The 72,089-nt window shown below is 40.2% G+C and overlaps 1 protein-coding gene across 1 annotated transcript; it reads right to left on the bottom strand.

Moving 5' to 3' along the window:
• Nucleotides 1–36,721: 36,721 nt before the first annotated feature.
• On the bottom strand, nt 36,722–41,377 carry HTR1B (5-hydroxytryptamine receptor 1B). Its single transcript, XM_060752945.2, has one exon. The coding sequence runs from the start codon at nt 40,714–40,716 to the stop codon at nt 39,544–39,546; it is 1,173 nt and encodes a 390-aa protein (XP_060608928.2). The 5' UTR covers nt 40,717–41,377; the 3' UTR covers nt 36,722–39,543.
• Nucleotides 41,378–72,089: the final 30,712 nt, after the last annotated feature.

The following is a 72,089-nucleotide window of genomic DNA, read 5'->3' as shown; positions in this document are numbered from 1 at the left end:
AAAACTTGAGCAGATCAACAATGGGGAAGCAACATTTCCCCTTACCCTGCAACCACACAGAATCCAGAGACTTCTGATTTTACATGGCATGCCCAAGAAGAGTGCAATGGCAGTATTTCTACTCAGGTTTTGAGGGTAATAGTTTGTCATATGATTTTGCTTAAATGTCATATGTATGCACGGACTTTTCTCCAACGAGGGCACAAACTTTGAGCTGTATTTGTATTTAAGAGTTCTAAGTCTGGGGAAAATGTGGTCAATAAACAAAATAATGAGAATGAAAATTGCTTTCTTCCTCTGCACAGTAACTATCTTTCAGCCTGACCTATCATAGAGAATTATGATAAAGATACTGGCCCATGATGACCCAGTATGCTTTAGTGCAAACCAGAATCCCAGTCCAACAACTCCCAACTAGGATGGCATGGGCATGGGATGACCTGGCAGGTGGGCACAAATCACCATTGTAACTGGACAAGACATACTGTATTTTATGACAATTTCTCCCTTTATAGCTTCTAGACATGTTACTTTCACTAGTTCTGTTGGACCTTGGGGAATCTATTTCCCAAGGACCAACAGCATGCATCTCAATTTCTTTATTCTAAGCAGTTCAAATACGAGTACCCAGAAGCTGTCTGATCAGTTGATGCTGACAACAAGCAGGTCTATTCTGCTCATAGTTGAGATGGTTTGCCATAGTTAATAAATAATTAGAGCACTAAATAAATGGCATATTGCAATCAGTTAAGAAGAATCTTTGCTTTGAGCTACTGAGCTGGTGAAACATATTGGGTCTGCTACTGAATGAGTGCTACAAGACATTTAATTGTGCCAATACAGCTCCTACCATAATGGTCCTAAGTACCCTGAAGCCACCAGATCCCATCCTAGCTAAGCAGAGTCAGCCCTGGTTAGTACTTGGATGGGAGACAGTCAATGATTACCAGGTGTTGCAGTCTATATTTCAGAAGAAAGAACTGGCAAAATCATCTCTGAATGTTGTTTGCCCACAAAAACCCTACAAAAAGTCATGGGGTTGCTGTATGTCAACAGGCATCATGAAAGCACAGAGAGTATTTGTGTGTGTTCCCACCATGTTCATAATCTTTTATACAGAGATTTGATCTGGCCCTTCTGTCCATTATGAAATACTTTACTTGCATTCAGTCTACACTCTAATGTTCTGAACTGGCAACAAAATAAGTTCATTTGCTTTAATTTCTCCATCTTATGAACGGTTTGCAATTTTTCCATCATGCTGCACATTTATAGACCATCCGATATGTATTCAGCCCCCGCCACACACACACATACATCATCCCCAGCCACCCATCTTTGTTCTTCTCGCCCAGCATAAGTGAATAAAGGGGCCTCTTTAGCCCTGAAGGCTGTACAAAATGGCTGGATGATAAAGTAATGAAGGCTCTTTGTGACTCTGGAACCACTGCACATGTATTTATTGCTAAGCAACGCAGACTCATGTCACTGAGATTTGCCAATTGCAGATGGTGAGTAGGTTTGTACGAAAGAAAGAATGAAAGAAAACCTTTGGTATGAATTCTTCAAATACTTTTTTAAAAGAATAGTATGGAACATAAGCAACGGATCGCCATTAAGGGACACAAGAAAAGTAAAGAGAGGGCCAAGGTTAATGCAATAACCTTCACTTTTTATATGATCATCCCCATTTTTAAAGAGCTACTTTGATAGAGATTACTCACAACTATAGAAATACCCAAAGATAACTCACAAAATGCATGTTTGAGCAAAAGGAGTTAGCAGTCACACAAGGTCACCAACTTGTACTGTATGTGTCCTTCCCTCCTCTACAATTCAACATCAAGGAGGGGAGAAAAACCCTCTAAAATATATTTGTTCGTCTGTTTCTTTATTCATTAGCTCCATTTCCTTGAGTTTTACTTTCACTTACATTCTGTTAATGCCCTGAACTTCGGTTCATCAGTCAACTGTGTCTACTCCTTAGCTTTCTCCTTTTCTCAATCCTAAACGTGGCTGCAAAAATGTATCCTATCTCTACAGCTTGCCTCAGAAGGTAATTCAAGGATGTGCAGTGTTTCACCCAAATGTTACTGATGTTCCCAATATGCCTGTCTATTGGTTACAGTTTAGTGGCAATGGATATTGTAGGGCTGCAAGTTCTCCAACTGTAAATTAAGCATGTGATTTAGCATCTCACACACAGGAAGCTGAATTGTGATCATTCTTGGAGAATTGTGTTCATTCTTGGAGATTTAGGTAAAAACAGTGGTTCTCAACCTGTAGGTCCCCATGTGCTTTGGCCTTCAATTCCCAGAAATTCTAACAGCTGGTAAACTGGTTGAGATTCCTCAGAGTTGTAGGCCAAAACACCTGGGGACCCACACTGACCTAAAATGTTTCTAAACATGGCCTCCTGGTTAGTGAGTTTGTCAGATGCCTTATCACCATAGAGGCCATGCCACACACCTTAGGAAATGATCCAGTCATCTTTGTCTCCTCCTCACTGCAGCAGTTCAGATGTGCTTTCACACAATGATCTCCCCTATCTCTACCCTAAATTGCACCTAATCCATAAGAGGGCAAATTGTGTTCACAACAATGGTGGATGAATTTAAACCAGGTCTTTTTGCCACTAGAAATTTATTTATTTATTTATTTGAAACATTTATATTCCACCCTTCTCACCCCGAAGGGGACTCAGGGCGGAGCGCAGCAGATATACGGCAAACATTAATGCCGGGACACAAATTCTTATATACAAACATAAACATTAAAAACATTTATCAAAATATTAAAATACACCATTTAAAACCATCCTAGTCATCCACGTCAAATCTAATTGGCCTGGTAATCTTTCCTATTGCTACTTTATTGCCCTGTCCCGAAAGCTTGGTCCCACAGCCAAGTTTTTACCATTCTTCTAAAGTACAGGAGAGAGGGGGCCAACCTGATCTCACCACGAAGGGAGTTCCATAGCCGGGGAGCAATCACCAAGAAGGCCTTGTCTCTCATCCCCACCAATCGAAATAGCCCAGCATGATATAGTAATGACAGTGATTATAGAAGTACAGGTTGAACATCCCTTATCTGGAATTCCAAAATCCAAAACTGTCCACATAAGTGACTTGCAGACTAATACCTTTGCTTGCTGATGGTTCAATGTACAAAAACTTTGTTTCCTATACAAATATATCAAAAATATTATCTTCATGCTATGTGCATAAGATATTTATACAACATATATAAATGTCATGTTTAGACTTGGGTCCCATCTTCAAGATATCTCACGATGTACACCAGGCCTCTTCAACCTGCAGTCAGGTGTTTTTTCATCTGAAATAAATTGAATCGCACCAAATTCTCAATGATTTAAAAAATATAAATGTGAGTTCGTGAAGCCATGGCTATTTTATAAGTGGTGTCTAGAAACAAATTGGATATGGATACAGTATGTGATGTCACAGCTCCCCATTTTCGTGTCAATGTAGAATCCATATAGTAGCTGGACACCTCTCTTCTGCTCATGTGTTCTCTACTAGCAAAGAAATTAAGTGGATGCCAGCCACAGATGCAGGTGAAACATCAGGAGAAAATGCTGCTAGAACATGGCCATACAGCCCAGAAACCACACGACACTCCAATAATTCCAGCCATGAAAGTCTTCAACAATAAAGACATGGCTTTCTTGGGGAAGCTCCCATACTGAAAAAAATGAGGATGTGAGGGATTTTTGACATTATGCAGCTAGAACAGAATTCCGATCTCCAGAACAACAATAAAGTGAATTATGGTGGCGGAACTATGGTACCATAATTCACTAATAACATGGCAGCTCATGTAATTAAGGAATTTTATCAGTATCATTGCTTAGGGATGGAATTGTCTTCCTCAATGTTTGTGGATTCTATCTTTCTTTACTATTTCAAAATCTTTCAAAATCACAATTAAATCTTTGAACCTTTCAGAATTTCAGCTTAATTTTGCTTTCATAATTTTATATACACAGATTACATTCATTTGAATAGCTTGCTTTTGTAATTGCATTGTGCTACTTTTTATACATATTTTAGTAGCTTTCTCTAAATGTGTTCCTTTTTATATAAACTTTTAGTATAATAAAAGCTTTTAGTACATTTATACTTTTAGTACAATTATAGCATGTTTGGTTGGTTTTTATACCTTTAATACTCCTTTCATTGCCCTATCTTCTCTATTAAGACAAAAGGTTTCTGCGTGCCTGTTAAATTTGTCTTATTATTTTCCTTTTGTACAGTATAATGTACATTAATTGCTGCTGCTATTGTGTGCCTTCAAGATGGTTCTGATTTATAGCAACCCTAAGGCAAATTTGTCAGGATGTTTGGCTTTGCTTTCTACTGAGACTGAGAGAATATGATTTTCCAAAGTCATTCAGTGGGTTTCAACAGCCAAGGAGAAGACTTGAACTCTTGTATTTAGAGTGGTGACCCCACATGCAAATCATTACACCAGTAGTTCCCAACCTTTGGTTCTCCAGTTGTTTGGGGGCCCTTCTATATATGGCCAAAATGCGGAAATAACCAGGTTAAAAGGGGGTGGCTAAACAATGCTATAAAACATGGATTTTGGCGCTGTCTGGAAGTGCCCTGGGACTTCAACCCTCAGAAACCCTAGTCAGCTTGGTCAACTGTTTAGGAGTTCTGGGAGCTGGACTCTAAGTTACATGCAGGACCAAAGGTTGGGAACCACTGCTAAGAATCGCCTTGATTCATCCTCTACATTTCAGCTGCTTTTAAAATGTCCCAACTTCTCTTTCCTCAACCAGCTTTCTCCCATTGTTTGTTTGTGTTGTGTTTGCATAGTGCAAAGATGATTTGCACTGAATTAAATCAGTGGGGATATAGGGAAAGAGTGGAGAGAGTCTTCTCTTACCTGCAACTCAGGCAAATTCCCCATTAAAAAGTTTTGCTATCATGTCCACACTCTGACCATGCTTGGCCATTTGTGCCTCAAATTTTGTCTGTAAAATGTTTGAGGGAGGTTGTCAGGACCACAATAGCAAAATTAGAAAAAACATCATTGCTTTGAATATATTTCATTACATGTGATACCTGCCTGATTTTAGGGCCCATCCAGAAGGGCCTAAAAACCAGGACCTCTCTTGGTTTTTTACCAGAAGCATCCAGAAGCATCCAAACAATGCCTCCAATAAAAATGAATTAATTTCCAACAAATGAAGGTTTCCTTAGTTTATCCTAAATTAATTCAATATCCCATTCGATCCAGGCCTTCCTGAAAGGCCCAAGTCTAATGGAGTATTGGGCCTGTGGATACCCACTCCCCCCAACCCCCCAATTTCCTCCTAAAAGTTAAAGAAAAGGTACCTGCCCACCATAACTTTCCTCCTCACATCCTTTTGGTGCAAGGAAATGATGCAAGAAGAGGTTGCGGGGGAGCAATGAGAGATTTTCCTCCTCGCACCTCCCACCACCTAAGGTGTCATTTCCTCACACCTGGAGGATGTGAAGAGAAAAGTCATGAGGGCCAGGTATCTTTTCTTTAACTTTTAGGGGAGGATTGGAAGGCTTCGGGTTGGGGGGGGGGGGGCTCTATGTCATTCCGATTTTAATAGGATTACATTTTAATCCAAATGGCATGTAGCCACCCCCGCCTCTCAGGAAAACCCAGGTTTTTGTTTGGGTATGGGGACTGAAACCCTCGCCGAAGAAGGTTATTTAGGCCTGTGTGAAAGTGCCCTTAGATTATTGGACAAGCTAGAAATCATTGATGGCCCAAAACTCTAGTCAAAAACAGCTAGTAAATTGTGAAACTAGGGAGGAGATGGAGAGAGAAAATGACCACCATCACAAGCCATATACATGGATTACTGAGATGTTCTCTAATTTGAATGGCTATAGACAAGAGAATCCCATATTCCCAGAAAGCATGAAAGGATACTATGTAACTGGTAAATATGGTTTAATATAATTGAAGGACAATCAAGTTTTGTGCGTGAATTCAATATCCTGCTAACTGCTGAACAATTTTCAGTTTACTTTTAAAAATTTGTGAGTGAAACAAGGGAAGGATTTCAAGGAGAGGTCTCTAATGAAACATCTTTGAGAACAAAAATGTTTTTGTCTGTGTTCTCTTTGCAAAAGAAACATTAGAGTCAATGTAAAAGCAGGTGGCATTTTATTAACAGAAGGAAACATGCCTCTCAAAATTAGATTGGCTTCGAAACAACCCAACTTTGGGGGTAGGGAATAGCTTAGTGAATACATTTTGGTATGAGACTTGAGAACTCAATGACTTTTGGCAAGGAAGGATACAAGACAAGGAGCAAGGGAGTGTTTTTCTCTCCAAGTCATGCGGCAGTCATAGATGAGACGGAAGGCTCAATTTGACTCAATCACTGCACAAAGTTTCCAAGCTCTTCTTTTGGAAACACCTATCATGGTTTGTTCAGCAAATGACAAGGAATGATGTAAGAATATATAACAAGCTTTTCTTTAATAAAGGCATAAGCTTGACAAAACAAGAACAATTGCATGATCTGGATTTTCTCAGTGTTTAAGGTCTGCTGTTGGATTATAAATCATGTTAGCTTCTCTTTTTGTAAGAAGTAATGTCATCAGTGGCAATGTGTTGATTGATATCAGGGCAGAATCTCTCTCTCTCTCTCTCCCAGATGTCACTTTGAAGAAAGCTGTTTGGAATCAGCAATCCTTTGCCTCTTAAAACCAGATTGACAAGTGCTCAGTTCTTTACTTTGGGTAATTTCGTTTTACACTCAGTCTTCTGCTCCAGCACTAAAGCCTGGAAATGGGTTTTTGATTTTTTGGTACTGTAGCTCCTTGAATCTCACAACCAATATGACTAGTAGGCCTTGAGAGGGAAAAAAATATTTTCTCTAGCTCCATTCAGTACTCAGTGACATATGCAGATTAGAACAATATATCTATCCACAATCAGGGACAGAACAACTGGACAGAGGAAATGAAAATCCAATACAGGCAGTCCCCACGTTATGAGCAAGATAGGTTCCATAGATTTGTTCTTAAGTTGAATTTGTATGCAAGTCAAAGCAAGTACATTTTTAAAGTGTAACTTCAGCCAAAATTATATTTTAGCTCTGGATACCATAGGAAAGGGCGAACATCCCTGTGGTCTTACTTTTGCTAACTGTGCCCTGTTCAGAAGACTTTGCCTCACTTTCTGTCCCTGTGATTATTGGATTTTGAAACATTTGGCTTGTTGTGGAAACAAAGATTGGTGATAAAGCGTCAGTAGAGACACCTTTCTTGCAGGAGTGAAAATCCCGCCCTAGGGGGAGATTTCTCTTACTTCCTGTTGTCTAACCCACAGTTCTTAACTATGAGTCATTTATAAGCTGGATGTTTGTTACTTGGGTACTGTCTGTACATCCTTTTTGGGTGCTTATGACCAAACTCATCACATTTGCCTTAGGAAGCGTCCTATTATGCTTCCACTCTAGCTGGAGGACTGATGGGCTCGCTGTCCATCAGATGATGTAAGGGAGCTTCCTTTTGAAGCCCCTCCTCCAACTGGAGGAAAAGCGTTGTATGAAAAGCATCCCTCTCAACATGGGGGCCTCTCTGAGAGGGCAATGTTTTCCCCATGTGATGGGGAAACCGTCACCAAGAGGGAGCTGTGCACAAGGAGACAGATTCGTCCTGCTGCTCCTTCTTTCCTCTCAGCGGAAGCCCCTGGTGGCGTAATGCATTAAAACCCTTGTGCCGGCAGAACTGCTTACTGACAGGCCAGCAGTTCAGATCCAGGGGGAGCAGGTTGAATTCCCTCTGTCAGCTCTAATCCCCATGTGGGGACATGAAAGAAGCCTCCCACAAGGATGATAAAACATCAAATATCTGGGCATCCCCTGGACAACATCCTTGCAGACCACCAATTCACTCACACCAGAAGTGACTTGCAGTTTCTCAAATTGCTCCTGATACCAAAAAAGTGGGATGCTTCACCTGGCTAATATGATAAGGTCATAAATCTCATGGAAGCTGAGGTATGGTAGAATTTATCCCACCTGAATTAGGTGTCCTTAACTAGACTCTTAGCTGTACAAAGAAATAACCAAAAACATTTGGTAAATCTGAATTAAAAACTGACCCTATGTAAGCACCCATTATTAAGGATTGATACCTAATACAGGCTTAAGATCACTGATATGCCTACAGCCATGATTTCAGGATTCTCTACTATTCACCATTTTGAACTCTCTATAGCTGTTCAGAGGGGCATGTGTTGGGTTATTGTGGGCTAATTCCATGATAGGGGAACACACACACACACAGCCTACCACTACAGTTTTATGTAATGCTGCTGTGTCCTGCAAGTGCCAGTAAGTTCAAGTGATGTCTGAGGAAAACCTCTCCAGAGCACTTTGCTTAAAACCTCTGCCTACTGGGAACCAGCCCTAATTATGTGGCAGGAGTCAAACTTAAGTTCTACTACCCCAACAACACATCCTCCCTTACATACTGATTCCCATTTTCTTCCATTATCTGTTCAGGGATGAAAACTACGCTTATTTCTTCTTCTTGTTTTTCTTCATTGCATCATTACTTTTATTATATTTATATTGCACACCGTGGACAGAATGAGATGGGATGAAGAGCATGGCACCATTGGAAATGGTAAGTTCCTTTCTTCCCCTGTGGTAAGTTTTCTCTCCCTGGCCATGTTCATTTATTCAACTGGAATTAGTCTCAACTGATACTGAGGTAAGCTGTGAACACAAAAAGACAAGATATCACGACAGCACAGCCAACCTTTTCACTATAATATGTTATAGGGAGAAGCAGAGGGATACAATAGTGTCATTATCAATAGCAACAGTCGCTGCTGTTCCCCCTTCTCCTCTTCCTTTTTGATATCTCTGACTACTCCTGAGATCAAGAGTCGACGAACTGCTTCAGATTACAGAAGAGGAATTATATCTTTTTGCACCCTTTACTTTATGTTTTATCACTTTTCAGCATGTTAACTAGGTCGTGTTATTACAAGTTTGCTACCTCTGCAATAGAAGGTAAGCCTCAAGAGTGAGGGGTGCAATTTTTTTGAAATGTGACAGCAGATGTTGCAATAAGAGAATGATAAAGATGGATTGCAAATTTGAAAATACTGCTCTTTTTCCCTCTGGAAACCTAATTCCATTCTATCATGGAATATTTGCCCCTTCAAAACACTCAGCATGGCAACCATGTGAGCTGCAAGCTAGGATCCATTCCAGAAGCACTTGAACACTCAAATGTTTCAGTGAAAAAAGTGCTTTTAATATTTTAAATATGTGGCACAATGCTAGATTGCTTCAGTTGAAAAGAAACAAGAGAAGGTAAACAGTTTATGTGTCACCATAAAGTTATTACTAGCATTCTGTCTTGCAATTCCTTTGACTATTTGGGACAAATACACTCTTAAACTGTCATTGATTGGAAGTGAATTGATTTTAAGCATCCTTTTGTCCAGAGCAAACCCTATATAGTGTAAAAAAACCCAAACAATGTTCTCCTATTATTAAGTGAAGAGGCACAGGGCTATATGGATTTGTCTCATCTTAGTACACTAAATATCATCCATGTACTATACTGTGGATTGACAACACCCTTTTCCCAAGGAGAGAAACAGAACACACACACATACACACATTTTCTTGCTGAGATGTACACCAATATAAATTTTAGATCAGTACCTATTGGGGAGAAAGGGATAGTTAGCAGTGAAGGTAATCAATTACCTGTTGCAGGGGGTCAACTGGCCAGCTATGCTGCTAGAGCATTTTTCAGCATCCCCCACTCCTGCATCCCAAATTTACAAAGTGCTCCAGCACAGACAAGCATCTTTAAAGCACTTTGGATTTTGCTGAACGGGTTTGGCCATGAGAAGTGGTTTATTTGGGGGGATCACTGACGTGCATTAAGAGGCTTATTTTGGACTTTCCACCAATTTTGCTTAATGAGCTTTATTCCCCTTCACACTGGATTACATGGTCAATGTAAATGTGCCCCCAGAGATTCCCAGAGAGATGCTCTCACAAAGAAGGTATAGATCAGGGGTCCTCAAACTTTTTAAACAGAGGGTCAGGTCACAGTCCCTCAAAGTGTTGGAGGACTGGATTATAATTTGAAAAAAAATGAATGAATTCCTATGCACACAGTACATATCTCATTTGTAGTACAAAAACACTTTAAAACAATGCAATAATTAAAATGGAGAACAATTTTAACTAATATAAACTTATTAGTATTTCAATGGGAAATGTGGGCCTGCTTTTGGCTGATGAGATGGGATTGTTGTTGTTGTTGTTGTTGTGTGCTTTCAAGTTGTTTCAGTCTTAGGTTGACCCTGAGGTTGACCCTGCGAGAAGGCCTTACTGGTACATTATTTAAACTGTTATGTTTATTCATATCATGATCTGATCACCATGCTCAATATATCCCATATGCATGGGGGTATTGGGGTAACAATACAAAAGGTTTGCTAGGGTAGACCCTCTTTCACTCAGAATCAGCCCCCCCCCCCCCCCCGAATCAAACTCAGCTCCCCCCGAAACAAAATCCTGGCTACGGGCCTGCCTCAAAGTGAAGACATTTTGCAGATTCTCAATGTGCAAAGCCATTCCAGGGTTATACTAGGTGCTTTTACCTTCTCTTTGTTTTTATATTGTATAGGGCCTTAGAGATGAGTGCTTTGGTTTACTGCCTCCTTGAATTGAGTTATTAATTTTTCTGCAATGTGAACAACAATGCTATAGTGCTTTTACAGTGTGGACATATGCGTCTTGAGTTAAGTGTTTCAGCTTGATGCTCCGTTCATCGTATTGAGCACGCACAATTTAGTTGCAGTATGATGTCTTCCCAATTGATCGTCTTGAATTCTTATGGTGAGTGACACTCAGGGAACACCCACTTAATATTTTATTCTGTTCCTTTCTAAAACAGGCTTGTTGCCTTTTCCCCCAAATGTCCATTTTATATGCAACAAACAGTATGGAAACACTTTTCTGATCTTCTTTTTCTATATCTGAAATCATCCAATCCTTATTCCACATATCTCCCATCTCATGATCTTTGGATATTCCAATTAAGTCCATTTATTAATTATCAATAATAGGCAGAACAGCCAAAAATGGTTTTCAGTGAGCAAATGGAAGAATTATATGGACATGCATATACCTTTTTAAAAGACTGAGCCAGGGAGTGCTGTGAAATGTTTTAGGTATGTTAATAGGTTTTTTTTAGTGGTTTGGATATATTTTAGAGAGATAAAGTGGGATAGAATACTAATATTAATACTGCTACTAGTAATAATAATGAAATTATGAAATGGAAAGATTCGTCTTTGAGATTGTCTCAGTTGTGTTTTACATAATATCAATTTCTGCTGGCATGGAGCATCTTGTGAACTAATTAAAACCTCCACAATTTGGAGAGCAATTAATTTGAGGTACCTCTGTTCAAATCTTTAGAAACCTAAAAGTTAGTGTTTCACACTGAATGTATATGAGAAATAATTATAACTCTCCCTAACCCTTTTCTGAACCTAGATGGAATTTACAGATACAATAACATCTTAATTGGGATTATGCCAGCCAATTTTCAAGCAAATAGATTCAGGGAATTTTGTGCTAAGTGCCCAGAGATTTGAACCAGAGAAAACTTTAAAGTTTGGGAGTTTCCAAAAATAGGTGCACATATTTAGAATTTTAGAGACTTTGTGGATGACTTTTATTAAAAGAACATACACAATAGAGGTCAGCCTAATTAAGAAACCTACACTCAAAAGAACAGGCGAATAACACCAAATGCAATATGCTCCACTGAATATGTTTTAATATTCCTACACTTGCTCTCAAGAGATAATTAATGGACATGAAATGTTAAATGAGCCCTGTGATATAGAGTATTACTTCAACACTCCCTCTCACAAAGCCCTGGGTTAAGAGAGGCCTGGTAAAATTACTGGAGTGTTAATAAGGTGGACCTACCATTCCCAAAACTATACCTCTCTCTTCTTCCCACACTTGACTGTTCCTTTTATGGACAGCTGGAAGGTAGTTTCAGATAAGATTTCAGATTCAACTGCAACTTATTTGAGGAGTTCCATTCCAAATATCATCCCAATCAGCTTGATTTGCCTCTGTTGTTGGGATTTGCTGAAGCCAAAGAACATCTCTAGTGGTTATATAGATGATGCCTCATATCTCTTTGGCTAGGGAACACGGAAAGAGCCTCCTCTTCAAAGACTGAGTAAATACAGTTGGGCACCCCCTGGGCAACATTTCTTGTAAACGGCTAATCTTTCCAACCCAAAAGCATTATGGAGATGTGTTTCCTCCCTCCACAAATGGATGAATTTATGCAAAGCTTTTGACAAAAAATAAATAAATTTTGGCTAGGCCCTCTTCTTGTTATGTATCAAATGTTTCACTATAACTATACAATGCAAATTTAATGTACAACTTTTTAAAAAGCAAATATAAACTTGGGAATGAGAAATTAATATAGTCATAGCAAACAAATTTATGATTTATTGTAAAGGAGCTCAGTGGAGGGCAGGTTTCTTGAAGAAGATGGCAGCGAGGGTAATAAATCATTATTTAAAATGATTTAAAGTTCTGCTTCCTTGATCAATTTGTTTATCAATGAATTGTGTGCATGTGCTGCTAACATGGTGAATTTTGATTAAGGATCTGTTGTAACTGACTCCTTTAATAAAAATGTGGGCCTTCTTTTCCAAAGAGATGATCATTTTACAATAGTCCCAAAGCCTATGTGATTAACATTTTCTAGTTCTAAGCTGTTCTTCATCGTTAGAGAGATGAAAATGTGTTTGTTCATGAGTAAACAGTGGCAGCTTTGCTATTTCCTGTTAATATCGCAACAGGTTTTATTTATGCCATGTCTAATTTTTGTCAGCATATGTTTCACAATACGAGTGACAATATCACTAATCATCATGTTACTTAATATTTTATCAAGAAATGAGCCCTCTGAAATCATAGAATCATAGTGTTGGAAGAGACCACATGGACCATCAAGTCCAACCCCCCTGCCATGCAGGAAAAGCACAATCAAAGCACCCTTGACAGATGGTCATCCAGCCTCTGTTTAAAAGCCTCAAAAGAAAGAGCTGCCACCACACTCCGAGGAAGCTCTTGCAGTCAGGAAGTTATTCCTAACATTCAGGTAGAATTTTCTTTCCTTTGATCCCATTGCTCTGCATCCTATGCTGGATCTACACTGCCATATAATCCCTATTATCAAATCAGATAATTCACATTATCTGCTTTGAACTGGATTATATGAACCTACACTGCCATATAATCCAGTTCAAAGCAGATAATCTGAATGTACATGGCTGTGTAGAAGGGGGCAGTGCCTCCAGGGCAGCAGAAAACAAGCTTGCTCTCTCTCTCCTATGATATCCTTTCAACTATTTAAACATGGGTATCATGTCTCCTCTCACCTTTCTTTTTTGCAGGCTAAACATACCTAGCTCTTTAAGACACACCACATAGGGCATTCTCTCCAGACTTTTGATAATTTTACCATGACATGGGGCTTTTTGCCCCATTTTGCCACTTTGTTTTGTGGCAAGGGTGGGGCCTGATGTACGCCATCACACAATGCATGGCAGATTCCACCCACATTCCTCACAAAGTAGGGGGGAGGAACTTCAAAAGGCACTTTCCCTACCAATAGAGGAAGGAAAGTGTATTTTGGGTAGCTCCTATGGAGCTACCTGCACTCTCCTCCCCTTTTCCCCATATGATGGGGTAAAGGACAGTGGGGCAGCATACATTGCCATGCGTTGTTGCCCTTTCTTCTATCTGGTGGGGACAGGGTGCCAACGCACCCTGTCCCATTCCCACCATATGATGGGGATGAGGAAGGCCATACAGAATGCCATGAGCTGCCCCGCATGCCTTCCTTTTGCTGACACAACAGCATAGCCCAAAAGAGCCTTGTGAAGAGGTCTTAGTTGGAGGTGAGAGTTGGATAACTCCATTGTCACTCAAAAGCAAACATGACCATGTCCACAATAGCAGGCCTTTTGATACCAAAAAAGACTAGGAACCTTTTTTATAACCAGCTTTGTGCTGTATCTGTGAACAAGACATCACACAGCTCTAAATTAAATACATTTCATGAAACTATAGTATTGCCCCTGAACTAAATTATTAAAAAGAGAATATAAAATGTGTTCCAAAATATTTATTTACATTTTTTTCAAAAAGTAAAGCCCAGACAACACATATTAAATATATGTCTTTTGTTTATTTGTTTGTTTTAGAAAAAATAACACAGGCTCAAAAATGGACATGAATATGGACATGAATCAGATGAGATGAGCATAAAAATTGGGGTTGAATGGCTAAATCACATCTCTGCAGACATCCAAGTGTCCTATAAGCCAATTTGGTAGGGTTTTTTTTTAAGGGGCACTTAAAATTGTATTAATGATTTGTTTATTCATTGAAGGTATGTGGGAATGAATAGAGTGCATAAGGGATATTGTGGCCTCCTGGAAGTTTCCCACTTTTGGTTTAAATTAAACAAAAGATTTGGCATGAGAGGGAATCAGGATTGGCACCAAATGGGAATGCTCAATAGCAGTTTGGGAGTGGAGGCAAATTCTTATTAGGATCATATCACTGGAAGAAAGGGCTCATGCACTGAATGAACATCAGATTTCATTGTTATGGGATAAACTTTACTAACTGGCATGTACGTTTCTTGTGTTACTCATTCTACCATGTTATGCCAGTTTTAAAAAGTTGAGAACATCGTGTCTCATTCCATACTGCCTTGTCTGATTCCCTTTTGATGCAGTTACAGTTCAGCGTTGGCTCTAAAATACGTAATTTTCTTGATGCTTTGTGTATGAATATTTTATATATGTGATGCTTGATTTACCCATTGTGTATGTATCCTTAAAAGACCTTTCAGGAGGCACACTTCCATGTCTGACTCTACTGGAAGCCATCAGAAGTATCCAAGTCCATTTCACAAAATATTCATGCCACACAAAAATTAAAATATGGGCAGGTTTCAAACACTGCAGGAGTCACCAAATCAAATACTGCCCAGCAGGGCTTGATTTTACAAAAGTTTTGCAGTTTGGGTTTTGCAGAAATCGAGTGGGTGGTCTATAACTAACAGTTGCACTACCTCCCATGGTGAAAGGGATGATTTTAGCTTAGTAAGTCACATCACTTGGAGCAAGCCTAATATGAAGATGCCTACGCATGGCTCCAGTTTGGAGACGTTTAAATGGCTGTATGGATATTCTTCTGCCTCCTTATCCTTGTTGCTGATTTCCTTAGTATTTCTGAATTGCTCCTCTGCTTTAATCTGCATACTGATGCTTGCTAGTGGTACCGAGATGCTGCGTTACACACTACCCTTGCTGTCACTAATTGATTTGGCCTCAGGAGCCCAGTCAGCAACAAGCCAAGGGTAATTTTCCCCCATTCTTTCCCATTTTGCTAAGAAGGAGTCCCTCCTGCTGGGATTAAGAGAGATAAAAATGCTGCAATCAGTTCTCTTGTGTTTTAACTATGCACACTAAAATATGCTTAGATAAATGATCCTGCCCTATTGGTGGAGAAATAATATTGTCTCATTCACAGCACAAGATCTGTCCCTTCATATTAGGGAAAGGGATTCACTTCAGAAAGCAAAATATTCTATTGACAGTTTAATGTGCATGCACAGTTAAAGAACACCAGATAATTCCCCATTCACTCGCCAAACCAGGATCTTCACTTATATAACAGACAAAATGATGAACAAAGAGCAGCATTGCGATTGTTATGGCTATTTCAAAGCAATTGCTCTTGCTGCTGTGTGCCTTCGTGTTGCTTCTGACTTATGGTGACTAACAGGGACCTAATATGAGTTTTTCTTGGCAAGATTTGTTAAGAAGCGGTTTACCTTTGCCTCTGAGACTGAGAGGGTACAACTTGCCCAAGGTCACCAGTGTATTTCCATGGTAATGTGGAAATTTGAATCTTTTGTTGTTGCTGGTGGTGGTTGTGGTGGCAGCAGTGTTGCAACTGGTGTTGTTGTTGTGTGTCTTCAAATCAGTTCTGACTTATAGTGATGCTAAAGCAACACAGGGTTTTCTTGGCAAGACTTGGCTCTCTGTGCTTAGAGGGAAAATTACTCTCCCGAATGGCCTGCAAGATAAAACTATCATAGCTTCCAAAATCAAGTCATGTTTTGATAAGATAACAGGATCCAGAAACTGGCCTGAATTTATGGGGCCTTTCATTAGACATAATGAAGAATTAAAATTTCCCCTGCCCCCATATGGCCAATATAGTAATCTTTCCTTTCCACAAAATAAAAGTCGACTCAAAAGATCTCCAAAAGAAGCTGTAGCAACACATTTGCAGCAACATCTGTAAAACTCCTAATTGAATGCAACAAATTACTTGGGACTTTATCACACTGATGTTTCCCTGTGTTCGCTCCGTTTTTTGCACACTCGTGAAATGGAATCTCGAGGAGACCACTCTATGATGCATGGCCACTTCTGCCCGGTGGCTGCCTGTGGGACCCCATCTGGCCAGCATGCTAGAAGGGAAAGAAGACTCCCTTCTCAGAAGTTTGGTGTTACCCAACTACTGCTTACAAAAAGCAGGAGGGAAGCAAAAATAAGATGGGGAAAGGTTGTGAGATGGATAGCCATCACCAAAGAAGGACTCTGCAGGGAGAGAACGGGGTAAGATGCTTTCCCCACTCTTCCCCATACTTTCCCCCACTTTCCCTTGCTTCCGTCTTGCTCATCTGATGAAGTCCTTAAACACACATAACCTCCAGAATCTCTCACATATAGACATATTCATGGCTGCAATTCTAGAGCAAAGATTTTGATTCAATCTTAGTGAAATCAAATATTCCACATGTGTAATCACTGGATATTAAATTATGTACATTGATAAGCTTTTTATCGCAAGGTGGGTGATAGGTGAGGTGGGGAGGGGCCTTCTGTCACGACTTATTTTTGAGATGTGCTTCAGTACTGTCTGTGCAGTATAAAAAGATTATCAGCCCCATTAGCTCTGATAGTGCTAATCATTTGTTTCCTGGCAATGAGAGTCTATCAAGCTAAAGATATTGAAAGTGTAGAGGCAGCCTTTGCTCACACTATGCTAATCACCTTTGAGAATAGCATTAGATGATGACAGCAATCATAATAACAGCAAAAGACATCATTACAATGGCTACTGCATACAATTATTAAGTTTTGTTAATTGGGTTGTTTGTTACGCTGCTCTTTCCTTTTCTATTCTGTTCCTTTTTGAAAGGAAAAAAACACCTTAGGATTGATATGAGAATAGCTTAAAACTTGAAAGCTTCCTGCCAAAGCATCTCTTTAAAGTGATTCTTGGAAATAACCAGAATTGTATTGCACCAGAAGTAACTGTACTCTTATTCATTATGCTGATTTTAAGGTGAATCTTTGTTATACCCTCATAATCTCCAAAGTAAGTGGCTAGAGGTAATAGTGTGACCTGGAACACATCAATTGTGTGTTCCTGTATGAAAGACCTGGAATTGTTGGCTCTTGAAGTCCTTTTGTGGGGTGCAGGGAAAAAATACAAGAGATACATAAAGGTTTCAATAGATAGAGAGAAAACCTTCACCCTTTGAAATATAGAAAAGAAATGTAAAAAGCACAAGTGACAGAGCTCTAAGATTTCAAACCACATGTGCTAACACTACATTAAACCCATTAAACATTGTTCATCTTTTAATTGATGAGTAAAACATTTCCTCTCTGGAGGTTTCCATTGAAAGGGGTGTCCACGTGCCAGCACTGGTATGCATCAATCTAATGCTCTGCCACGTAAGCGATAGAAACTAAAGACATGAGGGTGAAACCTAAAGAACTCCAGGTTACATGTTCATTTAATTCATTTTAAGACCATCAGCAAAAGAGCAGGCAACACACCAAGGGAATTTTATAGGAATAGTTAGACAGTAACGCCTTAAATTTACTATGTGTGATTCAGACAAAATCCCAATTTTGACTAGAAAGTATATTTTATATGAAAGTAGAACTATTTTTCTTCTTTTGTAAATCCAGCACAGCATAAGCTATGCATCATAGGCTAAGGCTGTCGGTCTATCCGCACTCCGTTAGAAGTAAGCCCCAGCATGTAGGATTGTGCAGTATGAGACTCTCTGTGACTTCATTTGCAGACAAGAATGATTACTGTGACTTGCTGAAGCCATCCAGAATGGAGTCATAAAAGGATGATAATCTGCTTGCTTGGGAAAACACTTATTTGCTCCTGGTATGGCTGATCTATGTGGAGAACCCTTACATTGTACCCAGAAAGCAGCATCTACATTGACAGTGCAAAAAATGCAAAAGTAGACTTCTCAAAATATCCTTAATGGCCAAATGTATCATCTTTTTATGGGAGCTGAATCAAATGCCAAAACCACATTATAAATTGTATTGTACATGTGGTGTTACTTGGCTCAATCCACTAAAGCCAGGCCTGCCAAACAAAAGGATTGTGGGCCAATTGCTTTTCCCTTGTGCCTTTTTGTGCTGCCCTGAATTAATTTCAAATAGGCATAGACTGCAGTCCTTTCTCCCTTGGTTCTGCCAATGCCCATCAAAAAAATAGGGCAGATGGGATGCATACTGGATTATATTTCTGCACTGCTCCTTCTCTTCTAGTATTCAAGAGGCATGTGCCTGAGCTGGCTTCAGAATTCAGCCTTTTGCTACACAGTATAGGCTTGTCTGGAGACCAGGACCAGGAAACCCACTGGGTGATTCTGGGCAATCCCAAACTCTCTCAGTTTCAATCAAAGGCAACCCCCCTCTGAACAAATCTTGCAAACACCCCCCCCCCCCCCGTTATGATAGATTCACCTTAGGAACATCATAAATTGCAAGGGCTTAAAGACTCCCAACAATAATAACAATAACATCTCATTGTACCTTCATAACACCTCTGTGACATAGTCTACATTTCTGAGATATACACTTCCCTGTAAATGTTATTGTTGACCTCAGTGCAAACATTATCAGCTAGGTCATATTGCCTCTCAGGTTCTTTTGTCTCTTGGTTTCCATTTAAAATGATGTTACACATCAGGTTTCTGTTTGTGCTGATGCTTTTGGGTGCCTTTCTGCACATCCTTTGCGAAAGCAAAATGGTTAAAAAAGAGGTCTTCTGGTAAAGGCTAGAATCCATTTAGAAGTGTGTGTCAGATAAGAACAGAGTGACTGGCATTTCCTTATCTCTGATATAAATGGGGTATGGAAAGTTTGAATAAATGCCCAAAGGTTCCCCAGGAGACAGGAAGAGAAATGTTCCTACTACTAGCAAAAGAAATGACAATGGCTGTCCATTGTTTTCTGGTTTGCCCAATTGTTTTCTAGTGTTATGTTTCACTTAAAAATGCAACATGTTGTTGCATTCGTCCCATGCTCTGGTACTTAAGTTACAGAGACTCAAGATACTGGTGTGAAATCTGGAGAACTCAAGGTTACATATTCATTTAATTTATTTTAAAGCTATCAGCAAAAAAAAAAAACCCCAGCCAAATCAGATAGAGAATTTCATAGGAATAGTTGGAAATGAGAACCAATATGCCATTGGTTTTTTTTTTTCTTGCAGTCTAGGTATGTCGGTAATGACTGGTGGCTTTCATTTCATTGGAAAGTTGAATGTGCTCTGATGTTAGCCTGAACTTTAAAGTAGCTATCCAAGGTGCTGAATCCAATCCCCAAACAGATTTAGCAGCTTAGAGAACTGTTTTAAAGTTCAAACTAAAACCAAGAGCAGATTCAGTGCCCCCACTAACATGAGAATCATAAATTCTTATTGAAGTACTTGAAGGAAAACCACCTTCATGCCCATAGGCTAACAATGGGGAAAATGTTACTCTTCCAATATTTTTAGACAGCAGCTGTCATCACCCCTCAATGATGCTGCAGTGATGCTGATTAAATACAAGGGAGATATTTTAAAAAAAACCCTTAGAGATTTGGCTGTAATAATCTGATCTAGATACATCTATCTAGGGCAGTGGTTCTCAACCTGTGGGTCCTCGGGTGTTTTGACCTACAACTCCCAGAATTCCCATCGGTTTACCAGCTGTCAGAATTTCTGGGAGTTGAAGGCCAAAACATCTGGAGACCCACAGGTTGAGAACCACTGATCTAGGGTTACTCTGATCTAAAGAGCCATATTTAGTAGTTCAAATCAACAATCAATTAGATATTCCAGGAGACACTTATTCAGTATTAATCTCAAACCACTGACTTCTAGAAATTATTGGCTTGGATCATCTGCTTGTATCCTCTGGTCGCTTCTGGTCGCTTTCAACATTTACACAAATGACCAGCCACTGCCAGAAGGGACAGAGAGTTTCATCTATGCTGATGATTGTGTCATTACTGCTCAAGCAGGGAGCTTTGAGATGGTTGAACAGAAGCTCTCCGAAGCTCTAGGTGCTCTTACTGCCTATTACAGGGAAAACCAATTGATCCCTAATCCATCTGAAACACAGACATGTGCTTTTCACCTTAAGAACAGACAAGCATCCTGAGCTCTGAGGATTACCTGGGAAGGAATCCCACTGGAGCATTGCAGCACACCCAAATACCTGGGAGTCACTCTGGACCGTGCTCTTACCTACAAGAAGCACTGCCTGAATATCAAGCAAAAGGTGGGTGCTAGAAACAATATCATATGAAAACTGACTGGCACAACCTGGGTATCACAACCAGACATAGTGAAGAACATCTGCCCTTGCGCTATGCTACTCTGCTGCTGAGTATGCATGCTCAGTGTGGAACACATCTCACCATGCTAAAACAGTGGATGTGGCTCTTAATGAGACATGCCGCATTATCACTGGGTGTCTGCGCCCTACACCACTGGAGAAATGACACTGTTTAGCTGGTATTGCACCACCTGACATTTGCCGGGAAGTAGCAGCCAATAGTGAAAAGACCAAGGCAGAGACATCTCCAGCTCATCCCTTGTTTGGGTATCAGCCAGAATGACAACGACTTAAATCAAGAAATAGTTTTCTAAGATCTACAGAGACACTCGCTGGAACACCCCAGCAAGCGAGAGTCCAAAAGTGGCAGGCTCAAACCCAGAACCTCAATCAATGGCTGATACCAAATGAGAGGCTCCCCCCTGGGCACTCAGAAGACTGGGTGACTTGGAAGGCGCTGAACAGACTGCGCTCTGGCACCATGAGATGCAGAGCCAATCTTAAGAAATGGGGCTACAAAGTGGAATCCACGACATGCGAGTGCAGAGAAGAGCAAACCACAGACCACCTGCTGCAATGCAACCTGAGCCCTGCTACATGCACAATGGAAGGCCTCCTTGCGGCAACACCAGAGGCACTCCAAGTGGCCAGATACTGGTCAAAGGACATTTAATCAACTACCAAGCTTGCAAACTTTGTGTTTTGTCTGTTTGTTTGTTTGTTTGTTTTGTTAAAAATGTAATACAAATGTCTGGTTGCTCCTGACACGATAAATAAATAAATAAATCTGCTTGTATTAGTTGAAGGAACATATCTGGAAATTTTAATTTTGAGATGTCTTCAACATTAAATGATAACAGTGCTCTTAAAATCCCATGCACTGAAAGACTTGGGGAATGGAACCTTCATTCCAGAGAAGAGTCATGATGAAAAGATCAATTCTTATGGGAATGTCTTTGGCTTTTCAGCTCCAGCATCAGAGCTGTCAACTCTTCTTCTTGAAAGAAGCCATTATTCATGAGAGGCTTGGAGACAACAGTTGAGTTCCCATCCTTGTTACTTTGTATTTTTATTAAAGCCAACATTGAGCTTTTTCATACAGAGACACATCCAGTGGTTGCTATGGCATAAATCATTTGATAAGAGTTTCCAAGCCAGAATCAAAATTCCCACCTTTTAAAACAGATTCTTAGACACTGTTGTTGCTTCCCCCGTGTGTTTTTATATCATCGACCCTAAAGCAACTAACATGAGTGGAGAATTGTTTGAGTCACCACAACATTTGCCAGTGCAATGAGCTTTACAGTGAATAATCTTCCCTTTCCAGGGAATAATATCTAAGAAAAAATGATGTCTTCAGTCATCTTCTTTGAGCTGCAAAACTCACTTCCTAGTACCAGCTGTGCCAACCTTGGTCATTACTGAAGCCTTGAATTTTACCCTCAAAGGAAGGTGCCAAGAACACTGGCATTTACCCACACATACACACCCCACAAACACATCTAAAAAAAAGCCAAGTTCTTTCTACTATAAAATATATTATGTCTGCAATTATTTACCCCAATCTTGTAAATTTTGAAACTATATTTCCATCTATTGGCTAGGTTGGTCAAATAATAATAATAATAATAACAACAACAACAACAACAACAACAACAACAACTTTATTTGTGCCTCACCTCCATCTCCCCAAGGGGACTCAGGGTGGCTAACATGGGGCCCAGCCCAAACAAATTACAATAGAGCAAAATAAAATACATACAAGACACATTGTATATATTCCATATAGTGTTCTTTATGTCTGTTAATGGGTTCCCCTCTTTTTTTTTCTTATTCATTCAAGGCTGTTCTTTGTCATCTTTGCTCTGCAGCACTCTAAACATGTATAGAGCCATCATTTCAGTACAGTAATCTACTCCACTTTCCTGCATTTATATTATTGTTGAGGCATTCGAGCTGCCTCTTGCTGTCTCTTTTATTATTATCTTTCCATACTTTACCTAGAAAAATATCCTTTTTGTGGTCATTATACTTTATCAACTACATATTGTGATGACTCTTAATATGAGCTAACACAACTGCAAAATATGTTTTGGTAGCTCCCTTGTCTGGATTTAATTATTCTCCTTGTCACTGAGAAAAGAACTACAATTTCATAAAAGTTTAGTCTTCTATCACCCATCTCTGCCTTTGCAAAGTTTTCAGTTACCTTGGAGCAACATTTTTTTTTCTTCCCTTCGTAATGTTTCTGCCCAATTGTCCCCGACCCACAAGCAATTTCCCATATTCTGTAATCTACTTATGTCTGCATAATGTTATGATTAAAAAAAAGTGGTTCTTGCAGATATCTGTACTTAGGGCTGAAAACAACCCACTCTACACTAGTTTCATTTTTTATAAATCGATTAATTACCATATATAATCATGTATAAATCACCCTCATATGCAAGTCCAGAGCAAGTTTGGGTCAAAAATTTATGGACTTTGATACGGATAACTCAAGGATCATTCTGTGGAGAAGGAAAACCACCAATGATGACTCAGAGGGCCAGCCACTCTTGGCTGCCACCACCATTTCCCCACAAAGGCAAGAAGCAGCCCCAAGGTGAAGAGAGTAAAGGAAGGTCAGTGCTTCTTTTAGGTTCTATCAAAATGGACTAAGCTCTTGCCTTTTGCCACTGAACCCAGAGGAGAAGGTAGGGCCCTTTAAAAAAAGAGGGGGGGGGGTAAAGTATTATTTACAAATCCTTAAGTTAACCCAGAATTTTGGGGCTAATTTTTTGTCTAAAATTTTGAGACTTATACATTAGTATATATGTGGTATACTGTTTCCTACCACAGAGTATGTTAATCTCCCCCTCTCTTTCCAAATGAATGGAAAAGTTCAATTAATAGGAATCATGACCTTTAAAGCCGTAGACGGTTCAGGTCCAGACTATTTGGCTGATTGTGCAAACTGTTGTACGAACCTGCCTGATCCCTGAGATCTTCAGGAGAGGCCCCTCTCTTGGTCCCACCTGCATCTAAAGCTCGGTTGGTGGGAATAAAAGAGTGGGGCTTCTTTCTCGGTGGCTTCCCCTTGACTCTGCAACTCCCTTCTTCCCAGGGAAGCCAGAATGAACCCCTCCCACTCCCTGCTATCCTTCTGGCGGCAGGCTAAAACCTCTTTATTCAGGCAGACTTTGAAAGATGAAGGTTTTAAAAATCAAGTCATATTTTTAAGACTGTTCATATTTAACCCTGTTCTAATGTTTGCATATTTGTATATTTTAAATTATATGTTAAGCCACTTTGAGTCTCCTGTAGGAGAGATAGAGGATATAAATAAATAAATATATCGTCTAAGGCTTTCATGGTCAGAATCACCGGCTTGTTGTAGGCTTTTTCAGGCTATACAGCCTGAAAAAACCTACAAAAACCCAAATAAATAAATGACAATGATGATTTTGATTATGTGACTTAATACAAACACATTTATGAGCATATTGGTAATACAAAATTAGTTGAATGCCAGAATGACCAGGAGTTTCAGTAAGCATTTGAATTGCACTATCAGGACACAAGGCAAAAACCCACTTGCTAGTCCTAACTAGATTACACCAATCAACGCAACTGCTGAATGGATATAGTAAATCAACATTTAACTAAATCCCAATTGAACCAATGGGATTTAGAAAGATGTTGATTTGCCACTTAGCAGTTAATTCAATGAGTCTAGCGTAGTTGGGAGTATCAACTCGATTCCAAAGGTTATTAAGATATCTGATCCAATACAATGTTTTTGAATCTGCATCTACTGGAATTATTTTATTATAAGAGTATGAAAGAAAGCCCCAAAAACCCCTATGGCATTCGCAACATTCATTTACATAGCAGTCTTCTGTCTGAGTAATGCACCACAAATTGGAATAGAAATATCAGAAGATCCCTTATATTGTATCAATTCACTGGTCCCCCTACCTAGTACTTTTCATTCTGATTGGCATTAGCTCAAATTGATTTTTCCCCATCCCTGTTTGAAGACACTGGCACTTGAACATGAGATTGTATGCAAAGTGTATGCTTTAGACTACTGCTCTACACTAAAATGCTTAATGAGTCACAGTCAAGCTGTTGATGTGGTGAATAAAGGAACAGCAGTTACACTGAAGTGTTGTCACAGACAATTTGGCAGATGTTGCAAGTGATTTAACCTCCGACCTCCTCTAAGGACTAGATCCCTGAGATGGAATTTACTTTATAAGATCTCAGGAAATGCTGACAGAAAAGAAATTAATGGACAGTCAAAGGTCCTTGCTTGCCCAAGAGAATATGTGAAACAGAACACATTCTCTATATATTTAACCTCGTAATTATTATGCCACCTCATAACCCAGAAGTAAGCTCATATGTAACGAAGTGGAATACCCATGGCAAGACCTGCCATAGAAGATATAAAGCTGACTCTCAATTTTGTTAATCAATTAAAACCTGACCAACTAAAATGAGACCTCTGTTGTCCTAATATCACTTAACTAAGTAAGAAGTGAGAGGAACACCAGATGTGAAGAGATGCCAGTAATACTGGATGCCACAGTAGACCCAATTACTGTCTAAACAGGTGGCATTTGGAATCAATAAATCTGAACTTCCAGTGGACTAAGCTGCTCATGGTTTTCTTAGTTGTATTCGAAAGACATCTTGAAAATGAGGCCAACACTACCTTCCCAGCCAGAAAATATATCAAGCCTCTTTGTGTTAAGAGAGAGATGTGATAAATTAGAACAAATATTATATTTCATGTATTTCGATCGTTAATACAGTCAGCCCTCCTTATCCATAGATTCTCCATCAATGGATTCAATCATCCATGGCATAAAAATGTTCCTAAAATGCCAAAAATCAAGTCTCAATTTTGGCATTTTATATAACAGACACTATTTTACTATGTCATTGTATACTGTAAAATGGGATTTGAGCATCCATGGGTTTTGGTATCCACAGAGGCGGTCCTGGAACCAAACCTAGCAGATACCAAGGATGTACTTAACTGAATCCTTGCTTTATTCAACTTCCCGTAATGACAAGTTTGCAGATTGTTTTACTAGTTGTATTATTATAATACAACCAAAGAACTGTACAATGAAAGTAAATGCTTTCCCCAGCACACATCACAAAAACAACAAACCCATCCCTCCATTGTTTTTCATTCCCTTTGATGTCAGCAGTGAAGTAAAGAATATATGCTTTCATAAAGTATTGTGTCTAAGAATAATTTCTGTATACCCAAACTTTAGTGAACATAGCACTCTTGTCACTAGTTTTGTTAGTATGGGGAGAGTTTAGATACTGCTTAGTCACTATGAGCTTATAGCAATCAGGAAGGAGAGAGAAAATGCAGTGAGATAACTCCTGAATGTCTTTGTCTCTAAATACCAAACATACCATTCCATCTTTTGGTACTACTGCCCAAGTATTCATAAAGCATTCTTCCTTGGCAGCTATGAACCAAGATTTCTGTAGCAGAATACTGGAGGCAGAATTATATTACAATTGAGATGTGTGGGCATTGCCCTAATGATCACTTTGTCTTCTCCAACAGGTAAATCTCACAAGTAAAGTGGCCACTACTAAGGTGACCATCACCAGGGGAGGCGACGAATCAAGGTCAACTCCACTAGGAGAGATAACCAATCAGGGTTTACCCCTGTGGGTAATAGGACATGCATAAAGAGTGAGAAGCCAGGTATGCCTTCACTTTTTAGAGAATTGGACTGAAAATCAGCAGTAACAACATTAATTGCAGTGAGGAGGAATGCTACATTTATTATTTTGCTGTCTGTCACATACACTAAAACAAGAGATCCTTGGTGCAAAAAGCTGTATGTGACAGACAGCAAAGTAACACATAAAAATAACCTTCATTAGATTATGAAAAGTGTTTGCAGAAAAGGCACATTAACCAAAATAGCATACCAAAAGTTCCTCTTAAGTGTCATGTGGACAGAAATGTGCATAACTTTTCATATAAACTTTTTAAAAAGGATTCTCAAATTCTGGAATGAACCAAACTTAAGACTGTAAAGTATGCTGAGAGAAATTGAAAATGACATATTTATTTAGCGTTATATGACATTTCTTTCTGTGAGTTTGGGTTTACTTTTATGAATATTGATGTGGTGTTGCTTCTGTTGAACATAGAATTGCAACTAAATTATGCTAGTATGAACTACAGGGGAGAAACAGGACCTTAAAATTCATCATGAGTTTTTGGTTGTTGTTTTGTTTTTTGTGAACATTACAATTCTCTCAGCTGGTTCTTGCTAAGGGGAAAAATAGTAACACAGAATAGATTGTTTCACAGATACATATGAGATATATATTTTCCCTGATTCTTCTGTTATTAAAGAAGGAAAATGTTACTATCTCTATACCTGTCAGCTATGTATGTCATTTGCATCTTCAAAAACTAGATTTTTAAAAGGCTGAAAAACTGTAACTCTTCTTGAAGATTTTAGGGAGTAGTCACTGCAAATGATAGCTTAGGAAAAAAAGAAGCAAAAATATAGAAGGGCCTCATCCAGTCATACCAGAGGTGGATGAAAATGCTTTTAAAACTAGTTCTTTGAGACCCTGTAGATCTATAATATCTGAGTAAGTATATCCTGCACCCACCCACACACTGAATTAAGGAACAAAATTTTCAAGTCAGAGAATATGTCTCCCAGGTACTACTGAATCACAGCATTACTCATTTTCAAAACCATTCCCCAAATACACTCCTAATTATGTGTAGTATCTCAGAAACTATTCCGCTGAAATTTTGTCTGCATAGTTTCAGCAATGGAAGTGTCCCGTTGCAAACACATTTTAGCATAAATGTTTAGACATTTCAATTCTGGATTGCAATTTGATGTACCAACAAATGAAAAGCAGGTCCATTTTCCAAGTATTCAGACTATCTTGTTAATAACTAGGTTGGGGATTGTATTATTAAGCCTGCTTGAGACATACAAAGAAACCATAACTTTCCAATCTGGAAATGGTATATGAAGAGTACTTCTGAATATTGTGCTCCTAATTTTGAACATATACTGTGACATTCAACTTTTAGAGAAAAATAAACTATGAATATGGAATTATTGGGCTCTATAGGCTAATGGGTATTTTGCGGCAGACATCAGAAGAGCTGCAAGGCCACGAACAAGCCATGGAAATAAAGACAGATCCACCTAGAGGAAAAGTGTTCTTAACATATATCAAGGAAACCACTGACCACATATGGAACCTGATAAAGAAGCACAATGTACGAACTATCTACAGAGCCGCTAAGAAAATTCAAGAAATGTTATGATCAGCAAAGAATAAGAGGGATCCTCTAACTCAGGGTTTCTCAAACCTTTTCAGCTGCAGAGCCCTTTTTGAAGCAAAAGTTTATCATGGATACCCAACAAATGTTATTATATCATATCATATCATATCATCATATCATATCATATCATACCATGCAGGAAAAGCACAATCAAAGCACCCCTAACAGATGGCTACCCAGCCTTTGGAAGGAGGAGGAGGAGGTCATGAGGATAACCAATATGAATAGACAATTTGACATATTTAACTTGACACCCATATATTTGTTATTAACTGCCGAGTTGAAGGTCAACAAAGACCCCATGAATGACAAACAACATCACTCATCATCAATAGCATCTTCTAATGTCTTTACTGAATCTCTCTATCTAGAATGCAGTCTTCCTCTTTTCCTATTGCCTTTTACCTTCCCTATCTTTATTATCCTTTTTAGTGAGTCATCTTTTCCCAAAGTATCAAAAAGAAATTACAGTATGAAGACCTTACACAATAAGTCTCTAAACAGCAATAACATTAAAGCATCAGCGGGAAAGTCTAGTACTAAATAATATAGTAAACATGAATCTATATTCAGAAATGCAATTGTTTTCCTACTATTAATTGTAAACTATTTTATAATGCCTTTACAATATAAAACAAATGGATCTAATAGAGCTTTTCTTACTGTTTTTATAAGAGTAGACAATGACATAATTAAGCCAGTATCCAATGAAATAAAACAATCAGATAATTATCATAATCTGAGAACAATCACAATATGCAGCTTAACACACATTGAATTTGGAATATACTATAAAAATAATAATCACATCAACAACAACTTTATTTTTATACCTGCCAACCATCTCCCCAAGTTGACTCAGGGCAGCGTACAAGGGACAAGCCCAAAAATTACAAACAGAACACACAATTAAAAACATCAAATAAAATATAAAAACAAACACAATTGTAAACACACAATTGTAAACAATATGGCGGAGGAGAAAGAAAATGAGGTTCAGGCTCCATGAGTGCAATACTATCATAACCAACATTTAAACAAAAAGATCAACCATATATTGACATCAAGTAGAACACGTGCATCAAAATATAAAACATAGAGTTCATCCATTTTAATTTGGAAAATAAGGTCAATTAGAGTCCTTGGAGCTGTGTGTAGATAGATACACATTTACTATTGATTAGTGCTGGACTTCGCTTTTTCTCCCTTAGTGTATATCCAAAGCACAGAGGTCTCGGTTTAGTCGGTTTATATAGCTTCTAGGGAAAGTTCAAGCTTCATTTACTCTAGGATTGATTGATTGATTGATTGGCAGCTGGGATATCGAGAGAACCCTTTCAGAACATCACATTTCAAATGGGAATATTATTTTCCTATTAACCTTCATCACTCCAGTGTTCACAATCATACACAGAAATTGGGAACATGATAACATAAACCATTCTGAAACTATTGTTTCTCAATATTCAGTATAGTTCTATTCTGATATTGCAGTACGCCCATTTCTTTAAGAGCAATTCATAATTTTTCCCCATCTCCACAATCAAAAGCTTTGCTATAATTTATAATTTATAAATTTTCTTCTGAGATTTTTTGGTGCATTTCATTATCCAATATATGTTTGCACTATATCTCATGCCTCTTCCTTTCTAAACTCAGTTTAAACGTCTGGAATGTCTCTATCATTATACAGAAAGAGTTGTTGTAGAATTTTAAGCATCATTTTACTCGAGTGTGAAATTAATGCAAAGATCTTTCAGTCAAGGTAATTCCAGTGTCATCTTTCCTTGGACTGAAATAAAAACTGATGTTTGAAATCTATAGGCCATTTTTGTTTCCCTATTTGTTGACAAATTTTGGTTAACATTTCAGTTGATTCTGTCTCTGTAGCTTGAAGCAGCACCATAAGTATACTACCTGTTCCTGGTGATTTATTCCCACCAAGTGATGCTCCTTGAGCATGCAATATTTTCACTTATTTGTGGGATAGCATCCCCACTCTTGGTTTAATTTCCCCTTGATTTCTTGGATTTTGTGAAAGAAACTTCTTGTTCTATTTTTTATTATCTTCTTCTATTTATCTGCATTGATTGTTATAGTAGTTCTCTTTATCCCTGCCCAAAAGTTGTGGCTACGGGGAAGTTCTTCAAGTTCGCACAATAGTTGATTTAATGTTCTTCTTTAGCTTCACTCTTAATTTTGGTATTAGAGTTCACGATCTGTGCCACAATCTATTATAGATTTGTGGGTTTGTTTTCTTCAGAAAATGGAACTTCCCCATCCCTTACTTTCAATTATGTAATCTGATTTCTATATTGGCTATCATGCAATGTCCATGGATATAGTTATCAGAAGTATGTGCTTTGTGGCTTCACTCAGTTTCTCCTCTGCTCCATCTCTTGTTCCTAAGCCAAATTCTCCAACAATCTTTAATTCTGTTCTATTTCTTACTTAAATTGCCTATGATTAACACCACATCCTTTTTGGGGCTGTGTAATCAATTTCCTCCTGGACTCCAGCTTTCATTTTCTAAGTAAAATACTATGTGATTATCTGACCCAAAATGTCACATTCCAATCCACTTTAGGTTTCTGACCCCAAGCAATGCAACATTTATACAATTCATTATTGTTTTAAAGCTTCCCCCGATTCAAACTTCTGATATTCCAGGTTGCCATGACTCGCTTGTATAGCTTCAGACTTTCCTTTCATCTCTAACCAAGTCTGGGGTGACTAGACCTCACAGAACTAAAATTAGCCCATCCCTACCTCACAAGATATGCTCTTGTTAGGAGTATAGACTAAAATTATCTGTTTTGATGTTGTTAAGCACATTCTGATAAAAAAGAAGAAAATCTTATTTGATGTTTGCGTTTTGTATTGTCTTTTCTTCCATTAAACACACACTAGAAATCTATATCTCTCTTTCTATGTACGAGATGAGCTGTTTTCAAACCCTATAACACAACTTGCTTTTTACCAAAAGAGATGTACTGGTAATATGAGAGGAAGTGGAAAGCTTTAATAGTAAATACCAAACACCAGTGTTTGAAGATGAAAAGGGTAATCCTATTGAAATTAATAGAAAAGGTGGGCAGTAGTAGCAATTATTACCACAGCTCTCTAATGAAACTTTTCAGAATGCGAAGAATTTTGAAGCAAGTGAATGGTAAACAAATTGCATTTTCTGATTTTTTTTAAAAAAAAATCGATCTAATTTCTGGCTTGCGAATCCATTAACAAAGGGATTATTGTAAAAAAAAATGCCTTCCTGCTCTTTTGAGGCAATCACAAGCCTGCAATACATTCATTTCTTTGTTTTATTTCAGTTTCTTACAAGATAAGTGGTAAGTGTGCACAAATGTTTCAATGTATATATGGAGGCAGGAGAGTTACACAAAGATGCTTTAATCATTGTGTAGTAACGTCCACACAAGGAAAATGCAGAATAAAATTCATATACTAAAGAACGAGTTGGGGGTCTCACAACCAAATCCAGGACTTGATCAAAGTATGAAGGGCAGTAAAATTCTGAGAAACATTAAATACCAATGCCCAGTTTTTTCAAAATGTAAAGTCCTACCGAGTAAGTCCTACTAAACTAGTAAGGACTTACTTCTAAGATACATTGGGCAGCATCCTTAGCATCCTTTCTCAACTTACTCTCTGTGAGGCTAACTGGACAGTGATCTAGGTCAGCCTTCACAAAGAAAAGGAAAGATAAAACATAAACCATTCAGATGCACCCCCTCCTTTTCTACTTGTAGTGCTCAAAGAAGCAGAGATAGTGTCCTGTGCACGCCTCAAGGCAGAGAAAGCAGAGGTGATATTAACGCATACTTCTGGTTTCTCCACTCCTAATTGGGTATATGACTTGTTCAAGACTGAGGAGGGACAGTAAGCTCAGTGGCATTACATACAGTTCACCTGCACAACATCCTAGTTTCCATTTCTAACATTGCCAGGTAGGACTGAAGACTCTCCCGATCAGCGCATGAACCAACAGTCCAATGTGGTATGTGGAAGTTTCCTATATTCTTATAATGAGCACCAGCAAGAAACCAAACCAAGGAACCAAACCTCTATACATCATTTTACAGTGCTTTATATACTACAACCCCCATATTCACAAGGGATACTTTCCCAGACTTTGCATGAATAGTGAAACTGTAGATAATATTGAACCCTATTATTTTCAATGGGATAAATGCTGGAACTACTGAAAAGATTATGTAGCTTGTACAGAAGGGCTTTAACGGAATCAGTTAAGCTGGAGATAAATGAAACCACAATATCGTATATCAATTTCATAGATAAAGTGGCCACACTATAGTTTGTGTCTGTAATTACCCCAATATCCAGATTATTATCACTACTTGAATATCTCACTCTTATCCACCCCACCCCCCAAAAAATCTCCTCCTCTTTCAATTGTGATTGTAGCATCTATGTTGTTTTTTCAAGAAACTGTGAAAAATAAAATCAACAATTCTTCCAAATATCTGTTTCAATGTCCAATGGGGAACACCGTTTCCTAGAAGTAGCTCTCTACTGCAGCTAATGATACACTATCTCATCTCATAGATGTACTTATTTTTCTTTATGTGCCCAACACCAAAAACTATTATGGATTTATGTGCTTTATCTGTCAAACTGCCAATTTTTTTTAAAAAAAAATGCTTGTCGAAGACAGAAGTTTGGCCCAATTCTACAAAATTTATGCTGTAAAAGCAATAGACACAGAACTGAAGATCCAAGTATCGATCTACATGGCTAACTATAGGCGTAGGATTCTGATGATCAAGGCACTCTGCAGCATTTACAACTTCCAAAAAGTAGCACAGACAGTATTTCATAAACTTGTTGCACTAGTAGGGGGTCCCAATGCATCAGAAGATTGTGCTCATGCATCTTTAAAGCCTGCACAGAAGAAGTCGTTTCTATGTATTTTATCATGCTGTTATGGTTTAAAAGCCCAGAAAAGCTTCATCTGCCAAATTCCCCTCTTTTACTAAGGAGCAGTCCTATTTCTTGCATCTCAGTACTTCAGACAGGGTAGAACACTCAATCACAATGAAGGATAAGCAAGCACAATGCAATCATATAGACTGAAATATATTACAGACCAGTCTGGAATACTGGAAGCTTTTACTGCCCTTCACTAAGGCACAGAGACTGACAACAGATGAGAAATTACTAATTATTATTTCAAACATACACAGCAAAACTATTGCAAACGTCTATTTTGTATGATACCAAGACAGCATTGCCATATGGATTTCTATGTGGTCATCATGACCACCCTAAGCATCAGCATTCAGTTAGGAACAAGATGGTTTTTCTAAATTAAGTAGCAATACATAAACTGTGCAGTTTTTTAAAAGGCTATAGTTGTGGCAAATAGATAAAACAAACATTTCCATATTCAGCATTTATGTTTCTCCTAAAGAAATAAATGAGATAAATGCTAATCTAAAACCAGACAACAGTTTGAATGATGACTTTGTTTCTCTCAGCAAATAATACAGAACCTGGCCAATGGGGACAAAAATATGTTTGGCAATGGAATTTACATACTTAATTTCAATTTATCCTCCACATACTTTTATTGTCTTAATGAAAATGTATGAGAAATGAATTATACCTATCAGAAAAAAATCAAATTTCAGAACAAATATTCAACAATTGTTAAATGAAGTCCAAAAAGCAAACTTTAAAATCTATTCCTTATGAATTTGATTTATATATTACTGTTTAGCTTAAAAGAAGGAAGCAATTTTAACTTTTATATAGTATAGACTCCTTTATATGAGTGGCATGGAGGAACATGGGGCTTAAGTAGCCTAAAAGCGCCAGGTACTGTCTGATTTTGGAAGCTAAGCAGGGAGTCTTGGTTAATCCTTGGATGGGAGATTACCAAGTCCTGTAGGTTACATTTCAGAGGAAGGAACTAGAAAAACCATTTGTGAATAGTTTGTCTAAAGACACCCAAGGCGTCACCATAACTTGACAGGCAACTAGAAGATACACATGCATACACAGAGGAGTAACCAAGGTATTAATAGTCATACATTTGGAAAAGAAGGAAACCTTGTTACCAGGGTCACACTAAGAGCTTCAACATGAATAACATTAAAGTAACAGCAGTTCTAAGAAAGCAACCTTCATTACCTCACGTTTTCATGACAGAGAAGTCTTGCAAAGGGAATACAAATGTGGTTTAACCATTTTTTAATACTTTGTATTAGAATATATAAAAAATCCTTGCCATGTAAAATATTTCTGTATATCTGCATTATGTGTACAAGTACTCCCCCCTTCCAATCAAACTCCATATGGTTTTCCAAGTTATAAGTAACAACCTACATTCATATACCTCATATGAGCACTGTTCCCAATGGGCTAAGGACCTGTTGAGATCTTAAACATGACTGTCTTCTACTGAAAATGACTATAATGTGGGAAGTGCTCTTTAAATACTTAGAATGCCATACTCAAAACTCCGAACACATTGCCAGTTGGCATCATTCACAACATCAAGAGGACTTCCAATCTTTCTGTTTTCCATGACACTACTCCAAAAGCAGTTAACAGGAATCTTAAGTGCATTAGGAATGATGGTTCAATTTCTCATTTGGCTGGCAAATACAGCACACCAATCAATATTGTTTAAAGTACTCTCATCTCTAGGCAAAACCTGTTATTTCAATAGCTGAAACTTTAGGAAAAAGAACAATGTTCTCATAGAATAGAAACTTCTTGGGACATAACGCTAATTCCACAATAATTGTGTATAAGATTGTGCATGATGGTTTGACAAACACACACACACAAAGTCCATCTTCTCACTTGGTAGGCAGAGTTCTATTTGACTTCTAGGAAACTGGTGAGCTCTAGAACGTGGTCTCTGTTGTGCAATCTGTTGTACAATCATGGCATTTGTTGTAACTCCACTGATATATATCAGTGCTACATTAAATGTATGCCTGTAGCTGTCAGTCTTCCCAAAGATAAGCAACTATTTTAAGTTAAATGGAGTGCATGTTCTCAATCTGCATGTGTACTGTTAAATTAATAATTTTATTCTCAACTCTTTTAAATATTTGGACTTGGCTATCTAACTGTGTCACAGGTTGAAGAGAAAGTATTAGTGTAATTATGTCTCTCCAGAAAAGGGGATGACTACGGAAGCATGGAAGAAAGAGAATTCTGCAACCATGTTGCAGAAACTGAGCGGTCAGTGTTCAGACGGGAGACTAAATGGGGAACCTTGTATCTGCTGCCATAAGTTCCACAACAGAAGACAATTAGGGGTGAAATATTTAAAATAATTTAATATCAGCAAACTTTAATGGACTCAATCTCACTTCATCAGATGCAGGGGTCATCCTAGCATCACATGCACCTGATAAGGTTGGTTTGAGATCCATAAAGGTTTATGCAATAATAAATTCAATAGTTTTTAAGGTGCCACAGGAATTTGTTGTTTTGCTCAACAATCTGGTTGGTGGCTGCAATTGCAGCGAGCAATTTCAGTCATGACTAACCACTTTATTCTTGTGGTTCATCATCAAACAAGTCTTACCTGTAAAAGACAATATGATGCCTCCAGTAAACCATCAAATAGTCACACCATTAGTAAAACAATTTCTGTCAAATGCTCTTCAGAACACAGTAAAGCTTTTTATTGTTTGATTTTCTGTTACAGTTAGAATGGACACTCACAAAGCAATCCCATCAAAGCAGATGAAATATATTCTGATTTTTTTTTTCATTTTGACTGCTGGGCTTATTATGTAGAGATTAACTATCTATAACCTTAGAAAAATAATGAGTAAAAATATATAATGAAGTAGGATAAATCTTCAGTAGCATCAGTTTTTTTCAGATTCGAGTTAGACATATATTTTGCAGATGACATCGTAGGAAAAAAAACCACTTTTTTAGCGTCCTGTGGGATCACAACACCAAACAGTCAGTGTTTCAGATGATTTTAGATCCTTTGTGTTTGATGAGGTATCGGTGATACAGATATGAACTACGCTATATAGTCACAACATCGAATGGCTGTTCTTTTATTCCCAATTAATTAAGAAGATGTAAGGATAAGACTTCCATGTTTCTCCTCCTGTGTTCCTAAAGCAGGATCGCAAGGTGCTACGAAGGAGACTGTAATAGTGCAAACAATACCAATTCTTATGAGATAAGCAATTCATTCCCTGTGTCAGATCCAGCCATATATATGTGAAGCATTCTGGCTGAATTATAGATCTCATTGTTACAGTACTCAGATCTGCTATTTTTAATATATATGCATTTCTTGAACAACTTTCTGCTTTTCACAAACAGCCAACTTGGAGTAGCTGTACTGTTTCATGCATGGTTCATTTCAGTGCAAAGTTTTTTAATTCTGGCCCTTTCAGAATGAGATCAGCAACTCTTTCCATTAAAAAAGAGAGAAACGAATTGACTTTAGACATTGTAATACATACACACAGACACTGAACTTTGTACATAAATCTACATAAATTAGAAATACTGAATAGGAAAGTGCTTGAAAAATCAATATAGCATTTGTTCCCCCTCTCCCCCCCCCCCCCAATTTCAGGTGAATGGCATACCATCTTAAAGAACTGAATGGAAATGTCTTTAAAATCCAACCCAATTTCAATTGCATTTTGATTCAATACAAAGAACAAGTGCATATTTTTGCATTTCTTCACATTCATTCTGTTATCTCTTGCTTTCTCTCCCTTTTCCTCCATCTATTTTCTTTGCCTTTGCCTCCTCTCTGATAGCACTTAGACTTTAATCCCCTTGGAACACGGATCCGTTAGGTTTGGGAACAGGGTTTTTAACTTATGATATTCTGTAAACCATCATGTTTCTATGGGGAAATGGCACTGAAATTTCATTCTTGTATAATAGCAGAGCTGCGGTAATGCCTCTTCAGGTGGTTCTTCCAACAGAATAGTAGCTCATAGTTCCATGTCATTGGGGAGGTAAATCCATTCCAGATTCCAGTCCAAACTTTAAAGAAGTTCTCTGTATAGTCTAGCATCAAAATAATCTCAATGCCTTGGGTGGCTTCTTATAATTTAGGTGAAAATGTTGAGTATATTATTCACCATCTCACTGACATGGTTCTACCAGCTGCCATTAGTGTAGCATTAGGTGGCAGAAGAAAGATGTTGCACTCAGAAGGGTAAAATTTCTGGAACTCTCTAGAGCAGGCCTGGGCAAACTTCGGCACTCCAAGTGTTTTGGACTTCAACTCCCACCATTTCTAACAACTGGTAGGGTGTTAGTAATAGTGGCGGTTGAAGTCCTAAACACCTGGAGGGCCAAAGTTTGTTCATGCCTGCTCTAGACCCTCTATGTAAAAGGTGACTCTTACACACACATACAAACATGCAATTTGTCTCTAGAGAAATAATGGCTATTTATTTCCAAATAGTGTCCTTATATAAAGGTAAAAGCATATGATAAGGAGCCTTATTTGGATTTCCTGGCTAATCCTCACAGATAGACAAAGCAAAATATGTCCAGTGTGGGGCATCATGAAGATAAACAACATAGTTTTCTGACAAATAGTAACATTCTAGGCAAAGCCTTTCACGTTTTTGTGACCAACAATGTGTAATAGGCAGATGTGGTCATTTTTCAGCTATGGACAGAACTGAAGTCTGTGGCAGGGGGATGGACAGGAGAGACAAGTTTAATACAGAGGATTTTGGGTTCTACCAAATATGAGATACAAAATAAGTTCACTAACTTGAAGTCTGGGGATGTGGGATATCAGCAGGCTCCCGTACATGAATTACAGAATACAGGAAGGATGTAACATGATTTTCTAAATACCCTGCTCAGTCAAAGCAGTAAGCACGGTACAAATCTGATCTTTTGCACAACAACAAATGTAAGGGGAACTTTACAGTTCTCTGAGCACTGGAATGGTTATTTTTCTTACTGTTTTATCAGGTGAATAATATGGTTGAGCCATGTGGTTAAAATCTTTCCTCCACTTTTGTAAAAGACTGAAGAACTGACTGGGTGGGGTAGAGGTGTAAGAAGAAGAGGGAGCAATGGCGAAGAAATTTTAAACTGCATTAGTTCACTACTGGAAAAGAGATTTCTGGAAAAGTATTTCTGGAAAAGAGAGCAGGTCCCTTAAGGTGCTTAATATGACACGGAGAGCTGAAGTGGAAGGAATATGCTTATAAAATCAGAGTGAGGGAAAATTGCTTTGCACTGGGGTGGGAAGGCTCTTTTTCTAAAAGAAATAATGAGGCTCATTTAATGTGTCATTTTAATCTTGATAGCTGCAGTTTGATTAGCATCAACATAGGGAATAAACACCAGATTTTCTTTTCTAAGACAGACTAACAATGTTGAGCTTGTAAGCAAAGACTGCGTTAAGAAAGGAAGGTTTGGCATTAACTGGTCTCTATGTATTAATATTAATATGTGAATTAACAGAAGCTCTGTACATGAGTCATCAGCAAGATGTCAGGAACATATAGGTACTAACAAAAAATAATAACAAAGCTGCTTGCTGGCTTTGGCTCTCAAGTGTGCAGACCGACATGCATGAACTCACACACAAACATATACACATACACACTATTTGACTTATTGGTTACAATTCGACAAGTCATTAAACAAAAATGATGACAACACCAGTACAAAAACTACAAATAAGAATGAGTTGCTTTTCTCATGCTGGGCTCTTCAGTATTTGATTCACTTCCTTACTCTTTCCCAAGGCTTTTAAACTATAAGTAAGGGAGTGCTTAGCTTTTTCAGACTACCAGAGCCAATTCTTCCAGGTCTTTCTGCTCTGTATGACTACTAAGGTTTTGAGCAGCATGCGCAATTCACTTACGGTCCACTCCGCATAGTCTTTAATTAAGCAAGCTAGCAGGAAAAAAAGGAGTGAAATATTGGCAAAGGGCTTTCAAACACAGATGGCTGAGAGGCAACAATCTCCTGGCAGAGGAGATCAGATGACAAACTTTTAGTTCAAGTCACACTGGGTGAAGGAGGTGTCTCCAAAGAAGTTGTCCAAAAAGCTCTCCAACTCCTACCACAATGGCTCTAACAATCCAGGAGATATAATCTTTTTTATGGCCCAAATAACTTCCTTCAGCATTTGTTAAGTGGTGTCAGCATCTCTAACCAAGGCTCAGAGGTTTTATAGCTACTTCAACACTGAAGGAGAAGCTACACTATGTTTGCACGCTTCTCCCCTGCACTGAATTCCATTGTGCCATTCCAGATATTGCTTTCCAGAGAGACAGTAACACGGGTAAGAATGATCCACCTACCTGCAGAATCAGACACACAAAATGCATTCAAGCCTCCTGCTCTCGTCTTTGAAGGCTTGGAATGCATTCAAGCCTTCAGAATTCAGCTTGTGCATCGAAACCGTACCAATTTATGAAAGGCCTGCTTGAAGTCTTCATTGGACATGGTGTAGATGATGGGGTTGATCAAAGAATTAAGATATCCCAGCCATGTGAAAAAGTCAGAGATGGCCATGTGGAACCAGCAAGCGTCTTTACAAATAGGCAATACCAAGGTGATGATGAAGAAGGGCAGCCAGCACACGATGAAGGCTCCTAAAATAATCCCTAGAGTCTTGGTAGCTTTCCGCTCTCTGGCAGCTGTCAGTTTCTTCTTTTCCAGCAAAGCATCCGATACCTTCACTTTGACCTGGTTCATGTACACCGGAGACCCTGTCTCACTGGAAGCTTCAGAGGCCTTGCAGTTTATGGAGGTGACTGAGGAGGTCGAACCAGGGGAATCCGTTATCAAATGAGCTCGGGTCAACCTTTTGCCCGTCTTCTTTGGCGTCTGTTTCAGGATTCTAGACCTGGCTTCTACATAGATCCTCCCATAGAGGATGATCAGCAGCAAGGTAGGCAAGTAGAAGGCGCCCACCGTGGAGTAGACCGTGTACAAGATGTGATCGGTGTTCACCATGCAGTCGCCCATCTCTTCGGCTTTGGACTGGCGCCAGAAGAATGGGGGCATTGAGATGGAGATGGAGAAGACCCACACCAGAGCAATCATGACAGCGGCCCGTTTGGGAGTTCTTTTGGTGGAGTACTCGACTGCATCGGTGATGGCCCAATACCTGTCCAGGGCGATCACACACAAGTGGAGGATGGAAGCCGTGCAACAAGTGATGTCCGACGAGAGCCAGATGTCGCAGACCACTTGGCCCAAGGTCCACTTCCCGGTCACAGTGTACATGGTGCTGATGGGCATGACCAAAATGGAGACTAGGAGGTCGGTGACGGCCAAGGAGGCGATGAGATAGTTGGCAGGTGAGTGGAGCTTGCGGCTCTGGTAGACGGTGGCAATGACAAAGGCGTTGGAGAGCATGGTGGCCAAGGTGATGAGGGCCAAGAGGGCTGCGAGGACAACCTTCCAGGAGAGTGGGGTGCCATCTTGGTAGACGGGGCTTTCTTGCCAGCTGCAGTTCTGGGAGGAGGGAGAGGAGGCATTGGCGTGCTGGTGGGGGGAAACCTCCAGGCTGGCGAGGTCTGCTTGGCAGAGAGGGCTGGACTGCTCCATGCCCTCAGAAGACGGGCAACTTCTGGCGCAGCGACCCCAATGGGGCAGCGCCCTCACATCTCCACAGGAGGAGGAGGAGGAGGCAAATAAGAGGGAGGGGCGGCGCGAGGGGGAGAGAGCTCGTGCGCCGGGCTCAGCCAATCGGGACGCCTCCCGCGCCCGGGTGGGCCATGGCGCGCGCCACTGAGGACCCCCCTCCGGCGGGAAACGGAGGGCTCTTCAACAGGTGCGCCTTTCCCAGTCAGTTCCCAGCCTCAGAGGAAAGCAGCAGAGGCAGAAGCCTTTTCTCCGACGGTGCATCTCTCCCACTTTATTTGGAGGGAACTTGAGGGTGGGCCGGGAGACCAAACGCAGGAAAAAGGAGGGCAGATAGGGCACCGACGCCGCCTCCTCCTCCTCAGTTCCACTCTTCCTCTCTCTCCTCAAGCTGCCCAGCCCCAGAACTTTTTCAGGAGAGGGACAGCTCCCAGGTGGGATGCCTCCGGAGTCCTGCTGTGCCAGAACCTCCCTGTTTTCTTAGCCTCGAAGTGACCGCGAGCTTCTCTCTCTCGGCGGCTTCTCTCTCTCTCTCTCTCTCTCTCTTTCTCTCTCGCTCTTCTGTCTCTCTCGCGCTCCCACTCCCTTCTGCGCGAGCCCCGCCAGGCAACTCGTGGCCACTCTCTCGGAGCTCTCGCCTCTCCCCCCCCCCCCCACTTCAAGCCACCGCCCCGCCCCTCCGCCTGCCTCTGGAGGATTCCGCTGGGTCCTAGCACCGAGGGGGGAACGGCTTTGCCCCCCACAACCTCCTCTCCACCTTCCTTCCTGATTTCACACTGTCATCTCAAGGAGCCTCAATACAGGTCCAGGTTTCTTCTTGAACACTGCCTTTGAACCATCACCATTATTATTATTATTATTATTATTATTATTATTATTATTATTATTTGGAACACAACAAGATTAGTACATAGCAAACCAGATCACTATACTGCCTGTTGTATTGGATCACACGTCGGACACTTCTCAAGTGTCTAAGGACTGTTGTTGTTGTTGTTGTTATTATTATTGTGTTGTCGAAGGCTTTCATGGCCGGAATCACTGGGTTGCTGTGAGCTTTCCGGGCTGTATGGCCATGCTCCAGAAGCATTCTCTCCTGACGTTTCACCCACATCAATGGCAGGCTTCCTCAGAGGTCTGTTGGAAACAAGGCAAGTGGCGGACGCACACACACACACACATGGAATATCCAGGCAAGAATCAATCAGGGCCAGCTAGCACCTCCCAACAAAAGATCTCCCCGGGCAGCAACCAGCCAGGCTTTGAAGCTGCAAGGCCATTCGATGCCAATCAAGGTGGCCAGTTGCAACATTCACACTTCCCCTCAAGCAGACAAGAGTTCTTTCTCCCAGCCTGGACACTATTCCACAAATATATAAACCTCACTTGCGTAGTTTCCAAGCTCTGAGGATGCCTGCCATAGATGCGGGCGAAACGTCAGGAGAGAATGCATCTGGAACAAGGCCATACAGCCCGGAAAACTCATAGCAACCCACTATTATTATTACTGTTTGGGTGCCTCCAAGTCTTCGTATATCTTCAAGACTTATTATGGATTGTGTGGTTTTCATAGGGTTTTCTCAGGCAAGGGACCCTCAGAAGTGGTTCCTCTGAAATATAGCCTACAGCAGCTGGGATTCCCCTCCAAGCACTGACCAGAGCTGGCCCTGCTTAACTTTCATGACCAGGGCCTTTAAGGTCTCATGTATTATATACAGAATAGCCCCATTCCGTGTCCATGGCGCTGTACATAGTCTTCGGGCTTGCAATCTAAGACGAAAAAGGCAAAGGGGGTGGCCGTGTGGGAGGGGGTGGTGCCCCCTTTTTTGGCTTCGTCCTTGGTTGTTGTTGTTGTTGTTGGATGCCTTCCAGAGCGAAATCGAGAGGGAGAGGTCCAAATGTCGGTGTAAAAGACTCCGTAATTCCCTGCCTCTGGATGTGGCCATCAGTATAGGGAGAATATGTTGTCGAAGGCTTTCATGGCCGAAATCACTGGGTTGCTGTGAGTTTTCCGGGCTGTATGGGCATGTTCCAGAAGCATTCTCCCCTGACGTTTTACCCACATCTGTGATAGGCATCCTCAGAGAAGGAGAACTAGGAAACTAGTTGGGAACTAGGCAAGTGGGGTTTATATATCTGTGGAGTGTCCAGGATGGGAGAAAGATTGGTAGCAGCAGACAGGCTTTGAAGGTGCAAGACTATTCAGTGCTAACCAAGCTGGCCAATTGCGAAATTCACGCCTGCCTCAAACAGACAAGAGTTCTTCCTCCCACTATGGACATTCCGCATGTATATAAACCTCACTTGCCTAGTTTCCAACAGATCTCACAACCTCTGAGGAAGCCTGCCATAGATGCAGGCGAAAGGTCAGGAGAGAATGCTTCTGGAACGTGGACATACGGGCCAGAAAATTCACAGCAACCCAGTGATTCCGGCCATGAAAGCTTTCGACAACAGATATATAAACCCTCACAACCTCTGAAGACGCCTGCCATAGGTGTAGGCGAAACGTCAGGAGAAAATGCTTCTTGAACATTGCCCATACAGCCTGGAAAACTCACAGCAACTCACTCAGTATAGGGAGAATTACCCAAAGGTGAATCTACACTGCAGTTTGACATCACTTTAGCTGCCTTGGCTCAATGCTATGCAATCCGGGGAATGTTTATTCCACAGTGCCTTTAGCCTTCTCTGCCAAAGAGTGCTGCTGCCTCCCCAAAGTACAACTCCCAGGATTCTGTGGCATTGACTCGCTGCAGTTAACCTGCATTCCTCCTGCAGTGGAGGTGTCCCCTTGCCAAAGGTGGGGGGCTTTCCCTTCCTTCCTGCCCCAAGGGGAGCGGGAAGCCTCATGAAGGCGCCGTTGCGTCTTATTGCGGAGTGAACCCGCTTCGCCTCCCTCTCTGCTTATGGTTCCGGACGTGGCGTGTCGCCTAGGAGAGAGAGAGAGCCGAGCCCTCGCTTTTGCTAAAAAGTCAGTTCTGATCTTTATCTATTTAATAATTTACTTTGATTTATGCCTAGGTTGCCTTTCAGCTCCAGCGGCTTCCAGGGCGATTTACAACGGGAAGGCATTTTTCTTCTTCCTCTGCCCAATCCTTAGACTCATATAGAATAGTGTCCTCGAGTTGGAAGAGACCTCGTGGGACATCCAGTCCAACCCGCTGCCAAGAAGCAGGGAAATCGCATTCAAAGCACCCCCGACAGATGAGTGCTTTGAATGCACCCATCTCCCTTTAAAGCTGCAGAACCTCTTGCGGGGGTGGGGGGGGGGTAGTGGAAGTTGTAGTTTGGTGAGACACCAATAGAGAAGGATTTGTAAAGTGACATCTTCCATGAATCTAGGGCTTCCGGCTTGTGTTTTTGAGTGCTTGCCTTCAAGACAATGGAAGGAAAAAGGAAGAGGGGCCGACCATTGGAGGGAAAGATAGTAGAGGTAAAGATGAAGTACTTTGGCCACATCATGAGAAGAAAGGAAAGCTTAGAGAAGACAATGATGCTGGGGGAAATGAATGGAAAAAGGAAGAGGGGCCGACCAAGGGCAAGATGGGTGTGATGGTATCCTTGAAGTGACTGACTTGACTCTGAAGGAGCTGGGGGTGGTGACGGCCGACAGGGGGCTCTGGCCTGGGCTGTTCCAGGAGGTGACAAAGAGTCAGAAGCGACTGAACGAACAAAACCACAACAAGCCTTCAAGACTCCTGTCCACAGTGTCCTCCTCTGGCGACCCCCTTGGTCCCATAGGCTTCCTCAGAGGAGACTTGGCCTCTCCAAGGCAGCCTGCAACATCCTTCGGGGCAGTGTTTTTATAGTATGGTTCCCTTAGGTCCAAAAGCCGGCCAAGGGAAGGAAGGACCTTCCGCTTTGTCCTTGCTTCAACGCAGGGACTGCCTTTTCCCTTCCAACTTGTCTGAATCCTTTCAGCCGCTGAATCACTGATTCCACCGGCACTTACAAATGTTCCCTGTCAAAATCTGTTTCCAAGCGAGATCATCCACAACTCTTCACACGTCTTACTAATTTCAGGGAAACTCGCCGCTCTCATGGAAGACCAAGCGGGCCCTGCCGGAGTTTATTACGGCAGCCTGATTGGAAAGTCCTTCCTTCTGGAATGGGAGGCGAGGGAGTTGATGCAGTTTGAAACCTCTTTAACTGCCATGCTAGGGAGTCGTGGGAGCTGTACTTTGGCACCAGGACGCATTGCCAGAGAAAGAGGAAAGCTCCTTTTTTCATAGAATCTTAGAGCTGGAAGAGACCTCGTGGGCCATCCAGTCCAACCCCCTGCAGAGAAGCAGGAAACTTGCATTCAAAGCACCCCTGACAAATGGCCACCCAGCCTCTGTTTAAAAGCTTCCAAAGAAGGAGCCTCCACCACACACCGGGGCAGAGAGTTCCACTGCTAAACGGCTCTCACAGTCAGAAAGTTCTTCCTCATGTTCAGATGGAATCTCCTTTCTTGTAGTTTGAAGCCATTGCTCCACATCCTAGTCTCCAGAGCAGCAGAAAACAAGTACACTCCCTCCTCCCTATGACTTCCTCTCTATTTATACATAGCTATCATGTCTCCTCTCAGCCTTCTCTTCTTCGGGCTAAACATGCCCAGCTCTTTAAGCCACTCCTCATAGGGCTTGTTCTCCAGATGCTTGATCATTTTACTTACCCTCCTTTGGACACATTCCAGCCTGTCAACATCTCCCTTAGATTGCAGTGCCCAGAATTGGACACAGTGTGATTCCAGGTGTGGTCTGACCAAGGCAGAATATAGGGGTAGCATGACTTCCCTGGATCTAGACCAGTGGTTCTCAACCTGGGGTCCCCAGATGTTTTTGGCCTACAACTCCCAGAAATCCCAGCCAGTTTACCAGCTGTTAGGATTTCTGGGAGTTGAAGACCAAAAACATCTGGGGGCCCCAGGTTGAGAACCACTGATACTCTTATTGATGAAGGCCAACATCCCATTTTTAGGCTTTTAAGGAGAAGCTGGATGGCCATCTGTCGGGGGTGCTTTGAATGCGATTTTCCTGCTTCTTGGCAGGGGGTTGGACTGGGTGGTCTACGAGGTCTCTTCTAACTCTAGGATTCTATGACAATGTAAAACTAAAAAAAACCCCACAGTTCCATAGCATTAAGAGATACCAGCCAAACTGCATTAATTCTAGATGGAGCTCAGAGCTGAGGTATCAATGCCCACAGGAGTAAATCCCCTTTTCATCAGAAAGGCTAAGTGTGGCAAAGCCAGAGTAAGAAGGATACCCTTCATGAAGAGAAGTGGGAGGAAGATCTGGATCCCAAAGAGAGTGCCTTTCCTCCCTGCTCCATGTACATTTCAAAAGGAGCCCTTTCCATAGGGCTCCGTGGCTTGGTGGCGTTAGGTGGAGCTGTCCAGCAAATCGACCTCCTGAACAATGCAGTGCCGCTTTGAAGCCCTTGGCTTCTGAGGAATGTGAGAAGAGAAGCTAGTCCAGGCATGAGCAAACTCTGGACCTCCAGGTGTTTTGGACTTCAACTCCCACCATTCCTAACAGCCTCAGGCCCTTTTCTTTCCCCCCTCAGCCGCTTAAGCGGCTGAGGGGGCCTGAGGCTGTTAGGAATGGTAGGAGTTGAAGTCCAAAACACCTGGAGGCCCAGAGTTTGCCCATGCATAGGCTAGTCAGTGCCTAAAGCAAACCCTGTCTTCTTTTCCAGAGAACCATGCAGAGCTCTATCTGTGAGAGCAAGCATTTCAGTACTGATGTTTACTGGCTGTTAATTTTAATGGGTGTCATGCCTACCTTGTTTTTAGTGACTGTGTTCACAGTTTTATTATTTATGGTTTTTTCCCCTTTAAATCAATTCCATCAGCTACTTTGAGTAATATTTCAAGTGGAAAAGTGAAGTGGAAATTACATAAATAAGGATAGATCTTCCTCAAATCTATTGGAAATATATACAGCAGAGTTTCAGAAGTGTTCCTTTAGTTGACTTTTTGACCCTGGATAATGTGATTTTAATAATTGATTTAATACTGTTGTTGTTGTGTTGTTCTTTGAGTTTTAATTGCATATGTTCATTTTTATTGTCTTTATGGATATGTACAGCATCAAATTTCTGCCTTTTATGAGCCGCTCTGAGTCCCCCTGCAGGGATGAGAAGGGCAGGTTATAAATGTAGTAAATAAATAAATAAATGCCCCAAAACCTCTATTCTCCCTTAAAATAGATTTGCCTTTAAATCATGCTCTCAAGAGACAAAATAAACAGTCTTCTTTAAAACAGTAACAGAGTTGGTTTACTCACAAATTTTCATGTATACAGCATACAGGCACTTTGCTTATGAATCAAGTTACAATAGGATTTCAAGTTACAATAGGATTTGTTTGGGCTTGCCCTCATGTAAGCCGCTCCAAGTCCCCATTGGGGAGATGGTGGCGGGGTATAAATAAAGTTTATTATTATTATATTATTATTTCTCTGTGTAGGTAACATAGAGCATCTTCCTTAGAAACAATAGTCCATAGTCCAAAGCATCTCTCTGTTTTGAGATCCAAGCATATATACAGTTCCTGCACTGAAGTCTAAACTGTACTGTTCCTGCAGTCTTCTAAAGCATATAGATGGCTTCCACTCTCTCCAAGAGTCTAATGGCTTCTATAATCTAAAATTGAGTATTGAGTCCTGAATATGCCCAGTTCTGATCACATGGTTTGCAGCTCCTCCCAGAATGAAGAGGTTAGGTAAAGTTGCAAACCAATACACACATATAATACAGTAAGCAATTATGTGCATAACAAATAACTAGTGGAGGCTTGAGAAGGTTGCTATTTCCAACTGAGTGGAGAAAGTGACTACTTCTGTAGTAGCCCCCTCACTATACAAACTGGGCTAACTTGGGTATGCTTTGTCCTGGGGAGCAGCAAAATTGTCTTTTCGCTGACCTTGTGAATCAATGTTTTATATATTTTTTTAATTTGAATTATATCCCACTTTTCTCCTCATGTGGCATCTAAGGTGTTTCACAATATAAGATGGTAATGCTGAAGATTTATGCTCTGCTCCCCCCCCCCCCCAGCACAAAGACCCAAAGGAGCTAGCAATTTCAAAAATAATACAGTTAAAACAGATAAAAGGTAAATATGAAAACAGAATGGAACTAATTCAAATATTAAAATAATTCAGTTAAAAGACAATTATAAAATAAAGAACTATTTTAAAAAGTCTTCTCAAACAATGCAACACTCCCTCTCTATTTCTGTTTTCAAAGCATGTCTGGTTAAAAAGGTTTTAGCCTGCCTCTGAAAAGATAACAAGGAGGGGGTCATTCTGGACTCCCTGGGAAGGGAGTTCAGAGGTCAAGGGGCAGCCACCAAGAAGGCCCCCTATCTCATTCCCACCAAATTTGCTTGCAATGGTGGTAGGACCAAGAGAAGGATTTCTCCTGAACATCTTGTGGCCTGGGTGGGCTCATACAGGGAGATGCACTCTGCTAAATAGTTAAGACTTGAGCCATAGAGGGCTTTATAGGTCATAACCAAAACTTTGAATTGTGCCGAGAAACACACTGGAAGTCAGTGAAGGTGATGCAGTGAGGAAGTTAGCCTTGGTTAAGTATCTGGCTGCAACTCTTTGGACCAAAAGAAGATTCTGAATGCTCTTTAAAGGTAGCCCCAAGTAGAGCATGTTATAGTAGGCCAAAAAAGCCATAATTAACTACCACCATGACTAGGTCTAATATCTCAAAAAACACCACAATTAGCACTTAAGCTGAAATGTGCAAAGGAACTTCTGGTCACCACAGAAACCTGGGTCTCCAGGTTCAACGCTGAGTCCAGGCATACCCCTAAACTGTGAGCCTCTGTCTTCAGAGAGAGTGCAACCACATCTTTCACAGCCTGAATCTGTATTCCCTTCTGTTGATAAGGAGCACCTACTTCTTGTCTGGTTTAAGAATGTTTGTCTCCATCCAGTCCATTGATGATGCCAGGCTCTTGCTTAGGACCAGGACAATTTCCTTGGCTTGGAGTGGAAAGGAGTTGTAGAGTTGTGTGTCATTCACATATTGATAACACCACTAGATGATTTCCCCCATGGTTAAATAGCACAGCACAAAACAAAGCCCTGAGGAACCTTACAGAACAATAGCCAGGGGGACGAATAGGAATCTATCAGCACCACCCTCTGGGTTTGTCCTTCCTGGAAGGAATGGAACCATTGAAGAAAAGTGCCTTCAAGTCCCATGGTAATGAGGTGATTCATGGCCAATGATATCGAAAGCTGCTGAGAGGTCCAGCAGAACCAACAGGGAGAGACACATTTCCTCTGCCCAGTTCCCTGCATATGTCATCCACCAAGGCAACCAAAACTATTTCTGTCCCTTAGCCAAGTCTGAAAAAAAATGAACAATGCAAAAGCTTGAAAAATAAGTAAGCAATCATATTAAAGTCATTAATCTAAAACAGTTGAGAAGTTTAAAACTTGAGGTATAAAATGAGATACTTCATAATTACAGAGATTCCAAATTTGAGATCAGATTTTTCTCATGTTGCTCATTCTGGTTAAAGGAAAGATTTGTTGAGAAATGAAAAACTGTGACCTAAGTTTGGAAAGCACAGTTTTTTATGGTACAATAAGATTAAAGTGAACGTATTTTTAAATTATCATTATGTGAGAATATGGATGACATTCAAACCCAGGTTATGCCAGAATATGATATTATGGACTCAACACAGTCAACTTTTTTATAGAATTGAAACACCTGGCAATTAAAAGTGAATTATTCATGTTCGAGAATTGTCAAGAAAATTAAATCAAAAGGACAACTATTGAGGAATGATATGAATTCAAATATTTTTTTTATTTACAGAAAAAAATTAAATACCTATTGCAACATTGAATTTGAAGCTCAATTATGTGTGAATTATGAACAAATAATTGGTAAAATTGAGAGGATTTTGTTAATATTTGAGATGGAAGATGAATAAATGAAAGACTTATGATAAAATGTGCTAGAAATTTTGGACATACTACAGTATAATATACAAATGGAGCAGTGTGAAAGAATGTGATCAGAAGGTTTGAAATTTACTCATGAGAACATTTATAAAATGACATGTCATTGGAATATGGCACTAGCAAAATTGTCTAAGATGGGAAAAGCATAGTAAAATGTATCCTATTTGGGGCCCAATGGCATTTTAATTGAAAGAATATATTTTCCAGATGTCTAAAATTAAAATTTCATCAGATTCACCAAATATCCAGAATAAACATCAAAATATGCAGTTTCTATCAATACACAATTTAGATCTTTAGGCTTCTGGCCTTTTTTTACCTTGATATTTACCTTTATGTCACTGGAGAAATTATACTATTTAGACGGTATTGCACCACTTGACATCCCTCGGGAAGTAGCAGCCTGTAATTAAAGGACCTAGTATTGACATCTCTGACCCATCCTCTGTTTGGAAATCAGCCACCACGCCAGTGCTTCAAATCAAGAAATAGCTTCCTAAGATCTATAGAGACACTCACAGGAACACCTCAGCAAGTGAGAGTCCAAACATGGCAGGCAAAAACCCAGAACCTCAATCAGTGGCTGATTCCAGATGAGAAATCCCTCCTGGGCACGCAGAAGCCTGGGCAACCTGGAAGGCACTGAAGAGACTGCACTCTGGGACCATGAGATGCAGAGCCAATCTTCAGAAATGGAGCTTCAAAGTGGAGTCCATGACATGTGAGTGTGGAGAAGATCAAACCACAGAACACCTATTACAATGCAGCCTGAGCCCTGATACATGCACAATGGAGGACCTTCTTATAGCAACACCAGAGGCACTTGAAGTGGTCAAAGGAAATATAGCATAATGCCAAGTTTTTAACTTTGTTTGTGCTATCTTATGCATTATAACTGTATTCTAAATTTGCTTCTGACACGATAAATAGATACTTTGATAATAAGCTCTAGCAGAGATTTATTGTTCCCAAATTTGCAAGAAGAAGGAAGTTTTCATAGTTAGCAATTTGTTGATCTGTAATAAATATATCATTATAGTTAAAACAAGATAGAATGTGCATAGAGAAATAAATGTTCACTGTCTCTTTTTGATCTAATAAATGCTGATACGTTACTGTATATTATCATAGTGATTGTTTATCTGAGAAGATATAACAGTTCTCGGCTGACATTTGCATTGCGAAAAATCAAGCCCAAGAGGATAGATATACATGTTCATGAGCAAGGAGAGCTCAATATTAACTGCAAGATGAGAAAAAATCCTCAAATTAAAAGAGGAGCTGATATTTTAGATGTGTTTCCAAGCATATAATAATAGCTAGTGCTTCAGGAATACAGATTGGGAGGTGGATTGACATTCTGGTCAGCAGAAAACAGTTTTGACTTAAGAGGCCTTTGAGTACTGTCATCACTTAAAACACATTTTCTTCATTTCTTACATAACTCAGTGAAATTACTCACATACAAGCAGCATTTCTAGACTCAAGAGATGGTGAGTAGAGCCCTTTGCAGTTGTGTGTGTGTGTCAGTGTATCTCTTCTCACTGTGTAGGATTGTAACTGAGAAGCTAGAGTAATCATAGGAAGATGCTAAAAGACCTCTGCCTCATTAGCTTAATAATGAGGAAGCACTGAAGGCTGTTTGATTGCACTCTATAAATAACAACAGTGAGGTAAACAGACTCAGTACGCAATGGGTTATATGTTTAGGTTACAGACCTAGTCCCACTCTATATTCAAAGCTTAGGTTTAGATCTTGGGGAGAATACTCTGTTCCCTTGCTCCAGTGCTGCTGCTCTGCATTTTAAGGAAAGCAAAGAGTTTGTCTGTGGTTTGAGAGCTCTGCACAATGGAAGTGTAGCAAGTAAAGATGGTACAATGAGCATGGAACATAAGGACTTCAGGGTTATTTGTAGAGTCCAACTTGGTATCTTGAGGGATGCAGGATTAGCTCATCTGCCATCATTATCGTAGCTGTCTGAAAAAAAGGGGGGAGGTAAATGGAGTTGGGGAAGCATTTTATTCAGTCCTCTTGCTCAAACAGATTCAAGGCACAGGTTATCACCTACAAAGCTCTAAATTGTTCGGGACCTGCCTATCTTCACAACTGCATCTTTCCCTATGAACCTGCGCAATCTCTAAGATCTTCTGGGGAGGCTCTCCTCTTGCTTCTATCCCCTTCACAAGCGGTTGGTGGGGATGAGAGAGAGGGTCTTCTCGGTGGTGGCTGAGAACTCTCTCCTCAGGGAAATTAGACTGGCACCCACCCTGTTCATTTTTTGTAAAGACCTAAAAATGTGGCTATTCCACTGTGCTTTCAACTAAAGAGTACCCCAAATAATTCTGGTCCCCCAGCTGTGACACAAGATATAGCCCTTGCACTTTACCACAGTTATCTGCCTATAGATAATAGTGTTCTACTTCATATTGCCCTTCTACTACTGATCTGCCATCTGGCTTTTCCACTTTAACCATCAGCCCTGTCCTTGTAACTGATTTGCACCCCACCACCCGAGCTCAAAAATTGTTTACTATGTCAAACTATTGATTATTTGTTCGATGGTTGTTTCATACTGTTTTGTGATATTGTTTTATTAATTTTATTGTGTTATCTTTTAAACTATGTTAATCGGGCTTATCCCCATGTAAGCTGCCCTGAGTCCCTCCAGGAAGATGTTTGCAGGATAAAAAAATAAATTTGTTGTTGTTGTTGTTATTATTTGAAACACTAAAAGATTTGTACACACCAAACAAGATCACCATGCTTGTTGTTGTATTGGATCACATGTCGGACACTTCCCAAGTGTCTAGGATTTTGTGATATATCAGCAAATAATGTGTGCAGATCCCAGTAGGGTGGCCTTTTGCAACTGACAGGTGGTAATTTTGTCTGCACCAATTGTGTTTAAATGCTGGCCAAAGTCTTTAGGCACTGCACCCAGTGTACTGATCACCATTGGGACCACCTTGACTGGCTTGTGCCTTTGCAGTTCGATCTTTAAATCCTCATATCATGTTAGCTTTTCCAGTTGTTTCTCTTCAATCCTGCTGTCACCTGGGATTGGAACATTGACGATCTATACTTGGTTTTTTAACACAACCATGAGGTCAGGAGTATTGTGCTCCAAAACTCTTGTCAGTCTGAATTCAGAAGTCCCAAAGTAGTTTTCTGTAACTTTTTCAGGCTTGTGATTCCACCAGTTCTTTGTTGCAGGCAGATAGTATTTGTCACACAAGTTTCAATGAATCACTGGAGTGATGGTGTTATGCCTCTGTTTGTAGTCTGTCTGCATGATCTTCTTGCAGCAGCTGAGGATGTGATCATGGTTTCATCTGCTTCCTTCATTCAGTTGAAGTCAGCCAGTACCTACATGTGGCTGTTTTCTGCATAAAGACTGCTTTTTGTATAATTGTTTTCTACAACAAATTATTTCTCAAATAAAACACCTGAATTGTGAAGAAAAGCTCTCAGAAGTTGGCTATTGCTTATGGCAACATTTTTTTTTCCAGCAGAATACAAGCACCAGTCTTTAATTTCTGTTGAATCCTAGCACTGAATTGGTTTTTTTGACTGCAACAACAGACCTGCCCATTTTTCATCATTACAACATATCAGGCAATCATTACATTCCCATCTTCCATCTCTATTAGATTATCCCACCTCTCATCTTTGCTATTTCCCAGACACTCTATCATTCCTATCTGGGTTTGGGCCCGAAAGAACAAGACTATAAGTATTAAGGAGAAATTATAAACAAACACTATCTGTGATATTGTTCAACATCATTCCCAAACACAAGTTATGTCACTAAACTAAAGGCATCACTCCTAGTTTCCAATTTCATGGCTTTATGGAGCATGAACAAACATGAAAGAGCCTTAAGATGGTAGGTATAAAAGCAACCCCCCCCCCCCCCCCACTGAATAGCCATGCATACTTTGGGTAAGCAGTAGTTGTCGAAGACAGAAACAGAAATCTTTATTTCAAGCCAATGATTTTTTATCACAGTGATCTCAATAGGAGAAGTGCCTCCCATTTAACATGACAGAATCCTTTTCCTTTATAGTTGCTTCCCCATCTGTGGACCTTGCTAGATGACTGCTTTATTATATAATAAATGCACAAATAGTGAGCGGAGAGAGAACTCCAATAATATGAGAGTTAACCTAGAGTATGACTTCTGCCAGCTAGTTTATTTTATAAACACTCACAGAATTCTGTGCCATTCCAGTTCAAATGCAGCAATCTTAATATTCACTAAACAAACAAATAGATAGGAAAATGAGAGACGATAGATAGATATAGATAACATATGATAGAGACAGACCAGCAGCCACCACCTGCAAAGCTGCTGCTTATTCTTTGGAGGGATAGCCTACCACCTCAAGATATATTTTTTTCATGTCAGGAGTGACTTGAGAAACTACAAAAGAATTGAGAAACTGAGAGAATTGGCCATCTGCAAGGATGCCTGGATGTTTTGATGTTTTACCATCCTTGTGGGAGGCTTCTCTCATGTCCCCACATGGGGAGCTGGAGCTGACAGAGGGAGCTCAACCCACTTTCCCCGTATTTGAACCGCTGACCTATCAGTCGGAAGTCCTGCTAGCACAAGGGTTTAACCCATTTCACCACCAAGGGCTCCTTCCACCTCAAGATACTTTTTTCAAATAGATTCTTTCAAATAGATCCCTTACTAAAAATCTTGGCTACTCCCCTTTTTTCCACACTGCACTGCACATCTCATGTCTGCTTAATTTACTAAGAATGATACTTTGCTGCAAGGGAAATAGTCCTTTAGTCCTGCAATGATTACATACCCTTTCAGCAAAACTTGTTTCCTCCTCTATTCCTTTATGTGAGGACAGGACATTGAGTTCCTAGGGCTGAAACTATCATGGTGTATCACTCGGTGACCTTGAGCTATCACTCTCTGACTGAGCAAGCTTATCTCAATGCTGTTATGTATGATCCAAAGGGATACAATGGCTTCAGAGGGTAGAACACAAATATGAGAAACAGATGCAGCTTGTTTACTCTGTTGTGCTGGAAGGCCTTTTGTGAAATAATAATTTTGTTTTGGATTTTATAAAGAGACATATACATTGTGTTCACCTTGATCTAACAAGATGAGGTTATATAAGGCAGCAGCAACATCAGCAGCCGGTTTCTTCCACTTGGAATTGTTTTGCATAGCAAATTTTCTGCTACAATTGTACAGCATTCAGATTTTTCTTTCTCTCCTTCAGTCTCTTTAAGTCTCTAACATTACTTAGCTTGTCTATCAATAACTTCCAGCTATCTTTTCTTTTGGCACTTTGGAGAATAGAACTCTCCTTCCCTTTCTCCTTTTTTTTTTGGGGGGGGGGGCTTGCAAAAATACAGTCAGGAGAGGTAAATGATGTATCCGATGCATCTTCACCAACTCTTCTAGGAAAACATGATTAATTTATTTGGCCTCAGTAATTATTCCCTCAAGTAATGCTAAACAAGAAATATAGGGTATAAAGAAAATTACAGTTAACTAAACACACCAGAGACACAGAAATTTCAAGACTTGCATTCATAAGGCATTTTAACTGATTATATCCATTTCCCTCTGTGAATTTAGTCAGTTTGAAAATAATTTATTGGTGTGTCATCCATCGCTTTGAAAAGTTACTTTGGGCACTGCCAGCCCTGACTGGAAGATTTTGGAATTTACAGTCCAAAATAATATTTCCAAGTTCTGATATCATCATGTAGTATGTCAGTATTGCATAGTATACAGAGAAGGCATGGGCAAAGTGTTTCTCTTCAACTGATGCTGGACTACAGTTTTCATTGGCCTTCAACATTAGCTATGCTCCATATGACAGATAGTTATTGCAGGCACAACACTGTCTGCTGCTACCCCTGCCTAGGATGATGTGTTAGATCTGGGAAAAGCAATATCAACTAAGCCAGAAACCTCATGTGTTCAGTATGGAAACACAGGACACTGCTTTGCATCAAGATAGTCCACTTATGTTTCTAGTCCATTTACACAGACTGGCTAGAGGCTCTCCAGAATTTCAGACCTTACCCTTCTCCAGCTCTGCTTACAATTACGGGTATTCAACCTTCTGTGCCCTCTAGAGCAGTGGTTCCCAACCTGTGGTCCATGGACCACCAGTGGACCCTAAGAACTAAAATATGGTCCGCAGCCTCACCGTTACTACACCATTGCAATGAGAGTGATTGGTCTTGCTAAACTCTCTTATACGAGGCAACAGGGATGCCAGGAGGTGAGAGGCTGACTACCCACAAAAGCACTTTAAGATTTCCCAGGGAGGGGGGGGTCCTTTAGCTCCCACCACCGTCACAAGCACGGTTGGTGGAGATGAGAGAGAGGGCCTTCTCAGTGGTGTCCCCCAGCCTCTGGAACACCCTTCCTAGAGAAATAAGACAAGCTCCATCCCTCCCCTCCTTTCATAAGAGCCTGAAGACTTGGTGGTTTAAACAAGCCTTTGAGAACAACTAGTTCTAGCTCAGCCCCAGATACTGTTGAATATGGCCATATCTTTTTCTACCAATTATCCAGGTTACCCACGTTACTGCTGTGACTACATCTAGCTGAACCCATAGAAAATGTACTGCCTGCCTGTTTGCTGACCTATAAAACTCTCAGTGTAGGTGCATACTTTGAGCACGTTCTCCCATTAATGCCTTCAGGAATGGTCCTTTTAGAGTAATTATCTCAAAATGACTTAATATTTTCAGATTAGTATCAACCATGGGAGCCAAAGTCTTCTTTTGTCCTAGAAGTTATGCAAAGTTTTTGAATGTATTTATCATCCCTAGAACAATTTGTTTTTGTGCAGTGACAGGGTAGTGTTTAGGCATTGGATTTATGGAATCTCTATTCAAAGTCTATTTCAAATCAGTTGCAACCTCATATTTTGTTCTTTAAAAAAATCACCAAAAACTCTTTTATGTGCCATCCACAGGTTTTGAACTGGGTTGAAGCATTAATACATTTCTCATTAAAATATCCATCTTGGGATACCAATATGCTTCCATTTGGCCTACTAAAAAAATAACGTTGAAAATTTATAGTACTGCAGATAGTATTATGAATAAAAAAAGCACCAATGTACAATAAATACCTTAAATGTGGTTAATTACCCATTTGAGTTCATGTCAGAAGGTGTCTTTGAATCTACATATTTAGAACCTGATCTACAAATAATAAGATAGAGTACCTTTATTTGTGGGAGTATGTGCCTCAAGCCACCTGGCAATTTAGGATGACCCTGTATAAACAAACACATCTTTCAAAAAATCATAAAAACAAAAGGCATCAATGGAAGTTCTTGGAGATTACTTGTCTGAAATACTTTTAAAATCTGAGAGTGCATCCACAAGTTATTCTAGCTCAGAGTCCATGCAAGATCCTGGCTTCCTTGTCCTATTTCATTGAACCTATATTTCTCCTCCCCCCCCCCTTTGGGGGGGGGGCGGTAAAATACAGCCAGTCTTCTGCATTTGTGGGTTTCACTTTTGCAGATCTGATTAGTCAAAGTTTTGATTTATAGAGTCTCTCTAGGAATCTGTAAGTACTCTAGCACAGTTTTATGGTCAACTTATCAACTGATCATGGAGTTGCATTGGGGGACCTAAAGATTCCTAGAGAAATATTTTTTCAGGTTAAAACAAGTGGGACGGATTTTTGTGGTTTTTCCACTTATTCAGGGGTCCTGCATCTCTAACCTCAGTGAATGTGCAGGGCACACTGTACAATACAATCTAGGGATACAAATAATATTTATCATAATTGAATAATGGATGAGATAAAAGTTTCTGGATATAAGGAAACCCTGACAGGAACAATCCCACAAATCTAAGATACTTCTCATTCTAGGACTATGTATAGTTCTATTGTGTGGAAACAGCAAAAGATAGCACAGAATAATTAACCATTAACAGCAAAAAGTCCTTGAAAACTGTTTTATTCTGCTTCTGAAGATTATTTCTTAAGATTAAAAATATTTTTGAAAGATTTTCTCACAGTCGGGAGGAAAATGGTAAAGCTTTATGTGTGCATGCTTTCCAGTTGGATGATGACTTATGACAACATGAATTTAACAAGGTTTTCTTAGGTAAGGAATATTCAGGGGTTTTGTCAATGAACATGACATTTATGAAGCTTTACATCCTTTGTATAATCTTAACTAAAATATCCAATAGTGAAAAGGAGGTTATGACTAGTCTCACATATTTTTGTGAATGCCCTTCTACCACCATAACCCTCTTCTTTATCCTGATCTCACCAATGTGCAGATGGAGTGATCTGCTGGCAGGATGAATCTCCTGGATAAGGTCAGCCAGATAAGGATCCCCTCAAGAAAGTTGAGAAGATGTGGGGTGACAGACAAGGCAAAATCCACATTTAGACTTCATCCAACCAAGGAGCATTGCCACAATGAGAGTAGAAAATTAATCCAAGTTGTGACAACTTCTAGCTTCATATGTGCTAGGATGACTTTTGATTCAGCACAGCTTTAGCTGGCCTAATATCACTTTCACTGACTACAGTGAAAAATGTAGCCATTGGCATTTGTCTATCAAAGTTTATGCCTCAATAAAAATCTTAGTCTTTCAAAATTCTGATTCGTCTTTTCTGGAGCACATGGCAGTTTGTGAGATAAAGTTTCCAAAGTTCCAGCTTAGTTTTGCGTTGGTGTGAATTCCACTTTTAACTTTCTTAATAATGAAATTCTAAGTTTGCACGGATAACCTTCACTATGTAAATCAATGCACTGGTATTTTGTTGGGTTTGCCAGAAGAAAAATTTCAGTGTGTGTGTGAAGTTTCCTAGTGCTCATTTTGAAATAAATCTGGAGCTGTTTAAATGTCAGCATTTTAAGTCACCTGTCAACATAAAAACACCTAGTCAGAGGTACTGGAAATTAATTATTGAAGATAACTGGAGCTGGTTTTGACTTCAACTTTGAGGAGCAGAGGAGGAAGAAGTTTACTGTTCTCTCTGTCACATCCATGTATGAACACATTCACATACACAAGTGCACATATATCACAGATATAAAACTCAGGTGGATGAGTAAGATTATCGGATTCCTCCTAAAATGCTATCTTATTCAGGCTTTTCTATACAGGGAGTTGTTTTAGCTCTTAAAGGCATTCAGATATTCCACTCATGACATAGATGGCTAATGCTTAAAAACTGTATATGGACAGACTTTGGGATAATTTATGACCAGGACCAATGGTTATTGGCTCCCTGATCCAGCAAAGGCTGTGGGTAAGTAGCCATGAGTATCTTGCAACACTATCTCAGGAGTACACCACATTTCCTATAAAAATATGCAGTTCAGTGAGTTCTTGGATATGCATTGCAATGTTGCAAAGATGTGATGGCATCTATGACATAAACATAAGCATCACCACCCTGCAATGTGTATGCAGTGACATGCTTGCAGTTGTGTTACTATGTATTGTCAAAGGCTTTCATGGCCAGAATCACTGGCCGTTGTAGGTTTTTCAGGCTATATGGCCATGTTCTAGAAGCCTTCTCTCCTGACGTTTCACCTGCATCTATGGTAGGCAGACCTCACGACTTCTAAGGATGCCTGCCATAGATGCATGCGAAACATCAGGAGAGAATGCTTCTAGAACATGGCCATATAACCCAAAAAAACCTACAACAACCCAGTTGTGCTACTGCTTTCTCCTTCCTCAGTAGTCTTATGATGGTATAACAAGCCACAGAGTTAAAATCTGTAGCTGACTGCTACTCTGTAGTTGCTCGATATTATTACACTTTGCTTCCATGTGCAGAGTTCCACTGCACTTAGCAGTGAAAGTTACAGAGCCTTAGTTACTTTCATGGGCAATTGACTAGGATGGTAAACAATATTTTGTGAAAAAAATACTGAAACAAATTGTTGTTAAGAAAACCAAGGTAATTGCTTTAACCACGGAGATCTCTAAGTATTAAAAAGCATTCCTTTCACAGATTTTCTTCAATTAAATACAGGCATTTTGCAAGATTTATTCACCACAATTAAGTCATCCATCTTTAATTTCCTCTACCCCCATTGTTTACAGTATGCTTGTTTACTTAAGCTATATAACACATTCACCGACTGTAAGGAGAGCATAGCTCTTGCTTCTAGAATAAGAGATCATTTTCTCAAAAGAATAGAATTACAGTACGGCCCTACATATCCATGGGTGTGATATCCATGGCTTCACTTACCTATGCTCCTAAAATAAAATCTCCCTCTCCCGTTTAGAAGTGTTTCTGAGCCATTGTGATTCTTTGGTATGCTTCCAGCCCAGGTATAGTCAAAGCAAGGTTTGCTATTACTCATGGTTTCAGATATCCATGACAGGTCTTGGAATTTATGTTATTTAACATGATGGCAGCAGCAGAATCATTTTATTTCCTCTCAGTTCTCTATCCAAAGTCTTGTTAAGATATAAACCATTTAGATTTTCAGTTCGAGGATTTTGCTGAGCAAAGCAGACTAAAGAGAACTGAGGCTTTGTTTAATCCATATAGCACACCGTCCATTATTCCTCTTTGACAGGACATGAGTGACCTTTAAAGATTTATTGCCTGCATATGTTCCTGTCATATGGAAAAAAGCTTTCTTTTTTCCTTCACTTTTTTGACAGTAGGTGAAGTCTTTTTTTGCTTCTGTGAGATATTTAGTTGTGTAGGCTTATTATGGCTTTTTGTGTACATTTCTAAATTATTACATTTTACTGTTTTACTTGGGTTATTCTGAAACCACAGAAATCTCCAAATATTGTAAATAAAATCACTTTTTAAAAAGTGTTATAAATCCTGCTTTCTAATATTTTGATGTCTTTCAAAATAAATGATGCATCTGTATTACTCAATCAACCTCTCCCAGGTATTGTCTTCCAGGTGTTTTCAGCTCTAAATCTCATCTTCTCCTGGCAGTGTGATAGGACTGTAGTTCAATGTATCCAGAGGCAGTGAGGTTGGGATGCCTGGGTTATCTAATGTTCACTTCCTCTCCAGGCTGGAAAATGTGATCTAAACATGATTTTTCTTGTACAGGGTGAGGAAGCATAACTTCCTTTTTTAAAATGCGCGCCATTCAGTCAGTTGAAGACGTAGCGGAGCACTAGTGGTCTCATTTGAGAGGCGGGAGTATAAAGATTTGTCCTGACACAGTTCAGTCGCCATCATGCATTGGAACAGTGAGGAGCGTGCTTTTGCCATTGAGGCCTACTTTTCGAGCGGATTTGGAATGGCCGGCCCGCTCTCCAGATTTGGCCCCTTGTGATTATTTTCGATGGGGTTTTTTGTTTATGTGAACCATCCAAGGACCCTACAAGATTTGAAGACCAACATCCAGGAAGAAATTGCCCACATAATGCCTGCTATGCTGGCAAGAGTCATGACAAACACCAGAAATCAGTTTACTCAGTGTATGGAGAATGGAGAATAGGGGATGTCACCTACCTAACTTGATCTTCAAAACTACGTAAAACAAAACTATAGGTATGCGCCTACATTATATAAAAAAAATTCTGATTCATACAAAGGGTTTTATTAAGTTTTGAAAAAAGGAAGTTATGCTGCCTCATCCTGTATTCTTTATTTATGTATTTATTATATTTTATCCATCACTTTATACATCAACCCTATCCTTGGGCAAGTGATTTGCACCAGTCGCCTGCCCAAACTGAGAACTGTGCATTTCTCAGACCATTATGTATGTTATGTTATGTATCGTATTCTGTGGTTGTTTTATAATGTTGAAATGTTTTATGAATTTTGTTGTTATATTTTAATTATGTTGAATTCTCTCCATGTAAGTCGCCCCGAGTGTGCACTTATTTCATTAGTTGTCGTAAGCTGTATCAAATTCATTAAGCAAAGCCAAAAAGGCTGTCTTTCCTCTTTAAATTAATGGCCTCTCGCCATGAGGAGAGGGAAGCAGCAGGGAAAAAGAGACCTAGGGCCCATCCAGACAGGGTCCATAATGGGGGAACTCCCATGGGTTACTAGAGGCATCCAAACAACGTATTCGGTAGAATCGAATAAATTCAAGACAAAGCAGGAAAACCCTGCTTTTTCCCAAATTAATTTGTTAGCCCATTACAACCATGCCCAAGTGAAAGACACAGGTCTAATGGGCTATGGGCCTTGTGTGGATTGAGCCTGGAGACCACGTCACACAATACCTGGGCCCAGTTGAAACAGGCTTCTTGGGCTCTTTGGTCATTATGAGCCCTGGAAAATCAAGAGGGCATCAACCCCCCCCCCCCCCCGCCCCCCAGGCTATAAATTAAAAGAACTAACCCAGCTGCCACTAAGGTCCTGTTGGAGTCCTCATGCACCAGGAGGGGATTGGGTGTCTGGATGCTCTCTCGGAAGGGACCAGGAGGGCATCTAGACACCTCCAGAGGAAAGTGCATGCTTTAGGCGGTAGTGTGTGGACTTGTGCCTAAGCAGGTTTCTTAAGCCCACTTCGGTGCACATTTAAGTGCTGTCTGGAAGTGGTCCAAGAAAGCACAGAATTCTGGGAAATGTAGTTTGGGAAGACAAAGAGGCCTATGCCAGAGAATTCAAAAGGCCATGCCCTAAACTACATTTTCCAGAATTCTGCTAAGCATCAGAAAGCTCCAATCAGAATATGGGAGAGCTATTTTCCCTCCATAGCAGCAGCCAGCCAGGGTTCTAATAAATTATTGAATCTGCAAATCTCTGTGCTGGGCTGGAAAGAAATCCCTAAATGCTTCCATATGGTTAATATGGTTAATATGAGAGACATTCAATGAAATAACTGTTGTGACTTTTTTTTTTAAAGCATTTTTGTTAAAACTTTTAAAAATTCCCTAAAATCAGTAGATCTATGAATATGTCTGAAAGTTGGGAGGAATTACCCCCTGTTATCTTGTGTCATTGTAGAGAAAATTCAAGGAGATAACTTGTAACTTTTTTTTAAAGAAATGCTGTTTATAAAAATTTTGAAAGTTCCCCAAAACTCAGTGAGTATCTGGAATTCTGAAACTTGATGGGCTAACAGTGGTAAATATGTTCTACCATTGTGGCAAGTTTCACCCCGAATAGCTGTAAAAATGAGGGAGAAAGGAGCCCCTGAAGTTTCCCCACTTCCACAATTATTATAATAAAAAAGTAACAAAATTTCATTACTCTCGTTATAGTAATGAAAGTTTTACTAACTATACTTTAGAAACTCTTTCGAAACAAAACACCAACACTACTTAATTTTGTAATGACTTTTGAAACATTTTTATTGCTCACACATGCCTAACGTCTATTAATCTGTTTGTGCTGCATATGCAAGAATCAGGAGCCCCAGTCTTGAAGTGATATGGGTCCAATCACAGGATGCTCTTTCTTCATAAAGGCAAAGAATCCCAAGGAATGCTCCTCATGTTAAACACAGAGAATAGACCTGTTCAGACTTCAGGTTCTGGCATGAGCCTTCTTGTGAGATCAATAACCAGCAAAACATCTTTATTATCTTCTGTATCCTCATTACTATGTAGTCAATTAATACATTGGGGAGAACAAATTAACACTGTCCCTCTACACATTTGTGAGTAGTCTGCGCCCTCTATGGCACAGAGTGAAAGCGCTGAGCTGCTGAACTTGCTGACAAAGAGGTCGCAGGTTCAAATCCAGGGAGCAGCGTGAGCTCCCGCTGTTAGCTCCAGCTTCTGCCAACCTAGCAGTTCAAAAACATGCAAATGTGAGTAGATCAATAGGTACCACTCTGGTGGGAAGGTAACAGCGCTCCATGAAGTCATGCTGGCCACAAGACCTTGGAGGTGTCTATGGACAACACTGGCTCTTTGGCTTAGAAATGGAAATGAGCACCAACTCCCAGAGTCAGACATGACAGGACTTAATGTCATGGGAAAACCTTTATCCTTTCTTACAACCTGAAGTAGTATAAACCTCTCTCAGTCCATTTTGGTTTTGCATTTTCCTTTGAGGTGTGTGCAGAACAGTTCTAACTTTACAACAGAGTTCCAGAGAACTACAAGTGTAGCCTTATCAACCCTATATTGCATGTTCATACATCAGACCAGACCAAGAACTGCAGCAAAGTCTTTTAAGTAACTATAAAAGAAAACGACCTTCAAGGTTTGCTTTACATTCATTAAGAAAAGTCACAAAATCTCCTGAAACATTTCATTTTGATGGAGAGGTAATTTGGCACCTCACATTTTTATAAATGAAGATATTTTTTGAGATGTGAAATAAACTAAATATGCCTTTATCTAGTTTCCGCATGCTTTGTGAAGACAATTATATTCAGATGACTAAGCAAACAACCCAGGCAGGCATATTGCCTTATTTCTTGGCTGAAACAATGATCAGATTTGCCAATGAAAAAGATCAATAGGTGATGCCCCAGTGCACATTTTCACTGAGGTAAGGTATCCTTTTCTATTTGCTTGTTATCAATGTAATAAAATGTGCCATGGTTTCCTAGAAATAACACACAGACCTGAAACAAATAGTGCTGATCAATGCCAAATGCTGTAAGTAAAGCTTTGAAGATGAAGTCTGGTGAGGAGCCAGTATGTTGTAACACTTTGTACTTTGTGCTACAACTCTGGAAAACAGGATTTTAATCCCGGCCCACTCATGAAAGCCCACTGGTTGGTTTTGGGAATTTCACGCACCTCAGAAAACCCTATAATAGATACACATTAAGAGCACCATAAATCAGAAACAACTTGAAGACAGACAGCAATAACAACAAGAAGAAGCCTGTTATATTCTCTGCCTTTTGGACTCTTAAAATTATATTACATTTTGGGGGCGTGAAGATAATATTTTGCCAAAAGCTTTTCCTATGAAAGTTTCCTCCAGACGTCTGAATAAAATCATTCATCCTACAGCCTTCACTTTGCTATGTCTGCTATTTCACTCTCAGTTAGCTTTAATGCAGGTCCCCTTAAGAGATTTCTCTTTTATTAAAGACCATGCTCTTCTTGACCTGTACTACCTTCAAAGCAACTAACTTTCCACTTTCCCTTTGTGTCCTCAGAAATCAGTCTCTTCCAGCAACACCACCAGAGTTTAGTGCATTTTAGCCTGCAAGACAGTGAAATTCAGATTGCAAGACTGCAAGATTCAGATTGTGCATCCAGACAGTGGGATGCACTGTGGGAGTAGGAGTCTTCGCAATAAAAGGGGGGCTGTCCAGATGATATCCTGGACAAACCCAAATTAACTGCCATAAACCAGGAAAACCCTGGTTTGTGATGAATTAATTTGCTAGTGGGTTTATTCTGTGCCTTCTTGGAAGGTGCGAGATAAGCCCACTACTTCTGGTGTCTGGACTGTAGTTCAAACAGTATTCCCATAGTTTTCTGGCATGTACAAATGATGCACCCCTTTCTCCTGGCATGTTATTTGTACACACCAGTAGAGCTCCTGCAGCCATATCATGAAGGCCAGGTTTTTATGCTGTTTTGGGGGTCTTTTGGGAAGGGGGTTAGAGTGTCCCAGTGTTCTCCTAGAAAGCTCTGGAAGAACATTTGGACACCCACCCCAGAAAGTGTGCATTTTCTGGGGTGTGTGTAGATGGGCCCCTAGAAACATCTGCATTTTTTAAATGCAGATGCTCCTGGGATAATGGCATGTCTGAAAGTGCCTTGACTCACTATACTAGAGGAATTTGGGAACTTCCAGAACTCTCAAACAAAAGAAAATATTTCTACATTGATCATTTAAAGAGTCTATTAAGATTTTTTATGCTTTAAAACAAATAGACTAAAATCCTATTGGTTAGTTCCAACCAGAGTAGATGTGCTGAATCAATTGTTGAATGGTGTGTCAACCACAGATTCTGTTTGGGTTTTCCAATTGCTAGTACATGACTGAAATGTCTACTAATTGAAGGAGACTGACATAACAGAACATGTGGAAGATTTTAGCTTCCAATTTCTTATTCAAAAACATATAAGCTTTACATGGCTGAAGCTGGAACAAATATTAATTCATTTTAGCTATAATATTTCCAGGATATAGGACACAAATACCTGTAAGTAAGTTATGTCTCCTGGAAAGCCTTTTCCAAAATATGGAAACATGTGGAGGCCTAACAAATGTTGATTGTAAACATTTCCCTCTAGTTTACGGTGGCAGTAAAAGAGGCTAACCCAGGCATGGGCAAACTTTCTAACTTGGGGGCCACATGGCAGGCTGGAGCAGAGTAGGGGGAGGGAGGAAGGGGGTTCTCACAAGTCCCCTCCCTGCCCTTTCCTCTCCTTCCTCTTCCATTCAGAGGCAAAAAGTGAAGGAAAAAGGGGAAACATTTGGATCCCAAAAAGGGTTAGCCTTGGTCAGGATGCGATGGGGGGGGGGGGGGGTGGTGGTGGTTGTATATCCATTAGCCCCTGTATTGCCCTCTCCTGATATCCTAGACTCCTAGACTTGCAAGAGACCCAAGGACCATCCATTCAAACCCCCTGACATACAAGAAGGCACAATCAAAGCACTCCCAATAGACAGCCTCTGCAGAAAAGCCTCTAGAGAAGGAGACTCCACCACACCCCAAGGCAGCCTGTGCTACTCTCAAACAGCTTTTACTCTCAGGAAGTTCTTTCTAATCTTTTCAGTTGAATCTCTTTCCCTGCCATTTGAAACCACTGCTCCTTTGTGCCCTGGTCTCCAGAGCAGCAGAAAGTCAGTGCCCCCCCCCCCCCCCGCCCCTTCATGGGACACCCTTTCAAATCTTGAAATGTGGTTCTCATGTTCCCTCTCTACCTTCTCTTCTCCCAGCTAAACATCCTCCAGGAGAAAAGGAAGAAGGAAAAAGAGAGACAAAAGGGAAGGAAGGAGCAAAGAGGGAAGGAAGGAAGGAAGGAAGGAAGGAAGGAAGGAAGGAAGGAAGGAAAGGTGGAAGGGAAGGGAGGAAGGATTATGAGGAAGGAAAGGGAGGGAGGGAGAGTGGGAGGGAGGAAGGAGGAAGGAAAGAGAGAAGGAAGGAAAGATAGGATGGTGTGAGAGAGGAGGGCTTGAGAAATGAGCCCAAGGGGCCACATCTAGTCCCTGGGCCTGGATTTCCACATACCTGAGTTAACCTGTTTTGAATAACCATTTCTTTTGCTGTTGCTAAAACTCCTGCCTCTCCTTATATGAGCAATATTTCCATACAGTAGGGACACGAGGCTCATTCAACAGCAAGATTGTGCTGATCCTTGATGGCACTAAGGAGCGATGGAAATCAGCAGGGCAAGATAAAATAGGCCTGGCAAACATTATCTGTGCAGGAAAATCTTTGCAAAAGACCTACCACCCACCTCCTTTGTTTTCATCTGCTAAAAGCAAGCAATCATGGAAGCAGCTTTTACAGAAGGATGGCTAGGCAGTGAAACTGCAGCTGAAATCTCCCCATCACTGTTGGCTGATAATAATGTGTCAGATATTTTCTGTGGATGTCATTTTGAAAAAAAAACACCACAGGACAGAAACTCATTCATCTATTCACCATGTTCAACAGGGAACTATATTATTTAGAGCACTGAACATATTATCTGAAAAACCTGGTCAATGACAAATGGAAACTTCTTGAGTTCCACAAAACCTGGAACTCCTCTCTCCCACCAAGACTCTTCAAATGTTTGGAAGGAAGATAGAAATATAGGAAGATACTGGAGAGAGAAAGATTTTCCAGACAAGAGGGAGGGAGGGAGGGAGGGAGGGAGGAAAGGACTATTTAATTGTACAATGCAAAATATTCCATTTGTGTTGCTTGATGACGATGTTTCTGCAACCTTCGGGTGCTACCATGGGATTATAGTTCTACAACATAACATCTTGGAAGTTGTTCACATAATCTTTTCATGATGCCAGTGGATGGTGTATTGAAATGAAGAAGAAGAAAAAGAAGGGAAACTGAACATTGTATCCTGGGCACTTTTGTGGGGTTCTTAGTGGTATAAACCAAAGCTTGAAAAGTTACTTCTTTAGACTAGGGCTCACAAACATTCACAGCCAGGTTGTCAACCTGTGATCCAAAAAAGGAAACTTTTCCAACCTCTGGTATAAACTTCAAGCCCACAAGTTTGCATCAGAAAAGTGAAACTCAAACACTTCCATGCAATGGCTTCTACTGCTGTTACAAGTTGGTTTGCAAGAACAGCAAGGACAGATAATGGTAACCAATACCATGTGTCTTCCTCTTCTACCTTCCATGCCATTTCAAGGCTGAGATAAAAGCACATTCTTCACATTATATGCACAAAAGATTTCCAGACACTAGCACACCACCAATATTTTGCAATGATTCAAAGCATGGCATTTTGCTAGGATTGTGTTATGGCACTACATCTACAGTCATGCTGAGCTGGAGAAAGTAAATTTAATCTAATGTGATAGTTTGATGGGACTTTCTTCCCAGTTCTCCATCCACTCCAGCTGTACACAACACCTGAAATCTGGTCAGACTGGGACTACACTGGATCAGTTTCAATTGGTAAGTACTGTGGATGTAGACAAGCTGTTGGGGATGGTAAGGAGAGCAATCTGTTTTCTTGATCCCTGTCCCTCTTGGCTGGTTGTCTAGGAAGGAGATACAATTCAATCTCAAATACAACAAATTATTAATGCATCTCTCAGGGAGGGTAACTTTCCATCCTGTTTAAAAGAAGCAGTAGTTAAACCACTGCCAAAGAAGCCCTCCCTGGATCCCTTGGACCTTAATAATTATAGATGAGTGTCTAGCCTTCCTTTTTTGGACAAAGCTATTGAGAAGGCTGCTGTTTTCCAACTTTAGGCAGTCTTGGATGATACATGCTTCCTTGATACATTTCAAACCAGCTTCAGAGGAGGATACGGAGTTGAGACTGCTATGGTCACCTTAATGGATGATCTTCATCTCAACATCAACAGGGGGAGTGTGGGCCTGTTGGTGTTTCTAGACCACTCAGAGCCCTTCAATACCATTGACCATGGGGTGCTTCTGGAATGACTGAAGGGGCTGAGAATTGGAGGCACTGTGATGCAGTGGATCCAGATATACCTCTCAGGCAGGTTCCAGATGGTGGTGCTTGGGGATAGCTGGTGGTGTTTGGGGATAGCTGCTGGGAAAGATCATCCATAGGTATGGGGCAGAGTATTATCAGTATGCTGATGACACCCAGATCTATTTCTTCATGCACTCAAAAACAGCTTCAGCTTAAGGAAAGTGTGGAGGAGGTAACTGGCTGGTTTAGGACAAAAAAAATGAAACTGAATCCAGACAAAGCAGAGGTGCTCACTATCAAGAGTCCTAATCTAGAGGTGCAGGTGTGTCAACTAGTCTCGTATGGGTTTATACTCCCCCTGAAAGATTGTATTTGCAGCTTGGGAGTGCTCTTGGGTTCATCTTTTCAAATGTCAACCCAGGTAGATGTGATTGTCAGGAATGCTTACTATCAGCTTTGACTGACATGCCAACTGCAACTCTTTCTAGATTTGGAAGACCTAGAGATGGTACTGTACACAATGGTAACTTCAGGGTTGGACTTCTGCAATGTGCTTTACATTGGGCTACCTTTGTACCAAGTTCAGAAACTCCAGTTGGTCCAAAATACAGCACCCAGACTGGCTACAGGAACATCCAAGAGTGAGCATATCACACTTATCCTAAAGTCACTCAGTTGGATGCCAGTTTGTTTCTGGGCAATGTATAAGGTGTTGATATTGACCTCTAAAGTCCTATATGGTTTGGGTTCAGATTACCTACAGAACTGACTTCTCCCAGACAGTCTGCCTTAAACACCGAGGTCCTCTGCAGGGTGTCTACTCCAGCCTGCCAGAACCTGACTGGCAAGCACACCCAGAGGACTTTTTCATTGGCCGACCCACAAATGGGGAATGACCTGCTGGTAGAGCTCCAACAGCTAGATCATCTGTCAGAATTTAAGACACATACGAAGACCTAGCTTTCCCGGCAGGCCTACCCAGATGATGAATTTTAAACTTCAATTCTATGTCTAACTTATGTGTGTTTTAATATGTATTTTAGGGAAATACATTTTAATATGTGTATGTTACAGAGTTTTGTTACATCAGTGGTTGTCAACCTGTGGGTCCCCAGATGATTTGGCCTTCAACTCCCAGAACTGGTAAACTGGCTGGGATTTCTGGGAGTTGTAGGCAAAACACCTGGGGACCCACAGGTTGAAAACCACTGTGTTAAATAATTATGTGTTGTAACCCACCTTGAGCTGTAAGGGGAGGTGGGTAAGAAATAAAGTTATTATTATTGTTGTTATTATTATTATTATTATTAAGGCTTGATCACAGTTTTGTAGAGTTAGTACTCCTGAATTAAGTGGCTATTATATTTTATATTTCTGCAACCTTAACCCTATCCATTTCAAGGGAGCCAATGGGTTGATGGGCACAAATAGCTATAATGAGATATCACATCCATTGTACTTATACAAAAAGAGAGCATATCAGAATATAATGGAGGCTTGATCTTCATTTCAAGAACAAAAATTCCAGGATTGGATAATTTACTAATGAGTTTATATTCAAAACTTTTAGTCCAGCTGTCCTATGCATCAAACATCAAAGAGGTTTTAATACACAACATCCAGCTCAATGGGATAATCTTTTGAAACACTTTTAATTGATGCCTATTATGTACCAAGTAAAAGCTTAAATCCTTGAGCCTAACTGGCAGAACTGTTTGATGAAATCCATTCATCAAATGGATTTGTCCAGCATATCATTTTTATATATCCTGTATATGAGCAGCCATCCTCTCATTCCCTAAGCAGACCTTTTGATTTTGTCATGTAGTAGAAGTGCCCTTTATGGAAAGTCGTTGTGCCTCAGCTGGTATATTGGCAGCGCTCCCCTTACTAGCTTCAAGCACTAAGAGTCATCAATTATGGGGGAAATGGTAACCTTCCAGAGCAGGCATGCACAAGCAATTCTGATCCACAAAGCCGAATGTAGCCCATTAGCCATAGACTGTCACTTGCCAGAGACTCTATAGCACCTGCTTTTGCAACCTATGAAATTGTCTAAACCAGGAAATACGTTTGGCCTTTGAAACCCTCCCAAGCAGGATTATAGAACTGCCCTGAAATTGAAGGATCATGAACCATACAGGCCAAAACTAAAGCAGGTTTTTAAAATATGCCATGGATTCCTTTTCATCAAGAGCAAATAACCTTGAAAAAGAAAATGATTTTAAAATACTTCCAATTAATTCTGAATAATTTAGAGTCCATTTGGTTTTAATTCACAAACTTCTAGTTCTCATCTCTTGTACCATTTCAGATACCAAGTGGGAGATTGAATGTTTCCATGCTCATTCTATGCATATATGGGTATGCTCATGCATGTGCACACATACAAAGGACACAATATATATTTGTGGCTGAGAAAGAGTTATAGGTTTCTGGAACGTAAAACAGAAATCTGTGTTTTCCATGGGCATGCATTCAACCCTGACACTCAGTCTTAATAAGTACAATGCAGAAAGCATTGCCGCATATCTCTTGTTTATCTGAAGTGAACCTTCGTGCACCTTTAAATTGGGCACAGCAGCTCTATCAGCCCATCCTGTGAGTGAAACAATACAACGGAGTTGGAAGAAATTCAGAAGATGAGTTGGTTCATTAAGGAGGTAATCAAGCCAAAAGGAAAAGAGAAAGTACTGCAATAGGGTTGCTAGGTATAACAAAGTTGTAGATCCCTTATATTTCAGTGTCACAGGGAAAGCAAGAAATGCAAAAATTATTCCAAACAACTTTATGGAAAATGTGTTGTCGAAGGCTTTTGTTTTTTGTTTTTGTTTTTTAGTGTTCCACTTTATTTACTGTCCTGATTTTATAGGTTTTTAAAATACTGTACCCAGATTTTGTTAATTTTCATGGTTTCCTACCAGTATTTTAAAAACTCTAAAATTAGGACAGCAAATAAAGAGGAACACTAAAAAAAAAAAAAAAAAAAAAAGCAGAATTCCACACATGAATTAATCAGGACTAGCTAACACCTCCCAACAAAGGTTTCCTCAGGCAGCAACCAGTTGGGCTTTGAAGCTGCAAGGCCATTAAATGCAAATCAAGGTGGCCAGTTGCAACATTCACACTTGCCTCAAGCAAACAAGAGTTATTTCTCCCACCCTGGGCATTCCACAAATTTATAAACCTCAGTTACCTAGCCTCCATTAGACTTCACACCTCTGAGGATGCCTGCCATAGATATGGGTGAAGCATCAGGAGAGAATGCTTCTGGAACATGGCCAGACAGCCTGGAAAACTCACAGCAACACAACTTTATGGAAACTGCTATAATATAATTGCCCTAACAATTCCAGACTAATTAAAAGAGA

The sequence above is a fragment of the Anolis sagrei genome, chromosome 1, assembly GCF_037176765.1.
Source record: "Anolis sagrei isolate rAnoSag1 chromosome 1, rAnoSag1.mat, whole genome shotgun sequence".
Classification (NCBI taxonomy): domain Eukaryota; kingdom Metazoa; phylum Chordata; class Lepidosauria; order Squamata; family Dactyloidae; genus Anolis; species Anolis sagrei.
Note: the sequence above shows the minus strand (reverse complement) of the source record. Positions and strands in the feature narration are given on the sequence as shown.

Excerpts from the sequence above, each read along its gene's own strand:
- HTR1B (XM_060752945.2), bottom strand. The coding sequence starts at position 40,716 with ATGGAGCAGTCCAGCCCTCTCTGCCAAGCAGACCTCGCCAGCCTGGAG.